We start from the raw sequence: 68,626 nt of genomic DNA on the forward strand, positions 1-68,626 counted from the left end.
GCAAATGGATTTCATACAGCTCCCTCCATCTCGAGAATAAAGTGTTTTAGTAATGGTCTGTATGTTTTCTCACTGGACTGAAGCTTTCCAATGCCTCTTCTGTGGCTAAAATTATGTTAGAAAAGATTATCCTTACTTGGAATATCTCTCTCAAACTTCATAGTGATTAAGAGACCCATTACACTGGTCAGGTGCTTTGACGCGTCTGTGCTGTTTGGCTGATTTTACACTTTCATTTTGAACACCATTCTCAATCCCTGGAGTTGGTTGAATGCACTGACAACATTATTAAGACTAAACTGGACCAAAAAGACTTTAAAACAAAGACTATCACAAGAGACAAAGAATGACACCATATAATCATAAAATGAACAATCCAACAAGAAATATAACCCATGTAAATATGTACCCAACGTGGGAGTACCCCAATACATGAAGCAGCTACTAACGAATATGGAAGCAATTGATAGTAACACAATAATAGTAGAGGGCTTTAACATCCCACTGACTTCAATGGATAGATCACCCAGACTAAAAGTCAACAAGGAAACAGTGACTTTGCGTGACATATTGGATCAGCTCCATCTAAAAGATATATTCAGAACATTCCACACTAGAAGAGAAGCATACCCATTCTTTTCAAGTGCACATGGAACATTCTCCAGAATAGATCACTATGAGTCCACAAAATAAGTCTTGACAAAAAAAAAAAGACAAATTCAAAAATACCAAATTCCTACCATGTATCTTTCCTGACCACACTACTATGAAATTAGAACTCAATCACAAGAAAAAAATCTGGAAAGAATGCAATTATATGTAGATTAAATAACATGATCAAATAAAAATAATAATATTTTATTTAATATTTAATAAAAAATTAAATAACAGTGAATGGGTCAACCATGAAATCAAAGAGGAAATAAATGGAGACAAATGAAAGCATAGTCATCCAAAATCTTTGGGATGCAGCAAAAGCTATTTGAAGAGGGAAATATATAACTCATGAAGCAAGAAAAATCTCAAATAACATAACCTTACACCTGAAGGAGGTAGAAAGAGAACAAACAACCTAAAACCAGCAGAAATAAGGAGAAAATAAAGATCAGAGCAGAAGTAAACAAAATAGAAATTAAAAAAACAGTAAAATAGATTAATGAAACCAAGAGTTGGTTGAAAGGATCAACAAAATGGATAAACCTCTAGCCAGACTCCTAAAAAACGGGTCTTGAATAAACAAAATCACCAATGAAAGAGGAGAAATACCAACATCACAGGAACAAATAATTGTCATAAAATATTATAAAAAACTATATGTCAACAAACTAGACAACCCAGAAGAAATGGATGAGTTCCTAGAAACACATAAATAACCAAAACTGCAGCAGGAAGAAATAAAAAATTTGAACAGACTAATTACCAGCAAGGAGATTGAATTGTAATAAAAAAAAACTCGCAATAAGCAAAAGTCCAGGACCAAACAGTTCTATGGCAAATTCTACCAAACATATAAAGAAGACTTAACACCTATTGTACTCAAACTATTCCCCAAAATAGAAGGAAACTTCAAAATTCATTCTGAGGTCGGTGTTACCTGATACCAAAACCCATTAAAGACCCCACAAAAAAGAACTATAGGCCAATATCTCTGACGAACATAGAGGCAAAAATCCCCAACAAAATACTAGCAAATAGAATCCAACAATACATTAAAAAAAAATCAGTCACCACAATAAAATGGTATTTATTCCTGGAATGTAAGGGTGGTTCAATATTTGCAAATCAATCAATGTGATACATCACATCAATAAGAGAAAGGATAAAAACCAATATGATCATTTCAATAGATGCAGAAGAAGCATTTGATAAAATACAATATCCATTCATGATAAAAGTTCTTGACAAAGTGGGTTTAGAGGGAACACACCCCCACATAAGAAAAGTCATCTATGAAAAACCTACAATGAACATCATACTCAATGGGGAAAAATTGAGAGCTTCCCCCTAAGGTCAGGAAAAAGACAAGGATGATCTAACCACTTTTATTCAACATAGTACCAGAAGTCCTAGTTATACCAATCAAGTAAGAAATAAGATATGTATAAATTGGTAAAGAAGAAGTAGAACTTCGATTTACAGATGACATGATAATATATAGAGAAAACCTAGAAGACTCCATCAAAATCTGCTGGAACTAATAAATGAATTCTGTGAAGTTGCAGGATCTTTTGTGTTTCTATACACTAAAAATGAAGCAGCAGAAAGAGAAATTAAGGAAAAAAATCCCATTTACAATTGCACCAGAAATAATAAGATACCTAGAAATAAACCTAACCAAAGGGGTAAAACTCTTTGAACTATATGACATTGGTGAAAGAACCCTCTTGCACTGTTGGTGGGAAAGCAAACTGGTGCAGCTACTGTGGAAAACAGTATGGAGGTTCCTCAAAAAGTTAAAAATAAAACTACCCTATGATCCAGTAATCACACGACAGGGTACTTACACAAAGAATATGAAAACATTAATTCGAAGGGGCCTATGCACCCCTATTTTATTGCAGCATTATTTATGTAGCCAAGATATGGAGGCAGCCCAAGTGTCCATCGATAGATGTATAGATAAAGAAGCTGTAGACATACACACACACACACAATGGATTATTATCCAGCCATGAAAGGATGAAATCTTGCTATTTGCAACAACATGGAAAGATCTAGAGAGTGTTATGCTAAATAAGCTAAGTCAGAGAAAGACCAATACCGTATGATTTCACTCCTATATGGAATTTAAGAAACAAAACAAATGAACAAAGAAAAAAAAAAAGAAGCCAAAACCTACACTCTTAACCATAGAGAACAAACAGATAGTTACCAAAGGGGAGGTGGGTTGGGGGGATGGGTGAAACTGGTGAAGGGGATTTAAAGTACACTGACCTTGAAGGACACTGAGTAATATGTGGAACTTCTGAATCACCATTTTGTAATTAAAATTTTAATTAATTAAAAAAAATACTGGTGACCACTCCCCAGGTTTAGATCATGGACACAAGTGTCCTCAGAGAGAGCCTAGATAACACAGCCCCCGTGATCCAAAATTTTACTCCCCAAAATAGTCTAAGAAAGCTAAGGTCTTCATTCCACAGGTAGTGAAACCAAAACATTCAGTTAAATGCTTGACTGTTCTACCCTAAGGAAACTCTGGTTAACCTGATTGATTTAAGAGCTTGTTTGCAGAAGTTGACTTTCCACCAGCAAGACTAGCTGAGCCTGGAACAAATGAAGAAGAATTCTTGCAGTTGCACAGACAGGACCAGGAGTAAATGAAAGTAACTTCTGTGATGACACATTCTGAGCTCTCCCCCATCATCATGCTACCCTGACATTTAATGGACATCAGATAGGGTTCCTGAATTCCCATACCCAGAAAGGAGAACACTTCTCTTTCCCCCTATATCCAATCAACATAGTCCATTCAACCTACATACCTATGACATCCTGGCCCCTTGTTCTTAAATACACTTAACTGCAACACCTTGTGGAAGCAGATTTGAGAAATTTTCTCCCATTTCCTTGTTTGGTGCCCTGCAATAAAACCCTTTTCCTCTACCACAAAACCAGCATCAGCATTGGACTTGCTGAGCACTGGGCAATGGACCCATCCGTGTTCAGTAACAAAATTGGTGACCAAGAAGGGACCCTAAGTCCTCTCTGGACACTTGTCTATGGTTCACTGCCCCTTACTTGCCCAGGATTCTGTGAAGGGTCCAGCAGCTTCCAGGACCAGTGATCCAGGAAGATGTAGGAGTCTGCATGGTGGGATGACGCCAAACTTCACATTTTAGTTTCTTTTTTGTGGTAGAAAAACAGGACTTGATTTGGAAAAAGTCTGTTCTTGAATACTTCATGTGCGACAGCATGGGACAAGTTTTTCTTCTCTTTGATCCTCTTCTAGGGGGTCAACTTGATAGAGTTCCTCAAGGAAGCTTTGACTTCTGAAAGGAAGCCTTAGTTGGGGGAAACCCTGACTTCAAGGAAGAGTTAGGGACCCTACCCATGGAAGTCCTCTGGTTTTCTTCTTGGATTTTTTGATAATGTGCATCTAGTTTTGCTAGCATTATATTGGGCAATATCTTGGTTAGGATAAAGGAAGTAAGTTAAAGCCAAAGCATGGGTAATAGTAATTTGATCTCTTCATGCAGCCCTTTGGTATGCATACTTAAAATCTCAGCAGCTTGTAGTTATGATCCCATGAAAAACAAGACGATATTTTTCCTTAATATTGCTGGGCCACAGTGCTCCCTGGATTCCTGAGAAATGTAACTTGAAAATGGGCCCTTGGATTATAATGCTATTCTCCAGTTAGAATTGTTCTGTAAAAGAGAGGAGAAATGAGATGAGGACATTCTGTCTGTACAATCTTTCGTGTTGTTGTAGCAAAACAAGCTGGTACAGAAGAAATGTAAGATTATGGTCCAATGGGGGGGATAAACCCCCAAAGGGCAGTGTTTTACCAGAATCTAATAAGCGACAGGATGACCCCTTAACTAATGCAGCTGAATTTACCAAAGGTCCAGGTCGACCTCCATAGGGTAGTGCAGCAGGGGCTCCAGATACGCAAACCTCTGAGCCCTGGGCTCTAGGGTCCCAGGCTTGTGAGGAGTTAGAACAAAAAGGAATAGTCTCTCCTCATACCCAACAGGGCAGGGAGCAAAATTTGGCCAGGGAGCCACTCAAATTGAGGCAGGGCAACTCCCTTTAAGGCAAGTGACCATTGAGGAAACAATGGTGACTAATCGGTTGAAATGGTTTGTGTACCTTTGCTTTTTCTCTACTTCCAACTTGTTTAACTGGAAAAATAATAAGCCAACATATAGACATGGCTCTAAAAGGAATAGAAAACTTGTTCTCCCCAATCTTGCCACCCATAACCTCATCTGGGCAAATGTACAGAGTTTAGTAATCACTCTCCATATGTCGGAAGAGTGGAGAATGATGTTAGAAGAAGCTGATAAGCTCCTGGCTGAGGCTCTAGCCAATCTGGTAAGGGCTGCAGCTGCCATGGTGGTGCTGGCGGCTGACCCCAAATGAGATGCAAATGCTACGGGAAATTATGCTAGGGTCCTAGATATTCAAAAGAAATGACAGAGGTTGGAAGGGTCATAGAAAGGTCTATGTCACAACTGGGAGAAATTGCCTTTGAGGTCTTTAACAGTAGAGATCACAAACGGGAGAAAAAGAAGCAATGCAAGATGAAACAAGTGACCTTGCTTGCTACTGCCCTTACACGGGAAGGACAAAGAGGTGACAAACCCAAGGTAAGAACTCCTGGCAAGGAGAATCAGAAGGGGCACACTACAATGTGGCCTTGGCAATGTGCCTACTGTAAACAAGAAAGCCATTGGAAGAAAGAATTGCCCCTAGATTAAATAAAGTTCCTGGAGAAAAAGGGGAGCAAGATCACATTACTCTTGAAATGTCCCAGCTTACTGAGACTGATCAAAAGTGATGAAGCCTTCACTTTATTACAACCCACAGGCTCCATTAACCTTTCTCACAAGGAGCCCTGGCACAACTGAAAGTGGGAAGGTGGATGACAAAGTTTTTGATCGACACAGGCACCACCTGTTCTGTATTAAATACTTGATTAATAAAATTATCCTTTATGAAATTAACAGGAGTATCAGGAGAACCTTTGTAAAGATGGTTCTTCCAACCCCTAGGTTGTCAAGTTGGAAAAACTTACCTGCAGCATAGTTTTTTGTATAAGCCTGAGTGTCCCACTCCACTATTCAGAAGGGACCTGCTGAGTGAGCTCAATACTCACGTCATTTTTTGTCTGCATGAAGAGATATCAAAGTACTACCAGAGCAACGTGAGTGTTCCAAGCAATATTATAGTAAGGACAGGAACAGCCAATGGACGTGTCAGAAGAGATTCTACAAAAGGTAAGCCCCAACGTGGGCAGATGGGATGACTGGAGGGGCAAAAACCATAGCACGCTTTCAGGTGAGGTTTTGCCTAAGGCAAAGATTCCAAACCTAAAACACTGTTCCCTAAGAGAACATCTTACATGAGATTTGCAGACTCTGGTGATTGCCTTTTTGGAACAGGACTAATTCAGTCCTGTCCCTTACCTCCAACACTGCAATCTTGCTGGTTCAGAAGACTGCACAAAAGAATATCACTTTGCCCAAGACCTCAGAGCAATTAGACAAATAATGGAAAATGGTCACTTGGTGGTACCTAACCCTTACACCTTGCTCATCACCTTGTCTGGAGTTTTTTACTGGTTCACTGGATTCTTAAAGGAGGTGTTTCTCTGTGTGCCTCTAAGTCCAGAATCTCAAGAACTATTGGCCTTTGAATGGGAAGACTTGAACATGAAGGTTAAGCAGCAGTAATGCTAGACTGTACTCCCCCAAGGATTTAAGAATGTCCTATTTTTGGTGAGGTTCTGGCTAAAGATCTTCGAGAACTTCACCTCAGAGAGGGTGCCTTGCTTCAATATGTGGTTGACATTTTGATAGCCAGTAGGACCAGAGACTAAGGACTATTTGACTCAGAACTTTCTAGCTGGTTGGGGATGAAGTATCCAAAAAAGAGGGGCAAATTTCTCAACCCTCTGTGAAATATTTGCTGTTTGAATGGTCTTCTCAGGGGCAAAGAAGTTTCCTTCCTGCTAGGAAAGAGTTATTAGCCAGGATTGTGTTACCCACTATCCAGAGACAACTGTGGAGATTTTTATATATGGCAGAATTCTTCCATATCTAGATTCCCTACTTTGGCTTCACAGTGAAGCCCTTCTATGAAGCCATCAACTGAGGAAACAATGAACTCTGTAATTGGACAGGATAATGTCACCAGGCATTCCACATCATTAAAAATTTTTGTTAAAGGCACCAGCATTGGGACTTCCAGACCTAAGAAAGCTCTTTGACTTGCCCATTCATGAAAGACTTGGTAACTTTACATGAGAACCAGTTGCGTATTTAAAAAAATTGGATATGGTGACAGGGGAATTCTGGGCTCAGACTGGTTTTCAGGTTTATTTTCACAGATTCTCTCAGGCATTGATGTTACAGGGACTAATTAAAGTGGATTTATCCATATGCATCATACCAGTTATTAGATCTGGAATGACAAACATGGTGTTGTTTCAAGGTGGTCAAACAAAGAACTAATATCCTTGTTATGCAAAATGAGCATGCTGAGCCAGGAACAAGAATATACTTCCAAGTAAGTACAAAATAATTTCATTCCTCAAGCCCCAAACTGTGCCCCTAAAATCAGCAGGAAGTAGCCAGAGTGGTCATCTTTCCAATCCCTCAAGACTGGAAAATGATCAAATGATAGAGGGGACTCAAACCAATATGCTGAGTTAAAGAACGCTTGGCTGTTCCACCCTAAGGAAACTCTAGTTAACCTGATTGATTTATGAGCTTGTTTTGCAGAAGTTGACTGACCACCAGTAAGACTAGCTAAGACTAGAGCAAACTGGGAAGAATTCTTGCAGTTCTACAGACGGCTTCAAGAGTGAATGAAATTAACTTTTGTGATGACACACTCTGAGATCTCCCCCATCATCATGCTTACTCTGACCTTTAATGAACATGTGTCCCATGAAAAGACAGGATTCCTGAATTCCCATACCCAGAAAGGAGGAGGCCTCCCTTTTCCCATATAACCAATTAGCATATTCCAATCAACCTACACACCCTTTCACATCCTCATCCCTTATACTTAAATACACCCAATTTCCACCCTTTGGGGAGGCAGATTTGAGAAATTTTCTCCCATCTTCTTGCTTGGCACCCTACAATAAAACCCTTCTTCTCTACCACAAAACCAGCATCAGTGTTTTGACTTTATGTACATTGAGCAATGGGCCCTTGTCCAGTAACAAAAAGGATGGTGTAGTGAAGACAGTGTCTGTGGTCTCCCATGAAAATATAAGAGGTCTCCAGTCTCAGACCCCCTAAGATATTTCACCAGGCAGGCACTACTAGAATGGGAGTTTTCTAGGGCTAAGAAGCAACAAAGTTTAAGATGACAAAGGTCCCCTTTGGGCAGCAACCTCTTATGACAACTCCCTTGGCATTGGTGGACAGAGTGCTGCTTATAACCTCTTGCTTCAGAACCCCAGTCTATTCAATTGACCAGCAAGGTATATCCAAGTAAGTGTACTCTCTGAATGGTGGAGACAAACAGGATGTTCTCGCTGGTCACAGAATCAAGCTCTCGGGACATAGAACAAGATGAAAGGAAAAACTTCATCTGTTTTTTTTTTTTTTTTTTTTTTACAAGGGGAGCCCACATCAAAGTTTGTCCAAACAGACCCCAGTTGGAGAAGAATCGTGAACACACCAGTCTATGAGCCTGACTTGAACAGCAGGCTGGTAAGGCCCAGGGTGACATTCTTTCCCCTTAGTGATTCCTATTTATGACAGAGGACACGAGATAAGGGAAAGCATTGACCACCTCAGGAAGGACATGATTAGTCAAACCAAGACTATTCTACCAAATTGACTAGATTTTCCAAGTCCAAGCAACCAATTCCACAAATATTTTCTCCAGCTGATCTAAATTTAGAAAGAGAAAAAGGACTCTCACCACTTGCAGGTACATTAGATACTCCCCCACCCCCCTACCCCCTCTCAGCTGCAGTTCTGTGCAGCCAGGGAAGTTCACCCTGCCCATCACACCAAGTTTGGCAGAGGCAAAATATTTCTGTACTCTTCAACATTCTTCTAGCCGGCCTAAGAATTAAATTGCCGTAAGATAGATTAACAGGAGAAAGAAGCAAAATTTTGTGTGTACGGAGGCCAGATATTAAAATTGAGACTCAAATGACTAAACAGGCTGCTGTTATATTTTCTTTTAGACAAAGAAGCAATAAATCTGTGGCAAGTTGACAGGACAAAGACGACGTGTTTAGTAAGGGATTTAAAACAGAATTTGGACAGGGGTGGTAAATTGGCAAAAATAAAATGTTCATTTATATAGCCTCCTTGGCTCTGAGTTCCCTATCTTTGGTGATGGGATATCTCTTTACCTCCTGCTGCAAGATGCCTCCTCTTTACATGGGAGATTTTTTTTTAAAGATTTTATTTATTTATTTGACAGACAGAGATCATAAGTAGGCAGAGAAGCAGGCAGAGAGAGAGGGGGAAGCAGGCTCCCCACTGAGCAGAGAGCCTGACGCGGGGCTTGATCCCAGGACTCTGGGATTATGAACTGAGCCGGAGGCAGAGGCTTTAACCCACTGAGCCACCCAGGCGCCCCTACATGGTAGACTTATTTCCTGCTTTCTGGAGACAAAGGGAGGCAGTCTAGGTGTCTTTCTTGCACTCTTTCTTACATAACTTTAATTCAAAATTATTAATATGGCAAAGTGGTACATTTTGGGTGGTCTGTCTTGGTCCTCACATGTGCATTTGGGTTGGTTAGGGCTCGGAATAAAGAGGATGCCATGGAACCCCAAGAGACTGCTCTTGAGATCTGGATTCTCCATAAATTGCAGGTTCTAGGTCTCTGGCTTTCCAAATCTGCATGGCAAACATATGTGTGCTATGAACCCCAGTAGCTGAACTTGGCAGCCCGGGACCCTGAGGCATGTGGAGTTGGGCTGGTCCACAATTACTGGCAGGATGAAGGGATCTCACCCCCGAAATCCTGCTGTGGTATCACCTTCAAACTCGAAACAGTGCCCATTTGACTGCCTGCCTGCCTGATGGGGTTCTGGACTTCTCTAGCAATCAAGACTCCCAGGTCTCTCTTATTAAAAGATACTCCAGTCAGACTGCCCAGCCTCACCCCGGCAAGATATCCAGTTTCTTCCAGTCTTACATTTGGAAGGAATTTGTGCATTTATGAAGGTTAGGGCTTAGAATTAGGGAGATGTCTTTGACCCACCAAAGGTCACCATTCTAGGTTTCTGTCTACCCTGACCTTCACAGCCAACACACATGCTATATACACCACATCATGTGGCCATGGGCCCTCCAGCTCAGGACGGTCCCCAATCACCTACCTAGCCTCCTCGGTAGAGGGATCCCTTCCCTGAGAATCTTTCTGACATGGCAGCTTTAAATGGGTGAAAGGCAGTCCTTGCTTGTACTGGCTGCCTAATGAGGTGCCGGTCTTTTCCAGAAATCAAGGCTCTGAGGGGTCTCTTATTGGAGGATGCCCTGGCCATTCTGCCCGGCAATACCCTGCCCAGTCCAACGTCTTCATGATCTGCCTTCAGGGGAAATAAGTGCATTGGTTTAGGTTAGGGCTTGAAACAAGGCAGATGACTTGTAACCCCAAGAGTCTGATCCAGTAACAGAACATACCTGTAAGCTGGTCTTGAGTAGCCCTGGCTCTCCAAGCCTGTGGAACTCCAGCCAGGCCAACCCTCACTTCCAGAGCCTCTGACATGGAGAGAACCCACCTTCTGAGAAATGTTCTGATGTGGCAGATGGGCCACAGTCAATCCCCTTGTGCCTTGCTGCCTGATGGGGTCCAGGGCTGTTTTAGGAATCAAGACCCCTGGGTGTCTCTTAATGGAAGATACCTTGTGCTCCATACTCCGCTCCTCCCTGGCAAAGTAGTTGGGAAACCTCCAGTTCTGTCTTCGGGGGTGGGGAGCGGTACTATATGGAGGGGTAGGCCTTACAATTAAGCAGACACCTTGTGTCCCCAAGAGTCCACACCCTGACACCACCTCTCCTGACACTTGCCCTGTTACAGGCTCCTGGCTAACCTGACCTATCCTCTCGCCAGTACGGTGCGTGTGCGGTCAGCTCCACTCCAGCCCCTCGGGGTCGCCGGGGCCCTGCAGCTCTGGGGAGCCACGGCCCACTCCAGACACCCGCATGGGTTTAGTGGGGATGGGACCAGCCCCAAACATCACCCTGAGGTAGCAGCTACAATCTGGGGGCAGTCCCTCCACATTTGAACTTGCTGCCTGAGTGGATCCAAGGTTTCTCCTTCTCTCAAGTCTCTCAAGAGTCTCTTATTAGCTGATACCTGGAAAGCACTCCTGGCCCTGTACTGCAGCAGTTCAGTGACCTCGAGCTCTGCCTCGGAGGGGACAGTGCCTGCGGGGAAGGATAGGGATTGCAAGTACCCACATATCTTGTCCCTAAGAGCCACTCCTCTAATCCAGCCTCCCAAGACCAGCACTCTGTTGCAGGTCCCTGGCTACACGTGCGGTTCATACCCCCGAGGCAGCTGAGGACCTCCAAGGAAGGGAAGTGGTACCAGACGCCAGTACCTGCCTAGGCTACAGTGTGGAGTGTGCCCACCACCAAATATCACCCTGGGGCCGCAGCAGCAAACTGGCCAATCACTCTCCATTTGTGCAGGGGTTCTGGGCTGCTTCAGCCACCAGGATTCCCAGGTGCTTCTTATTAGGTAACACACCTTGAGAAAGCCCCGCCCCACCCAGGCAAGGCAGACAGGTATCCTCCAGCTTGGTCTTCAAAGGAAGCCTGATATTTGCATAAGTTACAGTCTGAATTGAGGCACATGCCTTTGTCCACCCCATCCTATCCCTTTACACGGCCCACCTGGATCCATACCCTTCCCCAGGCTCCTGGCTACCTTGAACTGCTTTGACCTTGTGCAGGCAGTTCGTGCCCCCTCAGATGGCCTGAGGCAGCTGGGCCCCTCCAGGCTAATGGGGCAGGGCCCAGCCCCCAAATCACGAGGAGGCAGAAGCTCCAGATTGGCCACCATCAGTCTTGATTTGAACTTGCTGCCTGTAAGGGTTCCAGGGTTTGCCAACAACCAGCCTCAGGGACAAAGGAGCCCAACTCTGAAAATCTTTCCAAGGCAGCAGCTTTAAATTGCTCTGAGTTGCCCCCAAATTGCTCTGAAACAGCCATGGAAAGGCGCAAAAGTCCATCCTCATGTTAACTCGCTGCATGCTGAAGTCCTGGGCTTCTGCGTCCATCAAAGTTCCCAGGAGTCCCTTATGGTAGGATAACCCTGCCAGCCCATTGATCTAGCCGTGAAAGGGAGTCCAGACTCCTCAAAGTCTGCCTTCACCCGGAATATCCACGTTCATCTCAATTACAATCGTGTAGGTTAGGACTTGGAATCAGGCAGATGACTTGTAACCCCAAGAGCCTGTTCCTATGAACCCTCCTACTTACAAGACTTGCTCTGGTCCTGGTCTCTGGCTACCTTGACCTGCACAGCCCACACATACACAGCACATACCCCGTAAGCCGGCCGCTGGCAGACCCGGTACTCCAAGCCTGTGAAAATCCAGCCAGGCCCCAACCACCTGCAGAGCCTCCGGCATGGACAGAGCCCACCTTTCAAAAAAAAAAATCACACTGAGCCCATAGCTACAACGGTTGACAGACACCCCCGTGTGGCCTTGCTGCCTGAGGGGTCCCAGGCTTAACCAGCCAATATTGCCAGGTATCTTTTATTGGAGGGGACCGTGGCTCTGCTGCTGGGCCCCACCCTGGCAAGGCATTTCAGACGTAGCCTGTCCCTGTGACCCAGCCTCACAGGGCACTTGTATTTTTCCAGATCCCTGATCGCCCTGGCCTGTGCCTGTGCAGTACATACCTCATCACCTGCCCTTTGGCCGCTGGGCCCTCCAGGCCCGTGGAGCAAATGCCCAGAGCCAGCCACTGGCATAGCCTCAAAAATGGAGAGAGCCAGCTCCCCGAAAATCGAAAATCACTCTGAGCTGCTGAAATGAGCAACAGTCCCTTGTGGCCTTACTGTTTCCTGTGGTCCGAGTTTCTGCCTCCACCACCATTCCCCGGTGTCTCTCACTGCGGGGGTGGGGGGGACTCCAGATTTCTAAAGGACTGCCTTCGGTGAGAATATGCACAATGCCGTAGGGCAGGGCTTGGAATTAGGCCGATGCTTTGTAACTTTAAGAACCTGCTCCCCTGACCTGACATCTCCAGATGCTTGCCCTGTTCCAGGTCTCCAGCTTCCCTGACCCACACCCGTGTGCAGCCACACACATATCCTGTAAGCCAATCTTGGGCAGACCCAGCCCTCAGAGCCTGTGAAACGCTGGCCAGGCCCCCACCACTTACATAGCGACTGGCGAGAAGGGTGCTCACCTTATGAAAATTGCTTCTAGTGGACCCCTACTAATGGGAGACAGTCCCCGTGTGGACGTGACTCTGGATGGGGTCTTGAGCTTCTTTAGGAACCAGGATCCCCCGATGTCTCCAAATGGAAGACAACCCGTCCTATGGGTCTGGTTCTCCCCAAGCGAGGCTGTTGAAAAACCTCCAGGTCTTCCCTGTTCCAGATCCCAGGCCAATTTCACCTGGGAGGGAGAACCGCGCATGCGCTGTTGGCACACAACAGTTGGCCTTGGGCTGCAAGGGACACTCCAGGCCTGTTCAACCCCAGCCTGAACTCAGGCACCTGAATGACCTCAGGATGGAGGGAGCCCCACCCCCTGAAAATCCTTGTGAGGCAGCAGTCTTCATTGCTTCCATTTGCATTGGCTTCCTGATGGGTTTGCCAACAATCAAGACTCCCAGGTATCTCTTATTAGATGATAGGATACCCAGGCTGGCCTGCTCAGCCTTGCCCTAAGACAGGAGGGCAGTATCCAACCACCTACATAGCCTCCAGGACAAAGGAGCCCAACCCTGTAAATCTTTCTAAGGCAGCAGCCTTAGATACACTGATGAGGTGTCAAGCTTCTCAACCATCGTGGCTCCTCAGGTGTTTCTGGGGGGTCCTCCGGTCATCTAACCTAGCCCTGCCCAGGCAAGGCCGATCTTATTTCTGCAGCTCCACCTTCAGGGGGAATATATGCATTTGTGGAGCTTAAACCTTGGAATTAGGCAGATGCCAGGTTCCCTAATGGCCGCCTCCTGTGACTGGCCTCATCGGACATTGCTCAGGTCAAGGTCCCTGACCGTCCTGATCTGCATGGCCCACATATATGTGGTCTACACCATGTCAGCCAGCCCTTGACTTTTGGGGCCTTCAGAGGCCTGCAGAGCTCAAGCCTGTCCTCAAATACTTCCTAGCTGCCAGGGTGGGGAGAGCCTGAAATCCTTCCTGAGGCTTCAGCTTGACCTGTTGACGGCTCATTCCCATTGGAAGCAGCTGCCCAGTGACTTCTCTAGCAATCAAGGATCCGAGGTGTCTCTTATTACACATTTCTCAGCCACCCCTTCCTGCCTCACTGAGGCAAGGCACTGTGGATTCTTCTAGCTCTTCCTTCAGGGAGAACATGTGCCATTTTGTCTGTTAAGCCTTGGTATACCAGATGCCGGGGATCCCAGCTGCCCCGTCCTATGACCCAGCTTCAGCCAACATTGCCCAGTTCCAGGTCCCTGGTTACACTGGCTACTCGGACTCGCGGGGCCTGTGCTTCCATGGTCCATATTCTGTCAGTTGGCTTTCTGCTGTCACAGCCTTCTATGCCTGTGGAGGTCAGGTCGGGTTCCCCATACACCTGCTGGCTTGCAGGGTGGACAGAGCCCACCCCCTACTAAAATCATGCTGGGGCTCCAGCTTCAACTAGAGGCAGCAAGGCACATTTGGACCAACTGCCTGATGGGTGTTTGGCTTCTCCAGCAACTAGGGGGCGTCTCTTACTGGAGGAAGCACGGCCTCTGTATGACCCACGCAGGGCAAGGCAATCAGGATGACTTTAGCTAGGCCTTCAGAGGGAATATTTACATTTGCATAGGTTGGGGCTTAGAATTAGATTTTTTGTACCCCAAGAGCATGCTCCTGGGACCAGGTATCTCTGGATGCTTGCCCTCTTTTCCAAGTCTCTGGCTACCCTTACCTCGGAGGTGTGCACCTGGACCGTATGTACCCCAAAAGCTGGCTTTGGACAGACCTTGCCCTCCGAGCTTGTGAAAGTTAGGCCTCCACTGCTGGCATCGCCCCTGGTGGGGAGCGAGCCCACCTTTTGAAAATCGCTCTGAGCCCATAGGTGTGAAAGGGCGACAGGCGGTCATCATGCAGACTTGCTGCCTGTGGGCTCCAGGCCTTCTGGGGGAATCAGGACTCCCCTGGGTCTCCATACCGCAGGCCACTTCCTAGTAAGGCAGTTGAAAAACCTCCAGCTCTGCTTCTGGGGGCATATTCCATAATGTAGGTAGGCCTTGTCCATTAGGCCGATACCCTGTACCCCCACTAACTCTTCTCTGTGATGCTCCTCGCCTGCAGTGGCGCAGTTGCAAGTCTCCTTTTGGCCTCAACTGCCAGACCTGCTCATGCAGACTCTGTACCCTGCCACCCGGCCTTGGGTGGCAGGGGCACCCCAATGACCTCAATGTCCTCCGAATAGAAGGAGCCCACCCCTGGGAAGTCTTTCTGAGGCCATAGCTTTAACCTGGCAACAGGGTCCTCATGTGGACTGACTGTCTGATGGGGTCTTGATCTTTATCAACAACCGGGGGTCAGCACTCCCGGCCCCACTTTGCCAACGCAGTGCACATTCCCCCAGCTCTGCCCCTAATGTGCACATTTGTGTCGCTCAGACCTTGGGATTGGATGTCATTGCTCAGGTTTTATTTCTTTTTATTTTTTAGTCTGACTTCCTAGGAGTCATTCCTGAGTCAGCATAACTTAATTACGTCAACCCATAATGGGTCAGAGGTCATGCTTAAACACATCGACCCGCTAAACATCCTATGTTTTGTCTCTGAAACCCTGTGTGGTTTAGGAAGTGCTTTCAACATTCAGGGAGTGTGCAAGTCTGCTCCATGTTCAACCAGCGACAAGCAGCTCCCAGGACCCTCTCTGGTTTCTCTGGTTGGGCACAACTCTTGTATGTCAAGGGACTTCTGGACCACCGGCAGGAAGTATTATCTTAGTGGGGTCCTTTTGGTCTTTTTCCTCCAAATTTCCCTGTTAAATTTCCGGCCAGGCTGCCATTTTGTTTCTTGCCCCAACAGTATCGTGTAGAGACTCAGCCTTCCTTCATTGTTTCCCACTGTAATCTCTATTGTGTTCACCAGTGTCATTGGCTGTGGATGTTTTCCAAGATCTGCTATAATGTCATTCCACTCGAGCAGGACAGCTGAGCTGCCGGTCATAATGCCTGCCTACCCACGTGAGCCACAGAGTGGGGCAGAGGTCAGAGAAGGAAGGGAGCAGCCGCTCTTTTTTCGTGAGACTTACGGAGATTTCGTTTAATAAGCATTTCTTGACAGGGCCAAATTACAGAAACTATAAATAGTTTTGGTTTTTCAAAATAATTTTGTCTAGCATTATTTCTGTCTTTTGGAGAGGGACTCTACCACAACCCTGTCCTAGCCATTCTTGCCAGTCCCACGTAGAGGAGTTTGAAATATACTTTGTTCAAAATTTCAGGAAGCATTATTTGACATAATTATTCTTGACTACACTTAAAAAATATCTACAAACCTATAATAACTATTAAGGGGGAATCTAATTCTTAGTGCCAGCTTGGAGAGGAATTTATAATAACTAAATGTGGACATGGCTACACTTGGTTGCCTTCTGAAACAGGTGACCTCCTGGCTATTGAGGAAAGAGCCAAGAGCTTCATTTCTGTTCCTCAGGGGTCCATTTCTGAGTGCTTCAAATTCAGAAACTTTGTGACTGCAGCAAGGAAGTTGCAAACCTATTATCCTGCTCAAATAAATATCAAGAGGGGAATTTAGAGTCTTGATGTGAAAATACGAATAAGACACTATTTAGTTTCTTTCACACGACCCTCTGTGAACTTTGGTATTTACCAAAGCTATTTCATTACAACAGCTTCCTGGCAGTGCCCTGAAATTCAAAAGTCATGCATGTCAGCCCAAATGAAAGCAGGACTTGGAGGAACACCACCGCTGTTGGGCCATTTCTAAACATATGTGCTTGGGATAATCTACCATGCTGCTTTTAATTAATGCCATTCTAATCTTCTGGATTTCTACTGCTGGGGTGCAAGGTAAGTTGAAAACACGAGAGCAGATCTGAATATTTAGTTCCTCTCTCATATGTGTGGATGTTGGATGTGTGTGTGTGTGTGTGTGTGTGTGTAAATATGTTTTAAAATGAATAAATAGGGGCGCCTGGGTGGATCAGTGGGTTAAAGCCTCTGCCGTCGGCTCAGGTCATGATCCCAGGGTCCTGGGATCGAACCCTGCATCAGGCTCTCTGCTCAGCAGGGAGCCTGCTTCCTCCTCTCTCTCTGCCTGCCTCTCTGCCTGCTCGTGATCTCTGTCTGTCAAATAAATAAATAAAATCTTAAAAAATATAAAATGGATAAATAGGTAAGAACATTTTGAATAAAGTCTTATGATTTATCTTATCAAAATGTTTTCTAATATGAAATTAAGAGAAAATAGAATGATATTATTTTCTCTGTCCTCTAAGTTCCCAAGTGTGAAAGCCACCAAATACAACATTTGGAGAGGAATTACAGGATGAAAAAGCTACATATAATGATGTCCAAAGGGTCCAGTACCAGTGTATTTCTCCATAAACTCTGCAATGCCACTGGCCAGGAAAAGGATCCCAAGAAAATCTGGAAATATTTGCATTTTCATAGATTTGCTAATTTAAGTATTATTAAACTAGGAACATCATTTTTCAATCGAACTGTCACTTAACAAAGGGAAATCTCTTTTAGTAAAACAGTACAGTATATTCTAATTTTTGTGAATAATAAACCAGTGAGATGTCAATAAGGTTTTTTTCTTGTTATTTGCTTTTTCTGAGCTCTTCAGTAAAGGTCAAAAGTGAAAAGAAATTGTCCATCCTTTATTAAAACTAGAAACCATGTCTTACAATATTTTAAAAACTGTCTCATCTTATTTCATGTTGAGATAAAAATCATCATATCCAAATAATGGCAAACAAAACCTCTAACAAGATCCAGGACTGCTGATTAGACCACGGGTGGAAGTGAAGTTTCAGTCCTGCCTTTTATTGTTTGATTTCCAGAAGGGGTATATTTTGCTATTTTGTTGCTTGCTAATTTTTACATCTAATGGACATTCTTTGGGGGAAGTTTCTCTTTAATCCTAACATAAGAGAGAAATAGGAACAATACGAATGCTTTACTTTCAAGAGCCACCCTCATAAAAGTTATAAAACCTCCTTTCTATGGACTTGAAACTCCTTTTGTTTGATACTACTTTTAGCATTGAGATAGACTGACAGGAGAGCAATTAGCAGATGGGGATAAAAGTACAACAACAGGCATTGCTTCGTCTCAATCAGAAATACCAAATTCTCTGGTTAGACTGGACGGCCGTCTCACTGAAGAACTGTCTGGATGGGTGGGTAGGTGTATCTGATTTTTTTTTTTTTTAATCCGTGTATCTGGTATAGATTGTTTTAAACATCTGTTAGCAATGACATTAAGAGAGGATTTCGAAATGGGCAAAAAGCAGAGGAAAATAAGTGTAAAAGATGAGAATAATAGGTAGACTTTTTCCAACCCATGATCCAGAAAAATATACTCAAACTTCACACTCATCTCCCGGAGAACCGTCAAGTGAAGATCCACCCAGAAGTTGTGTAGATGTTAAATGATCTCCAAGTCTGTGTTGCACTAAGGCTTAGAGGCCTGTGAGAAACTGGCCCCAGAGCAAAAGCAGCATGTTATATAAAAACCCTGTGTGCTTGCCATGGTGAAATATTGATTGAGCACTGGATTAGGCTGTATCCTGCAGCAAGGAAGCGCAAAAAAAAAAAAAAAAAAAAAAAAAGAGAGAGAGAGAGAAAAAACCTCTGTGCCCCACCATAGTTTTGAGTGTACTTGGAGGAAAGCAAAATGTGTTAATAAGTAAACAGATTGCAAGACTATGTGTCCATGTATGTATGTGTGATGTGTGTGTGTATGTATGTGTGTATGTGTGTGTGTAGAAGGGTATGGCTCTATTTCATAGGAAATGTAGTCATGAGCTTTTATCAGAATGTAGAGATGGGAGTCATCATCTCTTCCTTTTGGAGGGGGTGACTGGCTAAAGGAGGTCTGCCAAAAGAGGTTAAGGTTGAAAGCTAGCCCATCGCTGTGCACACAATGAATATTTTTGCTAAATGTGGCAGAATGAGCATTGAAGGATAGGTAGAAGAGGGACGATCGGAGAATGGAAGGGATATTATTCTGGATAACAAAGTGAGGTAGAAATGGATGGAAATCAAACGCTGTAATTTGAGGGGAGGGCAAGCCATATCTGGAAAAAAGAATTATGGGAGGTGCGACTCTCGGTGTTATAAGGGTCTTTTGTTTCTGCACGTTCTCCAAAACTACCACAGGTCAAATTGTAAACAGATAAGTTAGCTCAGGTTTTGCAGGTTAAATGTCATGGGAATCACTTCTTTGCCACATGGAAAGTCACCTCTAGACAAAAGCAAGAGAGAATTTCCCGAGGTAATTGGTGAGCTGAATTTTTGGAAGTTGTTTTCTTTATTCACATAAGGAGAAAACAAAATTTCTTCATCCTCACGGCACCAGGAAAAACCAGACAGCACAGAGACTGAATCAGAACAGAGAAAGGGGAGGCCCCAGGGAGCCCACACGATGCTGTCCCTACCTGGAAGCACATAGTGTGGATCCAAGCCCGCCGCTGCCTGCTCCCCTCTGCCGCCGCTCATAGATCGTTGTGCGGGATTTTCTTCTCAAAGTTACTGCGGAAAAGATTTTTATTCCACGTGACTCCAAGCATAAATTTCATGTTCATTGACAATGGGCTTTTCAAATACTCTTGTACTCTTAATTCGAGATCATTTTTTTGTTCTTGATGATGAGTACACTGGAAGGCATGTAGAGTAGAGGAAACTGAGCTGCATGAAAGAAAAAGAAATCAAAGAGGTGATTAAAATATGACTTAATGATTCACTGATGTGGGTTAATTCTTCAGTTTTGTTTCATTTTTCCCAGCATCTTCCTACTGTCATTACCCAAAAATAGACCACGGAATTATATATGGTAGAGAGCACTCGGAGGAACATTCCCTGGTTACTGTTGGGGAAATTTATTATTATTCTTGTGAATATAATTTTGCATCTCCTTCACGATCCTTTTGGACTCGCATCATCTGCACGGAGGAAGGATGGTCACCAATACCCAGGTGTCTCGGTGAGTAAATACCTTGCTCAGCAGATGTGGCTGAACCATTCGGTGGTTAGACGTGGCCCAGATGTCTGGCAGAGTCCCAGGGATCAGGACTAGCCAGCGAAGATGAGAAACGTAGTACTTTCTTGAGAGGCCTTTTCTGAAAACCAAATGAAGAATAAATATGTGAAATTTCTTGTGTTACCTAGAAGTGCTTTACATATTTTAATTTTAAAAACTGAAGATTTATATATTTGACATTAATATGTATTTCCTAATATTTGTTTGGTATCAGCCTGGGCATATTTTTCCTTTAAAACAAATCTTTTTACATACACATTCTATTTTGAAACTTACCATTCTTTTGAATATTGCAAAGATCGTGTGAGTGTAAATACTTTCACTTTCATATTTTCCATAAACCACATCTTTTGTCCTTACAGTGATATCTCTATTAATCCTTCAGTGAATGTGAAGAGCAGACTCAGGAGGGAATAGGTATATTAAGCAAAAAGCAGTGGGGTGGGGGAGCGCCTGGAATGCTCAGTCTGTTAAGCACCTGATGCTTGATTTTGGCTCAGGTCATGATCTCGGGGTCATGAGATGGAGCCCTGTGCTGGGCTCTGTGCTCATGGAGGAGTCTGCTGGTCCCTCTCCCTCTGCCCTCTCCGCCCACCTCCACCGCCCCCCCCCCCCCCCCCTGTCCCCCTCAAATAGATAAGTAAAATCTAAAAAAAAAAAAGAAAAAAGAAGGAAAACAATGGGAGGCAGAAAATACGTGCCAACAAAGGAGACAGTAATGGTCTTTCTCGTTCTGTAAGCAACATTTATGAGAAGTAAGAGAGAAATGGATATATTAAAATCTAATTTTGTACCTCAAGAAGTTTATAGAAACAAAATATTTTTTTGTAAAAACCACAAAACGGAATGAAATGTTAATTTACATTTCATACATGGAAGTAATATATCTATAGTAGCATGATCAGAATTCTTTAGAAATTTTGTTTTCATACCTGATTTGTTTTGAAAGTTTGCCATTCTTCTTAAAATATTGTAAAAAGGAAATTTAGTTGTTGTTGTTGTTTTTAAATCAGTTCCATCTTGTACATTCAACAATCTTTGGTCCTTAGGGCAGTGTTTCTTTCCTTCTGTGGAAAATGGTCATTCTGCATCTTCAGGAAAAACACACCTGGAAGGTGACAGTGTACAAATCGTCTGTGATGTTGGCTACAGCCTTCCTCATAATAGTGACACCATTTCATGTTTGGCAGATGGCTGGTCTTTTCCTCCCAAATGCAGTGCCACCAGTAAGTAAAATGCTGTTCTGTCACATCCTGACATGTGATGTGATTTTTTTAAAAAATATATCTGTTGTCAGGCGCTATGTGTAGGTTTCATTGCTGGCTTTTATGCTTATGCATTTGTTTTTCAGTTCCAGTTGAGTCTGATAGATATACAAAAATCATACTTTGCCTGTCTACACAAATCCAGTGCATGCAATACATAGAAATATTAGATAATACAAATGCTTTGAAGGCAGTCCCTTTATGTTAAAGGAACACCCATTTATTGCTTACAGGAAAATTATCACGTTAGTTGGAAATAAACTTTATTTAAAACTGGAATGTCGAACTGAAAAGAGACTTTTTAAGTGACCATAAGTTCAATCCTAGTTAAAATGTCTTATGACCAAGACAGTTTTATACAGTTATTTTATGGGTGCATATTAAATTTACAGGCTTAATTCAGTAAGCACTCAGTTTCTTTGTTTAAAATATTTTGTATCTGTGAGCGTTATGTTTATTTGTCTGTGGCTTAGAATTTGGAAAACTACTCCTTAAGAAACTGTACAAGACGATGGCCTCTCCTAGACCTGTGTGAATGCTTGGGATTCTTCATCTTTGCAACTCGCTGGCCATCATTCTTAAGGCAGTCCGTGGAGTTCCAGCCTAGGCTTGCAGAGTTTACTTCTCAACCAAAGACACAAGAACACTTAAGAAAACTTCTCTAGCTCTACCTCCTCCTAATACCCTCTCTGTTACTCTGCCCTGTAAATTCTAGCCATTCTAACTACCATGGTCTCCCATAATGTGATCTTCCTTGCTCTTCTCAATTCAGGAAGAACCCTGGACCCTCTGTGGCTTCTCCCTGCCCCCCTCCACCCCCCAAATACAGTCTGGAAATTACTCTCCTAATAGAAAGTTGAAACAGTCATAGACTGTTATTTGGGGTTTGGGTGTCCCCCCCCTTTTTTTTAATTATCACAGACTTGCACTGGGCAATTTCCAGTTTTTTAGAGATGTTTTGTACAATCTTCTAACATTTTTTTCTGATAGAAATGTATGCTGATACCAGCTAATCTATCTTATCAGGAAATGAAGTCTTCTGATGTGCTTTTTTTTTTTTGAGATTTTATTTATTTATTTGACAGACAGAGATCAGAAGTAGGCAGAGAGGCAGGCAGAGAGTGGGGGAGAAGCAGGCTCCCTGCTGAGCAGGGAGCCCAATGCAGGGCTCGATCCCAGGACCCTGGGATCATGACCTGAGCCAAAGGCAGAGGCTTTAACCCACTGAGCCACCCAGGCGCCCTGCTTCTGATATGCTTTTTAAAAAAATTTATTCCAGAACTCATTATTTAAATTTAAACTTCTAGAAAATAGAGTCTTTTTAAAGCAACTTGAATTAAAATACTCAGTTCCCAGTTGGACCACAATCTCTTTCAATTACAAGGGGCTTACACCTGACCAATACTTGCAGAAGAATAATAAAAGAAGACATTTAGCGGCTTCCTACCTGAAATGTCCCGTGGTTGAACAGGTCTCATAATTTATAAGGCTTTAGTTATGCTATAAATATTTCATTGTCATCTTCATCTCGAGAACCATCTCTCTTCATTTTGTGGGATAATGGCAGTTGTCAGACCACCAGTTGTATTGTAGCGGCCTGACAACTCAGCTTGACCAGTGGTAACTGGCTCCTGTGTATATTGTGTGAGATTCTATTAGCCCTTGAAAAATTCTGTGTATCCAAGGTTGGGTGTTGGATGAAGAACACCACAGAAAGTCAATGACATTTCAGGGCAACTGGATTCTAGCACGGGTTCTGAGGAAAGTCACCTCTGGGACCATGAGTAAATGATCACCCATTTGAGCTAAGGTTACTGATCCACAACATGAGTATGTTAAACTTTCTAGGTAACGATGATTAAAACCCAACCATTTTTCTTTAAATCCCTAAATTGTTTCCACCTGTGGTGGAAGCTCTTATTTTCTGCCAACTGTGTTAGATTTATGGACAAATATTTAGTGAGAAATGGCTTTTAACAAGAATTAGAGTGTCAAGGGAAGAGATAAGGACTGGATAACAAAATGGCAGAGATTCCAAAAAATGAAAAAACAGGAGGAATACAGGAAAAGAATAGAGAAAAATAAATATCTAGAACAAGAGTTCTAAATTTTTTCTGAAGCTTGCACACCTTTTGTTCCCCAAAATAAGCTGCGGGAATACTGATAAAATCATTAATCACTTCATTAAATCAATCATGATACACACATACATTTGGATTTTGTGGCAATGTTAATGACATTGTAAATCACGCATCTTAAAAAATGTATTGGCTTTATTCTTAATGCTATGGTCTTAAAAAGAAAACCATCCATACTGTTCATATTTAAGCAGCTTCAAGTCTTTAGGAAAGTAATATGCAAGTAAATTAAATTTTCAATTTTAGTAATTTTATCAGAAAGATGCTACCACTGACTGGTCCTTTTAGGTGATTTTAAAATGTGTACTTACCCTTTAAAAATCTGATCTATTTACGTAACAAAATAATGTGATAAACTACAGCTAACCACAAAAACAATGCTGACATTCACCAATATGAAAATGAGGTTTAAAGATTCCATAAATTTTACAATAGGCAAAATTATTCTGTGGTATTTGCGGAAAAGAGAGGGTTAGTGGCTAGAGACGTCATGAGGAACTCCGAACATGTGAGAGATCATTCTGTTGTTTTAACTGAATGACAGTTACAGAGGTGTGTTTATTTTGTAAAAACTTACTGAACTTCTGATTTTTACACTCATCTACATGCATGTTCTGCTTCAGCAAGTTCATTACCACACATTATTAGGAGACAGACAGTTCCTAGGATGTCTTCACATTTCTGCATGGTCCAGGCTTTCTGAACAAAGAGTGTTAGCAAACTTGGCTAGAAAATGATGAAATAGAAAACACATCTTGGACGTCAGAGCTAATGTATGCCTCCAGTGAGACTTAGAGCCATCTTTCTGGAACCTTTGCTTACATTTCAGAGAAGTAAAAACCTTCCTCTCTCTCTCCCCACAAACATGTCTCTGCTCCAGAGCAAAGCTTTCCTTCCCTTTCTCTCTTGCGGGGAGAATGGACCAAGGGGCCAGCTGCCCTGGAAACCTCCAAGTCTCTTATTTCAGAGGTTCCTTTCCCCTGGTGCAAAGCCACTGCCCGAGCACGAGCACCTCAGGCTGTCACGGCGTCTGATTACATGGACGCTGACAGATTAGAGACTAGAGCTCAGAGAGCTGGCAAAATGGCTCTTTGCGTGTCATCACTTATTTCATCTCTGATCTAGAGAACTACTGTTTCCTGTAAGGAGGATACATTTCCATATGCGTGGACACACACACACACACACCAGGTACTTACTGTACACTGTGAGAACATATAGGATACTATAGATGGTAGGTATATACATAGACGTATATATTTATGTATATATGTATATATATTTATGTATATGTATATATTTACAGGTATACATAGACATATATATTTATGTAGAATACTTAAGTATATCTAAAAATAGTATCATTTATTTAAGAGTATCATTTATATATAAGGAAAATGTGCATAAAGTCAATTTTTACTAAATGATTAATAATAATATTTTCTAATGTACATAAAATCAATTTTTAGTAAATTATTCACAATAATATTTCCTAAAAGATAATTTGTGCATTGGTACATAATGATTAAAGGTTTTTGTCCACTTGTTGTGTGCTTGGGATAACATTAGGAATAAGACCCTGATTTTAAATATGCCTCCAAGTCTTAAGACGTGTCAGTATTAGCACATGCCAGAAATAAAGGTAAGAGCATATGGTTTAACCTCAGTGATGAGTTGGACTATGAATGCCATGATGGATATAAAACAGAGATGGGAGCACCCCAGGGTCCATAGGATGGGGTGACGATGGCTGGTCCCATGTTGCCCACAGGCTATGGTAAGTACTGTTTCTTCTAGGAAACGACAGCAATTCTGAATGTATTTTTTTTTAGTAGACTCTACTGAAAGATGTTTCCTAATGAACAATCATCAAAATTTAAGGTGTCCCCAAATAGCTTTAAGAGACCAATGGTAAATAATGATTTAATAACAGATCTTTGAAAAGCAACTTAGTTCATCCAAAATAATCTTGTTTATATGCCACATGCATTATATTATTTACAAACAAGGTGAATGCTGTTTTAAAGGTACCTTGGATTCATGCTGCCAAATAATTCAAAACTAAGCAAACTCACCAAAGTTATAGTTTGCTATGCCTGCTACAGCGACTTTAGATATTATGCTCCTGGATTTTCATCCCTTTCCTTGTCATTTGATTATAAACTCACAATTTATGGTCAGAGACTTGGGGCACCTGGGTGGCTCAGTCAATAAAGTGTCTGCCTTCAGCTCAGGTCTTGATCTTAGGATCCTGGGATCGAGTCCCATGTCGGGCTCCCTGTTCAGCAGGGTGTCTGCTTCTCCCTTTCCCTCTGTGCGTGTGCTCTCTCTCTTTCTCAAATAAATAAAACTTAGAAAGAAATTTATAGTTAGAAACTTGTATCCTGTTTGTTTGTTTGTTTATTTTAGAGCAGTTTGGGATTTCATGGCACAACTGAGGGGGAGGGACAGAGATGTATCATCCCTTGGCCCCTACATGCAATACAGTCTGTCCCAATATCAACTTGACTGACCAGCCATATTTGTACAATTGATGAACAGTTTGACACATCGTAATCACCCAAAGTCTATAGTTTATATTACAGTCCATTCTTGGTGTTGCGGTCTTTGACATAAATGCTGCACAGAATGCCTTCAAGTTATGCCAAATCATACCCTTCCTTAAATATGACTGTACGTTTTCCCCCATATATATTAGTTTTCTCCCGCTACTGTAACAAATTACCACAAACCTAATTGCTTAAAACAGTGCGAACTTATTATCTTACAGTTCTGGAGGTCAAAAGTCCTAAAATCAAGATGTTGAATTACAGTTCCTTCTGGAGGTCCTAGGAAAGAATCTGTCCTGCCTTTTATAGCTTCTCAAAGCCCTTTACGTTTCTTGACTCACCACCCTTCCTTATACCGCTTCAACCTCTGCTTCTGTTGTCACACGTCCTACTTTGATTCTGATACCTCTGCTCCCTTTTGTAAGAACCTTTGTGATTATACTGGGTCCACTCCCATACAAATAATTTAAAATAATCTCTCCATCTCAAGGTCTTTAACTTAATTGTATCTACAAAGTCTGTTTTTCCAAGGAAGGTAACATATTTGCATGTTTCATGGATTAGGATGTGGATATTTTGGGGAAGCCATTGTTCTATCTCTAATACCATGTAATAACCATACTTGAATAAATCAGTTGGAAAATCCTACATCAGCCAAGATTGATCCTTTTCTTTCTTTTTTTTTTTCAAGATCAATTATTTTCAATAGTGCTTTTGTTTTTTTGCAGTTGGATTAGGAAGGGAATATAAACAACAAATAAAGAATTGTCATGCAAAATTACTGGAAAGAAATACAGAGATACAGGTGTGCAGCTCTTCCTAAAGCTGAGTGAGTCACATTCTAAGAGGATATGTAAAAACTGTTATTAAACTATTAAATTGCCAGTAACAGTGCATAAAACTGGCTAGTTTAAATAATATTTCTGAGATTTAGTTAGAAATATTTCATCATATTTTTGTGATATATGCTTGATTTATTCAGAGTATTTGTCTTGCATGTCATTTATATTTTCTTTTTTTTAAAATAGATTTTATTTATTTATTCGAGAGGGAGAGAATGAGCAGGGGGGAGGGGCAGAGAGAGAGGAAGAGGCAGACTCCTCACTGGGTGGTGGGGAGCCCGATGTGGGGCTCCATCCCAGGACCTGAGATCATGACCTGAACCGAAGGCAGATGCTTTATTGACTGAGCCACCAGATGTCCCTGTCATTTATATTTTCACATGTGAATTTCAATATTGAATTTTATAAATGAACCACAAATAACAGATTAAATGAGAAAAATACACCTATATATTCATATAGGTATCCATTTTTACTTAAATCAGAAGGTATTCATACTGTGTTGGTTTTTAGAAAAATATTAGAGATGAGGTTGGGTATAATGGAAAGATTCCGAACACCCAGAAGGCAGCTTGGCCATGTGTTTCTGAAAAAGTCCACATACTAAATACAGTTCCCCTTGTAAAGTTAGGAATTATTTGCTTTTTAATGTTCTCTCCTACTTAAAATGTACTAGACATAATTCTTGTTTGGGCCATTCCAGTTACTAACTTTTTAAAACATACCTGTCATTTAATTAAATATGTTGCATTTTAATTGTTATTACTTGAAAAACTGATTTTCACATGATCTGTGAAAACTGTTCGTATCCTGTTTTATAGACAAATAAAAGTTATTAAAGTTCTATGGTTAAATAAATAAATTAAATAATTTACTTTTTAAGTGATTGCTTGGGACTTATTTATTACAATACTGAGGAGATTGTCATACAAAATTTTACCTTTCTGTTCAACCTTAATTTCTCTAAAGGGGCTTACACATATTTGTTGGGTGTAAGTAATTAGAGGTTTTTTTTTTTTTTAAGGTGAGACTATAAGTGCTCCTGTGTATGAAGCCTCCTGCTACTTAATAGCATATATTAAATTTAATATTACAATGATTATTTCACACATACTTACTTATTTTTATTTCATTTTAGATATAGAATGTCTTCTTCCAATTTTAGAACCAAATATAGATGTTTACCCCAAAAAAGCAATATACAAAGCTGGAGATATCTTGGAATTTTCCTGTGAAGAAGGACTTAGAAGAGTTGGACCAGATTCAATTCAATGTTATCACTTTGGATGGTCACCTAATTTTCCAACATGCAAAGGTCAACATTTATTTTAGAACTGATGAAACAACTTACATCAATTTATATTAATGTCTATGTATTTTGTTGGTCTTATATATATAATCTGACAAACTGTAAAAACATGGTAATGATATTTTAACTGAGAAGGAGAAGAGGTGCTGGGCCATCAATTAGTTATGTTTCCTTTAACAAGGGAGAAATTCTACCTCTGTTATGAAATATGTAATGGAGTTTTACAGATCAAAATATTGGTGCCAGAATGGGGAAGTGTTAGGAATTTTTCCCCAGACTCAATAAAAAAATTATGCTTTAAAAAATATTGCATGGGCCTTCTTATATTTTATTAAGTAACCAAGAAGTAATAAAACAAAAATATGAATGATTCAGTATAAACCAATGATTTGTTACTTGCTTCAGATGACCTTACTTTTAAAAAATATTTGATAAAATTATTTTATATATATTTATAGATATTAATAAAAACATATGCAATAATATACTTTATATTTATTTATCTATATTTATATTATACCATATATTTGATAAGTACTTACTTCTATATGATATCCAGATTATCGAACTACTTTAAAATCCTTAGGGCACAATTAATATCCTGGTTATAATAACCTGTAAAATATTGGGGGTTGGGGCAATCAGTATATTTACATATAGAAAAAATATAAGATGGCATTGAAAATTATTGTTAATTTAAAGAAATACAATAAGGTGTTTCGTATATGCAGGTCAACATCCTATTTCTTAGATAAGCATTCTGAAAAATTTAGAAGTAAAATCTTATTATGTCTATCATTTACTTTAAATTATTTTGGGGGCACCTGGGTGGCTCAGTTTGGGTAAGTGTCTGTCTTCCATTCAGGTCATGATCCCAGTGGGATCAAGCATAGTGTCAGGCTCCTCATTCAATGGCGAGTCTGTTTCTCCCTCTGCCCCTCCTCCTACTTGTGCCCCCCCCCCATTTTGGGCACGCTCTCTCTTTCTCTCAAATAAATAAGTAAAATCTTAAATAAATAAATAAATAACTTTGCAAAAAATTAAGTAATTTGGGCAAAATGTAACATTCACATATATCTAGGTGATCAATATATGTATCCATTTTTCTTTAATTTGTTCAGAATTGTTTATAGTAAAAAGCCAACATTTGAGAAAAAAGAATACTCAGGACACTATGTAGACTGTAAAAAGAAAACCTGAAAAAAAAAATAGGAATGTAGCATAAATATAATTTAGTTCTAGGTCAACCAGGACAGTAATTTTACGTTTTGTCAGAGTCCTAAGATTCTTTAAGCATTACTTAAATAGTTTCTTTATGATAGGGCAAGTACAGTCATGTGGTCAACCTCCTCAGGTCCTCAATGGTAAAATAAAGGGGATAAGGAAAGAAGTATATGGACACGGCGAGACAGTGGAATATGAATGCCCTCCCTACTTTCTACGGACCGGGCCTGCGAAAATACAGTGCAATGATGGAGAATGGACAAATTCGCCCACTTGCATTGGTAAATAGATGCTAATGTTTAAGCAGAATGGTTTAAACTTCTCACTTATATATAAATACATACATAAAAAGGTTTAAAATATTTTATTTATTTCTTTAGTTTTATTTTTTCAGTTTTCCAAGATTCATTGTTTATGTACCACACCCAGTGCTCCATGTAATACATGACCTCCTTAATACCCACCACCAAGCTCACCCTTCCTGCCACCCTCCTCCCTTCCAAAACCCTCAGTTTGTTTCTCAGAGTCCACAGTCTCTCATGGTTTGTCTCCCCATCCGATTTCCCCCAATTCATTTTCCTTTCCTTCTCCTGATGTCCTCCATGTTATTCCTTAAGCTCCACAAGTAAGTGAAACCATATGATAACTGACTCTCTCTGATTGACTTGTTTCACTCAGCATAACATGGATTTAAATATTTTTAAAAGTAAGCATATCTTTTATTACATTCTCTTAGGACAAGTTAAAGCATGTGGCCCTGTACCTCACCTCGAGAATGGCTATGCCCAGTTCTCTATTCTTCCCTTCCAACATGGTGTTTCTGTGGAGCTGAATTGCAGAGATACATTTACAATGATTGGAAATAATGTAATTACCTGTATTGATGGAACGTGGACTGAACTTCCTATGTGTGTTGGTGAGAATACATTTCCTACTTGTGTATTTGATTGTTTACAATTTTTTAAATCAATAGATATGTTTAGAACAGCACATTCCAATCCCATCATCTATTAAATAATTAGGATATAAGACCCTAAATTCTTCGCCCCTAATTACTTAAAAAACTGAATTGTTAAAGATTTCCTTTGATCTTCATACACTGTGCAAGACTATGGAGATGCTAAGGGCTCTGTGAACCAAGAGAGTCTGGGACTTCTACTTCAGGGTAATAGTGGATACCATTCTCCTTTGTCCTATGTCCAGCAATCCCAACATAGTCAAGCCTTTAATTTTAAGCTTTAAAGACTAGCAGATTCTTTGCTGCTATTCTTCAAGATTCTAAAGTAGAAAATCCAAAACCACTCTCTTCCCTCATCTCATAGATTTTTGGATTATCAGCTGGTTTCCCCACTCCTGGGGATGACAACTGTAGCTGTGGCAGATACCCAGTCACTGCCCACTCATGATGACCTGCAGGGAAGGAATATGTTGCATCCCCAAGAGCCTGGACTCCGTTATAAAAAGGTGTAAATTATATACGTTTGTGGCCAACAGCTTTTATATAAGGAGAGCACAGACATCCAATCACTAGCATCACATAGTGTAAATTTATAAATAGGGATTATTGGAGAAGAACACATAAAGGGAGAGAGGTAGCAGAGCAGTCTATGTCTCGTTATCCCATCCTTTGACACCCTCAGGAAAGGTTCCACAATGATCTATATATGTATGGACAATAGGGAAGAATTGTAACAATAAAATCTACTTAGACTAGCAAATGGCCCATTGCAAATTATTGTCTGACTGTTGTATCAGGGTGTTCTTCCTTTGAGCTTACTCTGACTTATTGAGTCAGGGTCTTAACTAAGCTTCTGAAATGTGGGAGTAATTGAACCTCAAGAGACATCCAGATTTTTCTCTCTTAAGACTGTACTTCCCACAGACTTACTCATACATCACCTCTTTTTATTATTGAAATGCTTTGACAACATTTATTTAACATAATTTAGTGGAAAACAATCACATATGTATGCCTCTTTGTGCCTTTCAAAATTAGGCTGAATGACGTTTCATAGGGACTGTCCTCGAGTCAAGACCCTGGACCAGATTAACCCATCTTGCTCTTCCATTTCCCAAAAGACTTGATCATGTTTTTCTGTCATTCAAAAATGGAATACAGATTTTTGTTTCCTTTTCCCTTTTTCAACAGCATAGTCTGTGCAATGAAATTAAGAATAGCTTTGTGTGATATTGCTTGAAGGCATCCAACATAATTTAATTATGCCGTTAATATGTCAGAAGTTTTATTGAAATAATTGCTAGTTTCTGCTCAATATTCTTATCATGTATGAATATTTTTTCTTTTTTGTAGAAACAAACCAGCTTAAAGGGTGCATAAGACCAACATTGCATCCAAGAATACTGATGAGACCAAATCTGAGTGGATATAATCATAGTACCAGAATATATTACAATTGTCTTCCGAGGTTCAAACGCATACAGTCAACCTGCATCAATGGGAAATGGTATCCTGAACCAAACTGCATAGGTAAGTTTTGTTTTAAAAACTCTGTAGATGGGGCACCTGGGTGGCTCCCTGTGTTGGGCCTCTGCCTTTGGCTCGGGTCATGGTCTCGGGGTCCTGGGATCGAGCCCCGCTTCGGGTTCTCTGCTCGCTGGGGAGCCTGCTTCCCCCTCTTTATCTGCCTGCCTCTCGGCCTGCTTGTGCTCTCTCTCTCTGTGTCAAATAAATAAATAAATTCTTAAAAAAATTTTGTAGACCTCATTACATCTTTATCAGAAAATTTCTCTTGTGATTAGTATGTTTTTATTTTTTATTTTTTTTAATTTTATTTATTTATAAGAGAGAGAGAGAGAGACAGAGTGTGTGTGAACAAGAGAGCACAAGCAGGGGGAGCAGGAGAGGGAGAGGAAGAAGCAGACTTCCCACTGAGCAGGGAGCCTGATGTGGGGCTTGATCTCAGGACCCTGATATCATGACCTGAGCAGAAGGCAGAGGCTTAACCCCCTGTGTCACCCAGGTGCCCCAATTAGTATGTTTTTAAATTATTTATTGTGATGTGTAACTTTTAAAAAAGATTTTATTTATTTATTTGAGAGGGAGAGAGAGAGAGCACAAGTAGGAGGGAGAGGCAGAGGGAGAAGGAGAAGCAGGCTCCCTGACAAGCAGGGAGATTGATGCGGGGCTCTATCCCAGGACCCCGAGATCATGACCTGAGCTGAAGGCAGACACTCAAACTACTGAGCTACCCATATGCCCCAATATGTAATTTTAAAAAAAATTTATTTTTTATAAACATATATTTTTATCCCCAGAGGTACAGGTCTGCAAATCACCAGGTTTACACACTTCACAGCACTCACCATAGCACATACCCTCCCCAATGTCCATAACCCCACCCCCCCAACCCCCCTCCCCCCATCAACCCTCAGTTTGTTTTGTGAGATTAAGAGTCACTTATGGTTTGTCTCCCTCCCAATCCCATCTTGTTTCATTTACTCTTCTCCTACCCCCTTAACCCCCATGTTGCATCTCCTCTCCCTCATATCAGGGAGATCATATGATAGTTGTCTTTCTCCAGTTGACTTATTTCACTAAGCATGATACCCTCTAGTTCCATCCACGTCGTCGCAAATGGCAAGATTTCATTTCTTTTGATGGCTGCATAGTATTCCATTGTGTGTATATACCACATCTTCTTTATCCATTCATCTGTTGATGGACATCTAGGTTCTTTCCATAGTTTGGCTATTGTAGACATCGCTGCTATAAATATTCAGGTGCACGTGTCCCTTTGGATCACTACGTTTGTATCTTTAGGGTAAATACCCAGTAGTGCAATTGCTGGGTCATAGGGTAGTTCTATTTTCAACATTTTGAGGAACCTCCATGCTGTTTTCCAGAGTGGTTGCACCAGCTTGCATTCCCACCAACAGTGTAGGAGGGTTCCCCTTTCGCCACATCCTTGCCAGCATCTGTCATTTCCTGACTTGTTAATTTTAGCCATTCTGACTGGTGTGAGGTGATACCTCATTGTGGTTTTGATTTGTATTTCCCTGATGCCGAGTGATATGGAGCACTTTTTCATGTGTCTGTTGGCCATCTGGATGTCTTCTTTGCAGAAATGTCTGTGCATGTCCTCTGCCCATTTCTTGATTGGATTATTTGTTCTTTGGGTGTTGAGTTTGCTAAGTTCTTTATAGATTTTGGACACTAGCCCTTTATCTGATATGTCATTTGCAAATATCTTTTCCCATTCTGTCAGTTGTCTTTTGGTTTTGTTACCTGTTTCCTTTGCTGTGCAAAAGCTTTTGATCTTGATAAAATCCCAATAGTTCATTTTTGTCCTTGCTTCCCTTGCAAGATGTTGCTGCGGCTGAGGTCAAAGAAGTTGCTGCCTGTGTTCTCCTCAAGGATGTTGATGGATTCCTTTCTCACATTGAGATCCTTCATCCATTTTGAGTCTATTTTCATGTGTGGTGTAAGGAAATGATCCAATTTCATTTTTCTGCATGTGGCTGTCCAATTTTCTCAACAGCATTTATTGAAGAGGTTGTCTTTTTTCCATTGGACATTCTTTCCTGCTTTGTCGAAGATTAGTTGACCATAGAGTTGAGGGTCTATTTCTGGGCTCTCTATTCTGTTCCATTGATCTATGTGTCTGTTTTTGTGCCAGTACCATGCTGTCTTAATGATGACAGCTTTGTTATAGATCTTGAAGTCCGGAATTGTGATGCCACCAACTTTGGCTTTCTTTTTCAATATTCCTTTGCTATTCGAGTTTTTTTCTGGTTCCATATAAATTTTAGGATTATTTGTTCCATTTCTTTTAAAAAAATGGATGGTACTTTGATAGGAATTGCATTAAATGTGTAGATTGCTTTAGGCAGCATAGACATTTTCACAATATTTATTCTTCCAATCCAGGAGCATGGAACATTTTTCCATTTCTTTGTGTCTTCCTCAATTTCTTTCATGAGTACTTTATAGTTTTCTGTGTATAGATTCTTAGTCTCTTTGGTTAGGTTTATTCCTAGGTATCTTATAGTTTTGGGTGCAATTGTAAATGGGATTGACTCCTTAATTTCTCTTTCTTCTGTCTTGTTGTTGGTGTAGAGAAATGCAACTGATTTCTGTGCATTGATTTTATACCCTGACACTTTACTGAATTCCTGTACAAGTTCTAGCAGTTTTGGAGTGGAGTCTTTTGGGTTTTCCACATATAGTATCATATCATCTGCAAAGAGTGATAGTTTGACTTCTTCTTTGCCGATTTGGATGCCTTTAATTTCCTTTTGTTGTCTGATTGCTGAGGCTAGGACTTCTAGTACTATGTTGAATAGCAGTGGTGATAACGGACATCCCTGCCGTGTTCCTGACCTTAGCGGGAAAGCTTTCAGTTTTTCTCCATTGAGAATGATATTTGCGGTGGGTTTTTCATAGATGGCTTTGATAATATTGAGGTATGTGCCCTCTATCCCTACACTTTGAAGAGTTTTGATCAGGAAGGGATGCTGTACTTTGTCAAATGCTTTTTCAGCATCTATGGAGAGTATCATATGGTTCTTGTTCTTTCTTTTATTTTTATTTATATATTTATATTTATTTTTTATATTTTATATTTATTTTTTATATTTATATTTATATTTTATTTTATTTTATTTCTATTTTTTGGAACAGTTTCATGAGAATAGGAATTAGTTCTTCTTTAAATGTTTGGTAGAATTCCCCTGGGAAGCCGTCTGGCCCTGGGCTTTTGTTTGTTTGGAGATTTTTGATGACTGTTTCAATCTCCTTACTGGTTATGGGTCTGTTCAGGCTTTCTATTTCTTCCTGGTTCAGTTGTGGTAGTTTATATGTCTCTAGGAATGCATCCATTTCTTCCAGATTGTCAAATTTGTTGGCGTAGAGTTGCTCATAGTATGTTCTTATAATTGTCTGTATTTCTTTGGTGTTAGTTGTGATCTCTCCTCTTTCATTCATGATTTTATTTATTTGGGTCCTTTCTCTTTTCTTTTTGATAAGTCTGGTCAGGGGTTTATCGATCTTATTAATTCTTTCAAAGAACCAGCTCCTAGTTTCATTGATTTGTTCTATTGTTTTTTTGGTTTCTATTTCATTGATTTCTGCTCTGATCTTTATGATTTCTCTTCTCCTGCTGGGTTTAGGGTTTCTTTCTTGTTCTTTCTCCAGCTCCTTTAGGTGGAGGGTTAGGTTGTGTACCTGAGACCTTTCTTGTTTCTTGAGAAAGGCTTGTACCGCTATATATTTTCCTCTCAGGACTGCCTTTGTTGTGTCCCACAGATTTTGAACCGTTGTGTTTTCATTATCATTTGTTTCCATGAATTTTTTCAATTCTTCTTTAATTTCCTGGTTGACCCATTCATTCTTTAGAAGGATGCTGTGTAGTCTCCATGTATTTGGGTTCTTTCCAAATTTCCTCTTGTGATTGAGTTCTAGCTTCAGAGCATTGTGGTCTGAAAATATGCAGGGAATGATCCCAATCTTTTGATACCGGTTGAGACCAGATTTAGGACCGAGGATGTGATCTATTCTGGTGAATGTTCCATGTGCACTAGAGAAGAATGTGTATTCTGTTGCTTTGGGATGAAATGTTCTGAATATATCTGTGATGTCCATCTGGTCCAGTGTGTCATTTAAGGCCTTTATTTCCTTGTTGATCTTTTGCTTGGATGATCTGTCCATTTCAGTGAGGGGAGTGTTAAAGTCCCCTACTATTACTGTATTATTGTTGATGTGTTTCTTTGATTTTGTTATTAATTGGTTTATATAGTTGGCTGCTCCCACGTTAGGGGCATAGATATTTAAAATTGTTAGATCTTCTTGTTGGACAGATCCTTTGAGTATGATATAGTGTCCTTCCTCATCTTATAGTCTTTGGCTTAAAATCTAATTGATCTGATATAAGGATTGCCACTCCTGCTTCTTCTGATGTCCATTAGCATGGTAAATTCTTTTCCACCCCCTCACTTTAAATCTGGAGGTTTCTTCGGGTTTAAAATGAGTTTCTTGTAGCAACATATAGATGGGTTTTGTTTTTTTATCCATTCTGATACCCTGTGTCTTTTGATTGGGGCATTTAGCCCATTAACATTCAGGGTAACTATTGAGAGATATGAATTTAGTGCCATTGTATTGCCTGTAAGGTGACTGTTATTGTATATTGTCTCTGTTCCTTTCTGATCTACTACTTTTAGGGTTTCTCTTTGCTTAGAGGACCCCTTTCAATATTTCCTGTAGAGCTGGTTTGGTGTTTGCAAATTCTTTCAGTTTTTGTTTGTCCTGGAAGCTTTTAACCTCTCCTTCTATTTTCAATGATAGCCTAGCTGGATATAGTATTCTTGGCTGCATGTTTTTCTCGTTTAGTACTTTGAATATATCATGCCAGCTCTTTCTGGACTGCCAGGTCTCTGTGGATAAGTCTGCTGGCAATCTAATATTTTTACCATTGTATGTTACAGACTTCTTTTCCTGGGCTGCTTTCAGGATTTTCTCTTTGTCACTAAGACTTGTAAATTTTACTATTAGGTGATGGGGTGTGGACCTATTCTTATTGATTTTGAGGGGGTTTCTCTGAACCTCCTGGATTTTGATGGTTGTTCCCTTTGCCATATTGGGGAAATTCTCTCCAATATACCTTCTGCTCCCCTCTCTCTTTCTTCTTCTTCTGGAATCCTGATTATTCTAATGTTGTTTTGTCTTATGGTGTCACTTATCTCTCGAATTCTGCCCTCATGGTCCAGTAGCTGTTTGTCCCTCTTTTGCTCAGCTTCTTTATTCTCTGTCATTTGGTCTTCTATATCGCTAATTCTTTCTTCTGCCTCATTTATCCTAGCAGTGAGAGCCTCCATTTTTGATTGCACCTCATTAATAGCTTTTTTGATTTCAACTTGGTTAGATTTTATTTCTTTTATTTCTCCAGAAAGGGCTTTTATATCTCCCGAGAGGGTTTCTCTAATATCTTCCATGCCTTTTTCGAGCCCGGCTAGAACCTTGAGAATCGTCATTCTGAACTCTAGATCTGACATATTACCAATGCCTGTATTGATTAGGTCCCTAGCCTTTGGTACTGCCTCTTGTTCTTTTTTTTGTGGTGAATTTTCCACCTTGTCATTTTGTCCAGATAAGAGTATATGAAGGAGCAAGTAAAATACTAAAAGGGTGGCAATAACCCCAGGAAAATATGCTTTAACCAAATCAGAAGAGATCCCAAATCGTGAGGGGGGAGAAAGGGGATAAAAAGAGGTTCAGAAAGAAAAAAAAAAAAAAGAAACAATTAAAAAAAGAAAACGAAAAAGAAAAAATATAAAAAGGAAAAAATATATATATTAGATAAGCTAGTTAAAAAACATTAAAAAAGAAAAGGGTAAAAGTTAAAAAAATTTAGCAGAAGAGAAAAAAAAATTTTTGAAAAAGAAAAAAAAATTAAATTAACTGCAAGTCTAAAGAATCATGGGGAGAAAGCCATGAGTTCCGTGCTTTGCTTTCTCCTCCTCTGGAATTCTGCTGCCCTCCTTGGTATTGAAACTACACTCCTTGGTAGGTGAACTTGGTCCTGGATGGGTTTCTTGTTGATCTTCTGGGGAAGAGCCTGTTGTAGTGATTCTCAAGTGTCTTTGCCCCAGGCAGAGTTGCACCGCCCTTACCAGGGGCCAGGCTGAGTAATCCGCTCGGGTTTGCTTTCAGGAGCTTTTGTTCCCTGAGCGCTTTCCGTAGAGTTCCGGAGGACGGGAATGAAGATGGCGGCCTCCCAGTCTCCGGCCCAGAGGAGCCGAGAGCCTGGGGCCCCACTCCTCAGTGTGCCCTCAGAGAATAGCGCCCAATTACTCCTGTCACCCTGGCCTCCGGCCGCGCTCCGAGCTGACCGAGCCTGCGACCGGTTCAAGGTAACCCCGAGCTTAGAGCTCACTCCTCTGCTCTGTCTCTGTAGCCGGCTTCCCCGTTCTAATACCTGCAAGCTCTGCGACACTCAGACACCCCCCAATCCTTCTGTGACCCTGCGGGACCTGAGGCCACGTTGACCCCGCGTGGGCTTCACCCCGGTTAAGCCTCTGGAGCGATGTCCGTCAGCGGAACAGACTTTTAAAAGTCCTGATTTTGTGTCCGTTGCTCCGCCGCTTGCCGTGAGCCGGCCCCTCCCCGTGCGGTCTATCTTCCCGTCGCTTTGGATTCACTTCTCCGCCAGTCCTACCTTTCAGAAAGTGGTTCATTTTCTGTTTCTAGAATTGCTGTTCTTCTCTTCAATCTCCCGTTGGATTTTTAGGTGTTTGCAATCTTTAGATAAGCTATCTAGCTGATCTCCCACTACATGAAGTAGTCTCAGCCTGCTACTTCTCCGCCATCTTGACTCCTCCCCCCCAATATGTAATTTTTAAGTTGATGGTGAAGTTTGACACTCAGAACACTATTTTCAGACAAATATTATCATTTAAAAACCCTTGCCCTGATGGAGTAAGCTCATTTTTACTCTATTACAATTTCTAGAAATCATAAAAGAAAAAAGAGAACTGTAAAAACAGAAAACTCAGTCTTCAATGACATTAGGAAAAAACTAAAACCCAAATGACATCGTGAAGTATAACTAACAGATACTATAAATTCTGGACCAAAAGTAGAAAGTAGGGAAGGAAAATTATCTGATTAAGAAATTATTTTCCTAATATTGAGTCTCACATTCCTCAAAGGTTTATTTTCAAATTATTTGAGCAACAGGACTATAAATTAGAAACAGTTATAAAATGAGCACCATGTTAAATTAAAATAAACCAGATATAGAGAAGATATAGTGCTTACAGAGAAATCACAATAAAACAGAGAAAATAGAGTAGACTTCAGACTTCTCACCAACAATATAAGAAGTAAGAATAAACACAGTAATATCTCCAAAGTGCTTAAAGGAAATAATGACAACCAATTGTTCTCTATACCAAAATTACTTATTAGTACATATGATTATGATGATTACAAAATAAATTTTTAAACATAGAAAAGACCAAGAGAATTTACCACTCAAAATCATCCTTTGATAGGAAAGGAATAAAATGAAACAAGATGGTATTGGGAAGGAGACAAACCATAAGAGACTCTTAATCTCTCAAAACGAACTGAGGGTTTCCGGGGGGAAGGGGTAGGGAGAGCGTGTTTGGGTTATGGACATTGGGGAGGGTATGTGCTATGGTGAGTGCTGCAAAGTGTGTAAACCTGGCGATTCACAGACCTGTACCCCTGGGGCTAATAATACATTATATGTTAATAAAAAAAAAAAGAAGAGCGATCTGAAAAAAAAAATCATCCTTTGAAAGAAGTCATATAAAATATATACCAATCACCAAGATGAAGTATTAATTCTTAACAAAAGTATGTGATGTCATTAGAAATTGTGAGTAAAATGTAGAAAATGTTAAATTTAAGTAAGCAATAATTTCAAGAAGATAAGGTAGCTAATTTTTTAAAAATAAGTAAAATGTTTTTATTTTTATTAAATTTCTTTATTCAATATAATTTTATTCTTATATAAGGAAGAAATATTGTTCTGAGAGTTTCAAGAATTATAAAGCCTTTTCCATGCCCATGGAATGTTTACTTAAATTAACCACTTACTGTGCATTAAATAATTCTTACAAGTTTCAAATACTAATACCTATTGATCACTTTCTATAACCACAGAAAAATAATATTTAAAATAATAACATTTGTCTACTTCCCTGCCCTTCATTTTGTGAAATAATTCACTTCCAAATGACTTGATAAATACTAAGAACTACATAATATTGTAAGAACATGTGGTAAAACCTATGAAATGCAACCTAACCAAAATTTGGAGTGACATTCATAGTCTTAAAAAAATAAGCTTGGAGATATCTATCTATCTATCTATCTATCTCCCCCCAAGCTAAGAAAAGTAAACTCCAGATAGTAGGAGGTAAATAATACAAGTCAAAGTAGTGTGAATGAAATAGAATATTTTACTTACAGCTGATCCATGGAATAATACTAATTTTGGAAAAGATTAATAAGCAGACCTTCTAATCAATTCTACTCTAGTCAAGAAGAATAGTGGGCAGGTCCAAATAGACATTTCTATAACCAAAAAAGCAGACAAAAATACGAATATAGGAAAAATAATATAAGAATAAAATTTTGAAAATAAAGAAATTAAAAACATAATTGAAAAGGAAAACACAATGAAAAGGACATTTACAGATCTTGGGAGAATGCTGTTTCTGGAGATTACCCTTATCCAGGGATTTGCCTTACAAGTTGCCTTGACAAAACTCTACCAGCCCTCAATTTTGAGTCCTTTTCTCCATTAGAGTTATTTCACTCCCCACAGTTGACTTTTCTGGGAGAGCCCTTTTAAGGCAACCCACAGCTAGCTTTTTCCCATGGGTTCAATTCTAGCCACTAAGATTTGGAAATGGAGAAAATCACCAGTGCAGCTATGTGTTTTAGGCGTTTTATCAGACAGACCACTTCAGTTAATCTTAAATTTTAACTGGGTCAGAGACTATTCCCTGTACCATTAATTCCATGGAAAAAGCAGATGTTTAGAACCTTCCTGTTTTTACTTGGCTTAAGTTGAACGGAAGTTCCCCCTTCTCTCTCCCGTGATATAACATGCAGACAGCACTTTTTAAAGAAACCTTCACTACTGGCTCTTTAAAACTCATTTCTTTTGCTTCTCAAGAATGTCTGTAATACTATTTTAAAGGTGACAGTATATTTTATAATCTCTTGGCATGTGTTATAAAGGTTTCTATCATCTCACTTTTTTATCTTATATTTTATTTTATCTTGTTTTATTTTTGGGTGGGGGAGAGAGCACAGCTGGCATAGAGTAGGGGGAGGGGCAGAGGGAGAGAGAGAATCCCATGCAGACTCCGTGCTAAGCACGGAGCCTGACCCGGGGCTCCATTTCAGGACGCTGATCAGGATCACAACCTGAGCTGGAATCAAGAGTCAGCCACCCAACTGACTGAGCTGCCTGGGTGCCTCTATTATCTTACTTTACATCTTGGTATAATTGAATTTGGAAGACCAGGCAAAGGAAATAAGAGTATTCTTTTAATGCTCTGTGTTGTATATGCAAACATATATGGGTCTCAAAACATCATAGTCCATGAAAAAAGCAAGTTGTCTTACAATATGCTATAGCATAGCCCTTATAAATGCTAAAAAAAATAAATTCACAGACACTAATAATATATTAAATATGGATTCATATGTATGTGTTTAGAGTAGAAAATAAAAACTGGAAATTAAACACATTTGGTAGGGTAGAAGGAAAAATGAAATAAGCAGGGTTACAAAAGTAACGTTACTACATCTGTAGAATTTAGTTTCTTTTATTAAGAAAAGGAAGAAGATAATGTTACTTATACTCTGAAAATGAGAAAAAATCAAGATAAACTATAAAATTATAGTTTAAACAAAAAGTCTATCAGCTAAGAAACTAATTGGTGAAATTCCAGAAATTCTCTCCAAGGAAAAAAGAAAGTCACGTTGCTGCTTTCATCCTTCCTGGAATGGTGAGAGGGTGAGAAACCTACCAGAAACATAAACATAAATAAAATAGTAGAGTTTTTAAAGAATATTGTAAGTGGAATGAAGGCTTGCATGACTTAAAATTTCTAAGAGATCAGAAACAAACAAACAAACAAACATGTGTCAGTCTTTTCCAAGTATCCTGATAACATCTGATGTTAAGGCAAGAAAATCGAAATACAGCATCCAGGAAGTCTGTCTTTCCCCAGTCTTAATGCTGAGATGACTTCAGATTGTTCACCTGTCTTCCCCTTGAGTTCTCTTTGGAGTCCCGAGTTCCCTTTCCAAACAATATTTCTTGGTCAGTTTCTTCATCTTGGCAAAATCTACACAAAAAAATCTTGGGAAAAAGAGAATGTGATTATTGTTTTATTGCTACTTAAAAATCCCAAAATTTTTTGTGTAATTTTTTTTTTTACTTCCTGACAGGTCCTTTCTCCTTTCGAGTCTACTCATACCTTTATCTCCATTTGGGGAGAAAAGGTATTTTCTGCCAAATGACAAAAAAATATCCTGCCACTCTCATTCCTTATGATGCTTTATGTTTGTCTAAGAGAGCTACTCAAGTGACTTTGGGAAAAACATACCTGCCTATGTGGAGAAGCAGCAGCTTTTAAGATTATACCTCAGTGGTCTTTCATTCATTAACCTTATTATCATATCTTTTACATTAATAAATATTCTGCATGGTTGATTTAACATTAGAACCTAAATATGGTTTTATATTAGATAAGGCAGTACATAATGTTCCATTGCCCGTTGCCAGATTACTGATAGTTTTTAATACTAAAAACACTATATAGGGACGCCTGGGTGGCTCAGTTGGTTAAGCGGCTGCCTTCGGCTCAGGTCATGATCCCCGAGTCCTGGGATCGAGTCCCACATCGGGCTCCTTGCTCAGGAGGGAGCCTGCTTCTCGCTCTGCCTCTGCCTGCCACTCTATCTGCCTGTGCTCACTCTCTCTCTCTCTCTCTCTCTCTCTCTGACAAATAAATAAATAAAATCTTTTTAAAAAAAACACTATATAAAATTTATAGAACACACTAGCAGTGGTATTTAGAATCCCCCAATTACCCAATATGAGTTAGATAAAAATAATAAAAAATTTGATTTATTGTATCAACTTGATTTTCTTAAAGGTTGTACTTACTGATAATGAAATTATCTTTCCAGAGTGAGGACAAAAATTAGGAGGAGGCCTTCCTGAAAGTTGAGAGAAGAGTCTAATAAGAATTTTGGGAGGTAATGGTGGGTGGCAGGTAGAGATTAGGTGAGGACATTAACAAGTGGCAAATATCTGTCACAGGAAATGTCAGACTTATTCTTAAGAAAGACAACAAAGTCCTTCATTTTACAAATCAGGAATACAAGGCACCAAGAAGTCACTTGGTCAAAATCAAAACTGGAATTTGTTTCTAGTTTCTTCTATCAGTGCTGTTTCAACTACACTGTATCTATCCTAAGTTGAAATTTCTTTCTTTCTTTTTTTTTCTTAAAGATTTATTTATTTGTTTTATTTATTTTCAGCATAACAGAATTCATTGTTTTTGCACCACACCCAGTGCTCCATGCAATACGTGCCCTCCTTAATACCCACCAACTGGCTCCCCCAACCTCCCACCCGCCCCTCTTCAAAATGCTCAGATTGTTTTTCAGAGTCCACAGTCTCTCATGGTTCACCTCCCCTTCCAATTTCCCTCAACTCCCATCTCCTCTCCATCTCCCTATGTCCTCCATGTCATTTGTTATGCTCCACAAATAAGCGAAACCATATGATACTTGACTCTCTCTGCTTGATTTATTTCACTCAGCATAATCTCTTCCAGGCCCATCCATGTTGCTACAAAAGTTGGGTACTCATCCTTTCTGATGGAGGCATAATACTCCATAGTGTATATGGACCACATCTTCCTTATCCATTCGTCCATTGAAGGGCATCTTGGTTCTTTCCACAGTTTGGCAACCGTGGCCATTGCTGCTATAAACATTGGGGTACAGATGGCCCTTCTTTTCACTACATCTGTATCTTTGGAGTAAATACCCACTAATGGCAGGGTCATAGGGAAGCTCTATTTTTAATTTCTTGAGGAATCTCCACACTGTTCTCCAAAGTGGCTGCACCAACTTGCATTCCCACCAACAGTGTAAAGACATGTCCATACTTCAATAAGGAAAGTAAGTTGGACAACTGACATAATTATGTATATTTTTTTACCTCAATATAAAAGCAATGATATTTATATGATATTTGAACATTTAACTTGGTTAGTTGGGACTTTGCTTACAATTTTTTAAATTATTTATATGCTTGAGGTTACAGACAACGTCAGCCTCCCTATTTCCCTGCATTGGGACTTCTAGGAGGTAGACAGCAGGTGGTTGCTGACTCCCAGGATTAGTATCACAGACCTTGGTGCCCTTCCAAGAGTCTTAATGAAATCTACCAAGTATTCATCCTTGTGATTTTGTATTTATATAAAAATATTTGAGTACCTAAACAAAAATTAATAAATGACACACAAAATTCCTCAACAAAGAGAAAAAGACAAGTAGGAAAATTTCTACATAGTAAAGCCCCATCCATCTGCTGAATGTGCCTGGTCTTCTTTTCATGTGCTTTCCATAGCTTGTCCTCTAGCCTGTGAATCAGACTTTACTAAATGAAAATGTACAATGACAGTAATACCAGGCTAATCTTTTTTTTTAAAAGATTTACTTATTTATTTTAGAGAGAGAGCACAAGTGGGAGGGGCAGAGGGAAATGGAGAGAAGATCCCAAGCCAACTCTGTGCTGAGTTTGGAGCCTGATGTGGGGCTTGATCTCAGGACCCTGAGATCATGACCTAAATCAAAATCAAAGTGCCTTCACTCACCCTATAAGGGCCTATTCAGCCAGAGCAGCCTCACCCCGGTTGAACTGCCATTTTGTTGTAAAACCTAAATTGACCTTGCCCTCCCCCATGGGGAACTTATTTAAAAGCAAGTCTGGGAAACCAGTCCCACGTAACAAAGTCCAAATACAAGGGTGGGTCAGGCCAGGTGGAGGTATTCAATCAGTGGGGGCGCACACTGTCTCCTAGCTACCAAGGAGTATGGGCCCCGCCCTTTGGGCACCTTTTGGGCACCAATTCTGAACTAGGTGATAGGCTGATTTAAATGTCTACTAGGATAAATTGTAATTCAATTGGTCACCTAGCAACACTGTGGAGTTTCCTGTGTGTGTTACAATCTCATTGGCCACCTGTGTGTGGCCAGGCCCAACCACATGGCATTTGCTCTATAAAAGTTAGTCTGGAAAGCAGGGAGGGGTCGGTCTCTTTGACGGTCGGTCTGATTCCTGATGCTTGGCGCGAAATAAAGCTTTGCTTGACCTTCGCTTTGTATCAGTCTCGCTCCTTTAATCACGGACCCATTATTGGGGTACCCAATTTTGGGGGGACCCAACAACCCCAAGATCAGGCTAAAATGTCAGGCTTATCTTCATTTTCTTTTGAAGGGTGAGTTATTAAGCCAAAACAGTTCATGAAAGACCAGCCTTATTAAAGGTTGACTGGAATAATGATGCCACTGGAATTAAATTCTTTTATGTCACATATTTCTCAAACCAACAAATAAATAGGGCAACTCATATAGAACTTAGGCATGAGTGGTCCCACCTCCCAGACACCCCTCTAGTTTTTCACAGAAATAATTTTTGCTTAGAGGATTTGCAGCATATAATTCTAGTGTGTCTGTCTTCCCTTGAAAAAATAAACAACAACCTAATGTAAAATTCAGGTTTCAGAGACTATGTGTGTATTTTGGCTGAATTTATATTGATCTTAGATTCTATTTTAAGATAATTTTTGAAATATTTACTCTATTGTCATATTTTTAAATGTACTTAAACAAGAGATACTAGCTCATTCTTCTGTCTTGGTTTTAAAAGAAAACAGTATAGTGGGAATTAAAAACTATCTAATAACTTATTTTTAATTATTTTGAAGGGAATTGCCACTAGACAGCAACACCTATCCTGGGGGAAAAAAAAAATGAGCTGAAGGAGAACACTTTATCAGCCCAGGTCAGGAGGTGGGATGTGGCTCAGATAATGATATTTTAGCATCCAAATTGACCATTTAAAATTTTTTCCCTTAGAATAAACCAAGCCATCAAAATGAAGTTCATTCCTACTCAAACAGAGGTGTTCTAATTACATCAATTGCCAGTCATTGTCATGTTTAGAACAAAAGGCAAATCATGAAAATCTTTCATTGAGGTCAAGGGTTAGGTTATTAGGGGAAGTCTTCATTGGTTTTATCATTACTATTACCATTTTAATTTTTTTGTTTTAACTTGTTTGAATCACACGTACATAACTTTTAAATCATATGAGTTAGCTAGAAAAAATGTAAAAGGGTTAATTTAAAAATTATATAAGAGTACTGATGGAATAATGAATAGGAAATAGAAGGGAATACCAGAAAAATTTTAATCCAGTGGTTATAGCACAAAAGTGCTTTACAAACCATAAATTATGTTAAGATAAAGTATATTTGGGGCACCTGGGTGGCTCAGTGGGTTAAGCCTTTGCCTTTAGATTAGGTCATGATCTCAGGGTCCTGGGATAGAGCCCCACATCAGGCTCTCTGCTCAGTGGGGAGCCGGCTTCCCCTCTCTCTGCTTTTCTGCCTACTTGTGATCTCTGTCTGTCAAATAAATAAATAAATAAATCTTTTAAAAAAGATAAAGTATATTTGTTACTATAGCATCATATGTATACACACACACACACACACCCCCGAGGGAGTTACTCGTTATTGGATGTTCCACTATACTGAAATATTATCTTGTTGAGATGTTTTTCCTTGGCTTTTATTAGTGAAATAATTGAATTCCAAACTTTTTTAGGAAAATGGAGAGAATTCTGCCCACCTCCACCTCAGATACCTAATGCTCAGAAAATGCTAACCACAGTGAATTATCGGAATAAAGCAAAAGTAGCCATTCTCTGCAAAGAAAATTATCTACTTCATGGACCAAGAGAAATTGTGTGTATAGATGGACAATGGCAGTCCTTACCACAGTGTATTGGTTAGTAGTTTATTTCTAATGCTACTTAAAAAGTGTTTACTAATCTCCTTTGTTTTATCTAAAGAACAGGAAAAAGAACTTGTGATTTATTTATTGCACTTATTATTCTAAAGCATTAAATTGTCATCTAGTTATCCAGTTCTGTGACTTTCAAAAACTGTTCCTCTATGAAGTACTTGCAACAGTGGCCACAGAAGAAGCAAGTTTGAGATCTCTACTGGATACCCACTTCTATTAAGTATATTTACTTGACAGGTGTATAATGGACAATACAGAAATGGTCAGGGCTAAGATGTAAATTTGGCAACCATAAGTATATAGAATATCTAAAGCTATAGGACTGGATGGGACCACACAGAGAATTCAAATGGCTAAATAAGAGAGAAGGTCAAAGGGACAGCCTTGGCGACTCTCCATTATTAGAGATCTGGGAAATGAGAGGCAGCCAGATAGAGTTGTGGAAGAAAAACTAGGGAAGGCTGATAAAATGATTCTAGGACACAATTACATTGTGTGTGTATGTGTGTGTGTGTGTGTGTGTGTGTGTGAGTGTGCATGTGTGCTTGTGTGTGTAGGGGGATTCCCCCACATCCAACAAGCAAATCTTGGACACCTGTTGGGTGTCCTACAATTCACCCAAGTTCTGACACTGTCTTATCCACCCAGAGATAGCTTTAGATGTGACAGGTCAAAAATGCCCTCTTAGAAGACTACTCCTTGTACCCCCACTTCAGAGGCCAGTTCCATGTCTAGGTTGCCATCTGTGTCTTTGACTGACTGGCTATACATCAGAGGTTCCAACAACCCCTCTCCTTGAGTTTGATTAATGTGCTAAAGCAACTCACAGAACTCAGAGAAATGTTTTACTTACTAGATTATGGTTTTATTATAAAAAGACTTGCCTCAGGAACAGCCAGATGGAAGAGATGTATAAGGCAGGGTATGGGGAAAGAGCAAGAACTTCCATGCTCTCTTTAGCCCACACTTTTTCCCCACATCTCCACAAGATCACCACCCCAGAAACTTTAGAACCATGTCCTTTTGGAGTTTTATGGAGGCTTCATTACATAGGCAGATTGATTAAAACTTTAGCCATTGGTGATTGATTCAAACCTCCAGTCCCTCCAGAAAGTTCCACCTTCTAATCACATGGTTAGTTCTCCTCGCAACCACCCTATCCTCCGGTTACCTTTGAGTTTCCCAAAATTCGTCTCATTGACATAACAAAAGACACATGTACTGCTCTCATCACTTGGGAAATCCCGAGAGTTTTAGGACCTATGTTCCAGCAATGGGGAGAAAAACCAAATATTTATCATAAACCACATTACCAGAGCTGGTGTCCTAGAAGCAATGCCAAGGACATATTGCAAAATATCATTCAACAGGACAGCGAACATGTCAGAGACTACCTAGAACGAGACAAGTTGACTGATAGTTGAACAAATAATTTAGCTACCTAAAGTAATTGGTAACTTTGCTTAGTTATTTCAGTAGGGGGGAATATTTATTTGCAGTGTGTTCAAGAGAGGATGTGAGGTGATTAAGTCCGATCAGGGAGGCTAGGAAACAAGTAGTTTTGCTCTCACGGGCATAGGGAAATGAGGCAGTAACTAGATGGGGGGTGGGGGGGCAGGTATGGATAAGAGGAAATTTTACCTTACTCAGTTGTGACATTTTCAGCTTGTTTGTATATTGGTGAATGATTTGGCAGGTAAGGAGAAATTGATAATACAGACAAAAGGGGACAATTCATGGAGTAGGGTCTTGGCTGAATTTAAAGGGGAAGGAATCTAATGCTCCCATGAAAGAGTTAGTCTGAGAAAAATGCAGAACTAATAACTCAGTGAAACAAGAGGTAGAAGAAATTTGGGATAAGAGTATTTATTTGGCCATTTCTTATCTATATCTTTGGTGATGTATGGGAAGAGAAATCAGTACAATGGAATGTATCCCCCCCATTCCTTTTTTTCTTTTTTTTAAGATTTATGTGTTTATTTGAGAGAGAGAGAGAGCAAGCAGAGGAAGGTGCAGAGGGAGAGAGAATCTCCAGCAGACTCCTCACGGAGCGTGGCGCCCAGTGTGGGGCTCAATCTCACAACCCTGAAATCATGACCTAAGCAGAAATCAAGAGTCAGGGGCTTCACCAACAGAACCACCCAATTGCCCCTGCTCCCCAGCCATTCTTTTTAAAAAAGATTTTATTTATTTACTTGAAAGAGAGAGAGAATGAGAGAGAGCCTGAGAGTGGGGTGAGGGGCAGAAGGAGAAGCAGACTCCCCGCTCAGCAGGGAGCCTGATGTGGGACTCGATCCCTGGACTCTGGCATTGTGACCTGGGCTGAAGGCAGAAACCTAACTGACTCAGCCGCCCAGGCGCCCTATCCCAGCTACTCTTAAAATGAAGTTCAAACATTTATTGACAGAGAAAGATGCTGTGTTATTATTTGGAATCAGAAAACAAATGGGAAATAGTATGTCAATAATTCATTTCAGTAGAACTATGAGTTTATGATCATGTACTGATAGGCACATTCTATTTGCATAAAATAACAGTAGTCCCAGAGAATAGAAGTGGAAAGGGAGTTTTTTATTTTTACCTTTCCTGTTTAAATAAAATTTTTTATGAAGATGGCGGAGAGTAGACCAGATAAGATTTACTTATCTGTTCCTTTTGCTTTAAATAAAAACTATTTTTAATACTTATACTTGCATGTCCTTATAATACATATATACTTAATACTTCAGTGTATTTTACTTTAGGGTAAAAAGAACCACTATAATAGTTTTGGCTATCAGGTTGTATTATCAAAATTATATAATCAGATACTTGAGCTCTCAGACATCATAGAAGACATTGAAGATATAATATAAGGAGATTTATTTGTACTATTTTAAACTACATGTTGGTTTTCTATCAACACATAAATGTTATTTACTTTCCAGAGTCCACACTATATTGTGGTCCCCCTCCACCTGTTAGCAATGGAGACATCACCTCATTCCCATTACCAGTATATCCTCCAGGATCAACAGTCCAGTACCGTTGTCAGTCTTTCTATGAGCTTCGGGGCTCCATAGATGTAATATGCAGAAATGGACAGTGGTCAGAACCACCAAAATGCCTAGGTGAGTTCTTCATGTTCTCCTGGAATCTGATATTTGTTATTCATAGTAAACTTTTCATGGACTAATTTCATAGGATGACTTCTATTTCAAGTGAATTGAGCTGAAAACCTGCCTGACATTGATCAAGCCATTTGGCAAGTATTTGGAGGAGTTAGGATTCAGACACAGCAATCTGGTCCCAAATCTCATGTATTTAAGCCTGATGTTCTGTTGGCTTCTCATCTCATGTCTACAGAAAAGTAAGGGAGAAAAAAAAAGTCAGCCTCTCCTTAACAGTACAAGGACTGGTATGTCATATGTCACCAGCAAAATACTTGGTAATGTATCTTACAGTCTCCTGGGCTTGGGCAAATCTAGGGAAGTTCCTTATGGTTGCCACTGCCTTGGATGGCTTCTCCAATCTGACCTTGGACTTATTTCATCAACTCTGAACAAGTTCCGTATCAGAGATGATGGGCTATGGACAACATGATGCTAGTAGGGACAGGGTGTACTATTTACTCAGGAGGATGCTACCTCTAAGAATGCTGAATTTAAAAAAGGAGGAGTGGACTCTGATCATGGGGGAAAGTAACACTTCTCTTCTACAGAAATCAAGGTTTCATAAAAGTCACGAACCATCAATAATTAGTTTGTGGAGAAGGAGTGCTAAACAAGTAATATAATAGCTCACTGATAGTTACCTTCAAGAATATGCTAAGTGAATACTTAAAGAGATGATTGGTTTTTATATATATTGTTATCTTCTTCAGCCAACTTTCTGTACTGTAGATCGAAATAAACTTATTTTTACTATAATATTTAGTAAGATGTTAATATATTCATGTACTCACACTGTGCACATTTTGGAAACAATGTAAAAGAGAATCCTGAGTTGGGAAAGGAGGGTGAATGAATAACATTGACCCTAATAGAACATTTTAATTTAATCCTATTTGGTATGTGGGTTTTAGGTATATAATGCATAGGAATTAAGAGCATAAGGTCTGAAGTCAAACTGCCAGTTTCCATATTCTGGCTCAAAAAACTTGCTCAATTACATGACCTTGGAAAAATTACTCAACCTTTCTGAACCCCCTTTTGCTTTTATGTAGCCCAGGGAAATGATGTGCGGTATTTAGAGAAAATGCATACAAAATACTGAGAACAGTATCTGGCAAACTCAATAAATAGTAGCTTTTAATATTCATTCATAATTTTATTTAATTCTTGGGAAGGAAAAGTTATATTATTAATAATTTATTTTTATTATTTCTTCTTTCAGATGCCTGTATAATTTCTGAAGTTAACATGAACAAAAATAATATACAGTTAAGATGGCAAGACATCAAAAAACTTTATGTGAAAACAGGGGATTTTGTTGAATTTGACTGTAAATTGCCATATAAAGCGAAGACATCAAAGGAATCTTTTCGGGTAGTCTGTCAGGAAGGGAAATTTGAATACCCCATGTGTGAATGAAACCAGCGTAGTTCCATTGAATATAATTTTAAAAAGTAGTCATACATGGGGCGCCTGGGTGGCTCAGTGGGTTAAACGTCTGCCTTCCGCTCAGGTCATGATCCTGGGATCATGACCCATCCATGGGTCATGGTCCTGGGATCGAGTCCCGCATTGGGCTCTCTGCTCAGCGGGGAGTCTGTCTCTCCCTCTGCCCTTCATCCTGCTTGTGCTCCTTCTCTCTCTGTCTCTCTCAAATAAACAAATAAAATCTTAAAAAAAGGTAATCCTACATGTATAAGTATGCATTCTTTTCTATACTTTATTCTTTCAAGTGTTGTTTATCTCAGTCTTACTTTGAATTTGGATTTTCAGAGGTTCACAAGTTTAGAAGCTGAGAGCAGTGCTTCGGGTATTAGGAGGACTACATTATACCTGGGCAAATCTTAGCACTGGGTCCCCTGTAGGTGCAGTACCCACAGAAAGTGAGCATGGGCCTCAATTCAGTTAATTCCCTCTAACCTCTTCCAACTGTCTAAAATTTCTAAGATAACTTCAATGCTTTCTGAGCCTACTTCTTCTGAAACAAAGTTGTTAATGTACTATCTGTCTTCCTAACATCATAAAAATAAAAAAAAACTATCACCTCTTGTGCTTGTAGCAAGCATTAGTAAATATTAATAAGTCCTCTAATGGGAGACTAATTATTCATCAAATACTAGATAATCCTTAAAGGCACAAATACATCATCTTCCACAAATGAGTAGAAGACTGAAATATTTACAAATCCTAGTACAGCACTTCCAGTATAGTCAAGAGGTGATAAAACATACACAAACATAAAACCATAGTTATAAGTGAAAATTATGATGTTACAATACTGCACTTATAAGATTACCTAGACATGTGTAAATACTTAGAGATGATAGGGAAGAAATACAAAGTATGGCTGTAACAATTCAATGTAGTTTGAGGTTAGTAGGTTAAGAAATTAAATACTTGCAAATTTTTATATTTCCTATATTTTATAATTTTTCATTTTGAATTATATTACTATTACAGTTAGATGAAAGTCATCAAGAACTGTGATTAGAGACCAAGAAAGGAGAAGATGAGAGTATAAAGACCCTGTAGGTCATGAAGCTGATTTCAGGGAAAAAACTCCATTATTTTTTGATGTACTATAGTTCAGGGAAATCCTGAACAGGAACTTTTAAAAATATACTTTGCATGTTCCTGTATTTTAGGTAGCATTTCATAGTTAAAATATTTTTTGGTCCACAGGTTTCTTTTTTTTCTTAAGTATCTATGAATATGCTGACAATAAATACAGGTAAAAATTAAGGCTTAAAATCTTCACGACTATGGATATAGTAATAGATTCTTCAATATGACATCAAAACATAAGCAAGCAAGAAAAAATAGACAAATTGAACTTCATCAAGATTACAAACCTTTATGCTTTAAACAATACCAATAAGAAAATGAAAGCACAACAGATATAATAGAAGAAAAGAGTTGCAAATTATATATCTGATAAGGGACTCATATCTAGAATTAAAGAACTCACCACTCAAAATAGAATGACAACCCAATTTTAAAATGAGCAAAAGATCTAAATAGACATGTCTACAAAAAAAATATATGAATGGCCAGTAAGCACATGAAAAGATACTTAACTTTATGAATCATTAAGCAAATGCAAATAAAAATCTCCATGAGATACTACTTCCCACCCACTAGAATGGCTATAATCAGTCAGATAGTAACAAGTGTTGTTAAGAATATGGACAAATTGGAACCCATATAACTGCTGATGAGAATGTAAAGAGGTACACTCAATTTGGAAAACAATCTAGAAGTTGTTTGAAAGGCTAAACATAGAGTTATCATAGAGTCAGTAATCTATTTCTAGATATATACCAAAAGAAATAAAAACATGTTCACAGAAGCATTGGACATGAGTGTTCATACCAGAATTATTCATAATAATCAAAAGTAGAGGGGCGCCTGGGTGGCTCAGTGGGTTAAGTCACTACCTTCGGCTCAGGTCATGATCTCAGGGTCCTGGGATCGAGCCCCGCATTGGGCTCTCTGCTCATCAGGGAGCCTGCTTCCTCCTCTCTCTCTGCCTGCCTCTCTGCCTGCTTGTGATCTCTGTCAAATAAATAAATAAAATCTTTAAAAAAAAAAAAAGTAGAAACAACCCAGATATTTAGCAAAATACACAAACATATATCTTATGTAATATTATTTAGTTATTAACATTATTTAGTTATTTATGTTTAGTTATTAATATTTAGTTATTATTTACAAATATATCTTATATAATATTATTTAGTTATTATTAATATTGTTTAGTTATTATTTATGTAATATTATTTAGTTATAAAAAAGGATAAAATACTATTACATGCCACAACAGGGATGAACCTCAGAAACTTTAGGTTTAGTGAGAAAAGCCAGTCAAAAACGACTATATATTATGTGATTCCATTTATAGGATATGTCCAGAATAGACAAATATAGAGGGACAGAAAGTAAATCTGTGGTTGGTTAGTGCTGGAGTAGGGAAGCAGGGGCTGATAGCTAACAGCAGTAAATATTCTAAAATTAATTGTGGTGGTGATTATACAACCCTGTGATTATACCAAAAAACATTGAACTCACAATCCATTTTTTTTAAAGATTTTATTTATTTATTTGACAGAGATTACAAGTAGGCAGAGAGGCAGGCAGAGAGAGGAGGAAGCAGGCTTCCCGCTGAGCAGAGAGCCCGATGTGGGGCTCGATCCCAGGACCCTGGGATCATGACCTGAGCTGAAGGCAGAGGCTTTAACCCACTGAGCCACCCAGGCGCCCCTCACAATCCATTTTAAATGAGTGAATTGTAGGATATGTGAATTATAGCTCAATAAAGTAATTCAAGAGAATAGTGGCCAACTTTTTAAAATCATGACAAATACTGGAAATTAAAAAAATAAAATGAAAAAAAGACATATCAGAATTTATAATAAATTTGTACCAACTCAAAGATTGATGGGGTTGAATAAAAAAGTAAAAACTTGTAACTCACACTGGCTATCTCTTAAAGCAGCTAATAAGAGGAAGGCAGGTAGAAGTTTCATTTCTCCTCCTCGATTCTGAGGGGGAAATCTTGAAAGGGAACTGTTTTCTTTCATTCTCAAACTATTTGTGGCACACATTTCTAAACAAGTTGCTTGAGCAGCAGTGTCATATTTGAGAAGCTTTGCTATCCTTAGCTTTCTATTCTCCTCCAAGATGTAAAGAAATTAAAAAAAAAAAAACAAAAAAAAAAAAACAAAAAACGGAGGCGTAGGATTGGAATGGAAATTCCAGAAAGCATTTCTTATAGGTAGTTGTCAGGTGAGCAAATGACGTGATATACAAATAACTAGAAGAACATGATCCAGACCCATTCTCAAGAGAAAGATAATCAAGGGGTGCCTAGGTGACTCTGTTGTTAAGCGTCTGCCTTCAGCTCAGGTCATGATCCCAGGGTCCTGGGATGGAGACCCACACCGGGCTTGCAGGAAGCCTGCTTCTCCCTCTTCCACTCCCCCTGCTTGTGTTTCCTCTCTAGCTGTTTCTCTTTCTGCCAAATAAATAAAGTCTTGAAAAAAAAAGAGAGAGAAAGACAATCAACATACTGAGTACAAGATGGTCCAGATATTGGAATGGACAAGTATTTTATACAAAATTTATAGCTATTCTAAAGAGCATTATAAAAAATGCTCTCAATGAATAAAAATATGACATTAATAGAAAAAGAAACCATAAAAGAGAAATTCTAGAACTTATGGTTCAATATTTGAAAAAAAAAAAACTTCACCGGGGAGACTTAAGACAGATGGAATTGACAAAAGACTATGAGCCTAAAAATAAATGGAAATAATGGAAATAAACAATAGAAATAATCCAATTTAAATTAAAAAAAAGAAAAATAATTATAAAATGAGTTTGTGGGAATGGCTGCACAATAAAAAAAGGAAATGTGTACATGGAGTCTGAGAATGAAAAAAGAAAGAATATGGAAGAAAAATTACTTGAAGAAACAAGACCATCAAATCCTCAAATTTGATGACTGAGATAACTATATAGGAAATAGAAAATTAATAAAGTCCATGTCCGATAAATACAAAGAAAATATAATATATACAAACTACCAATAGCGAAAGATAATGAGACTCTTGAAAACAGCCATTTAAAAAAAGATGCATTGGGGCGCCTGGATGGCTCAGTGGGTTAAAGCCTCTGCCTTCGGCTCAGGTCATGATCCCAGGGTCCTGGGATCGAGCCCCACATCGGGCTCTCTGCTCAGCGGGAAGCCTGCTTCCTCCTCTCTCTCTGCCTGCTTCTCTGCCTTCCTGTGATCTCTGTCTGTCAAATAAATAAATAAAATCTTTAAAAAAAATAAAATAAAATAAAAAAAGATGCATTTCATACAATGGAATTGTATTGTCTTATTGGCAGATACGGAAGCTGGAAGAGAATGAAAAAACAGTTTTTAAGTACGAAACTAAAACATTTTAAACCCCAAATAATGTCTAGTGAAAATAAAATCCAAGAAAAAAAAAAGTAAGCACATTTTCGGAAATAAGAAAAGTAAAATAATTAACTAGGACAAGTCCTTGCCAGGAGACCTGCACTATCAGGAAAACAAACAAACAAACAAAAACAAAACAAACAAACAAACAAACAAAAACATGCGCATGGGGAGTTAGGAGGGCAGAGAAAGAAGTTAGGGAACCCTAAGTTTTTCTTGCTCCTCGAATACAACTGGATAGTTACCAAATCATTCTGAACCCCCGAGGAAGCAATCAAATATCTGAGAAAACAAATACTGCAATTCTACAAGTAGAAAATGACCACTGTCTGGGAGATAGGAGGTGCGGAGACTCGAAGCTAGGTAGAGCCCAGGGTAGGCGAAGGGAGGGAGCCTGCTGGGGGGGGGGGGCACCCTAAGGTAGTATAAGCAGCAGAGTGCAAAATCTGAACTTTTAGAAATCTGCTACAGTGGGGGACGTGCCTGGCTTAATGTGCTCAGAAGCGGGGTGGAATGCCAGGTGTGACAGGGTGGTCTGAGGATCCCTGGGGTCGCCGGAAGATCAGGTGGTGCCCGAGTGCGAAGGAGTTCCCAGGCGTCAGAGCCCGGAAAATGGATGAGAACAGTGAACTGTAGGCGCCGGCTTTCTGCTCTGTGCTGCCATGAAACTTTGAACCATTGCCTGCTCCTGAGACCGCTTTCCTGGAAGGGGCCCAGCAAAAGGCAGAAAGGGGGGCAAGACCCTCCCCGGGAGGAACAGCAGGAGTCCTTAAAATTTGGAATTTTGAAACTCAGTTGAATGCCTGAGATAAAAAGTTTCGGCCAAATTCTGGGTGAACACAGAGTTCTTACAGAAACTGGGGAGACAGAGAGATTCATTGCTCTTCTGTGAAAGCTCAGTGAAGAGCGGAGGGTGCATATTTTCAGCTTCGGGACTAGGGGCACTGCCATATTCATACCCATCAGTGCTGAAAGCCTTCAGGGAGCAAAACAGCACCACCTAGTGGAGTCCAGAGCAGCTTACACTGAGCCCTGCCTCCCTGCGCCCCGGAGGCTCCAAGTCCACGTGAGAATCCCCGCAACAGACCCCTCCCTCAGAAGACAAGATCAAAGAACTCCTTCACACTAAGTTTACTGATCATGGAGGGCTCCAGAGCTTCAGCTCTTGGGGAAAACAGTATATAGAATTCTTTGTATTTTTATTCTTTAGTCTTTTAGTGTTTTTTTTTCAGTTATTTTCTTATTTTTTCAATTTTTTTAATTCCTTCTAAATTTTATTTCTACGTATATTTTGTGCATTTTTTCTTATTTTTGTTTCCTTTCATTGTATTTTATTTATATGTAACTTGTATAATTATATATAATTATAATATATAATGTATTACATATGTTATATAGATAATATACATAATATATACATACACAATACATAACAATATATTTATTATATATAATATGTATAATATATAAAATATATGTAACATGTGCATATATATGATTATAGGTAATTATACATAATTATATATATAATTATATATAGTACATAGTGCATATATAATACATACTAATCACATACATACATTAATATATATTATGTATATGATATGTTTATGTAATATATATATCTTTTTTTCTTTAGGGATCTAGTCTCTTTTTTAACAAGCAGACCAAAACATATCCCAGATCTAGTTTATTGTTGTTATTGTTTTTGTTGGTTTTTTTCTTTTTCTTTCTTCTTTTGAGTGGAAAGAGAAACCAAAAGTAACAAAGACCAGAAAGGAACAGAAACAATCTATAGAAACAGTGACTCTTCAGATAATACAATGGCACTGAATTTATATCTTTCAATAATTACTCTGAACATAAAAAAACTAAATGCTCCAATCAAAATACGTATGGTATCAGAATGGATTAAAAAAAAAGACCCATCTATATGCTGCTTACAAGAGATATATTTTAGACTCAAAGACATCTCCATGTTGAAAGTAAGGGGGTGGAAAACCATGTATCATGCTAATGGACATCAAAAGAAAGCTGGAGTAGTCATCCTTATATCAGGAAAACTAGATTTAAAACCAAAGACTGTAATAAGAGACAAACAAGGACACTATATCATAATAAAAGGGATCTATCCAAAAGGAGATCTAACAATTGTAAATATTTACACTCCTAACTTGGGAGCAGCCAAATACATAAATCAATTAATAACTAATTAAAAGAAATCCATTGATAATAATACAATAATAGTAGGGGACTTTAACACTCGTTCACAGTAATGGACAGATCATCCAAGCAGAAGATCAACAAGGATAGAAGGCACACTGGACCAGATGGAACATTTAATCAGAACATTTAATCCTAAAGCAGCAGAATACACATTCTTTTCAGGTGCACATAGGACTTTCTCTAGGATAGATCACATACTGGGTCACAAATCAGGTCTCAACTGGTACAAAAAGATTGAGATCATACCATACATATTTTTTTTTACCACAATGCTATAAAACTTGAAGTCAAGCACAAGAAAAAATTTGGGAGGACGATGAATACATAGAGGTTAAGGAACATCTTACCAAAGAATGAATGGCTCAACCAGGAAATTAAGAAGAAATTAAAAAATACATGGAAGCAAATGAAAATGAAAACATGACAGTTCAAAACTGTTGGAATGTAGCAAAGGCAGTCCTAGAAGGGAAGTATATAGCAATACAGGCATACCTCAAGAAGCAGGTAAAGTCTTAAATATACAACCTAAACTTACACCTAAAGGAGTTGAAAAAAGAACAGAAAATAAAGCCTAAATCCAGCAGGAGAAGATAAATAATAAAGATTAGAGCAGAAATCAATAATATAGAAAATTTTTTTAAAAAGTAGAGCAGATCAATAAAACTAGGAGCTGGTTCTTTAAAACAATTAACAACATTGACAAACCCCTGCCCAGACTTATCAAAAACAAAAGAGAAAAGACCCAAATAAATAAAATCATGAATGAAAGAGGAACGATCACAACCAACACAAAAGAAATACAAACAATTATAAGAGAATATTATGAGCAATTATATGTCAACAAATTAGGCAATCTGGAAGAAATGGATAAATTCCTAAAGACATATAAACTACCAAAACTGAAGTAAGAAAAAAATAGAAAATCTGATCAGACCCATAACCAGCAAAGAAATTACATCACTAATCAAAAATCTCCCAACAAATAAGAGTCCAGGACCAGATGGCTTACCAGGTGAATTCTACCAAATGTTCAAAGAATTAATACCTATTCTTCTGAAATGCTTCCAAAAAATAGGAATAGAAGGAAAACTTCCAAACTCATTCAATGAGACTCGCATTACCTTGATCTCCAAACCAGACAAAGACCCTACTAAAAAAGGAGAACCACAGACCAATATCTCTGATGAACATGGGTGCAAAAATTCTCACCAAGATACTAGCTAATAGAATCTAACAGTACCTTAAAAGAATTATTCATCATGAACAAGGGGTTTTATTTCTGGGCTGTGGAGGTAGCTCAACATCTACAAATCAATCAACAACAACATACCACATTAATAAAAGAATAACAACAATATGATCCTCTCAATAGAAGCAGAGATAGCATTTGAAAAAATACAGCATCCTTTCTTGATAAAAACCTTCCACAATGTGGGGATAAAGGGAACATACCTCAACATTATAAAGGCCATATACAAAAGACCTACAGAAAATATTCTCAATGGGGATAAACTGAGAGCTTTTTCCCTAAGGTCAGGAACATGACAGGGATATCCATTCTCACTGCTATTGTTCAACATAATACTGGAAGTCCTAGCTTTAGCAATCAGACAACAAAAAGAAATAAAAAGCATCCAAATCAGCAAAGAGGAAGTCAAAAATTTCACTCTTCACAGATGACATGACACTTTATGTAGAAAATCCAAAGGACTCCACCCCAAAATTGCTAGAACTCTTATAGGAATTCAGCAAAGTCACGGGATTAAAATCATCATACAGAAGTCTGTCGCATTTCTATGCACTAATAATGAAGCAGCAGAGTGAGAAATCAAGGAATCTATCTCACTTACAATTGCTTCAAAATCACAAGATACCTAGGAACAAATCTAATCAAAGGGGTAAAAGAACTGTACTTTGAGAACTGTAGAACAGTTATGAAAGAAATTATGGAAGACACAAAGAAATAGAAAAACATTCCATGCTCATGGATAGGAAGAATAGATATTGTTAAAATGTCTATGCTACCCAAAGCAATCTATACATTCAATGCAATCTCTATCAAAATGCCACCAGCATTTTTCACAGAGCTCGGACATGTCATTCTAAAATATTATGGAACTAGAAAAGACCCCAAAGAGCCAAAGTAATTTTGAAAAAGAAAATCAAACTCGAGGTATCACTATTCCAGACTTCAAGCTCTATTACTAAGCTGTCATCATCAAGACAGTATGGAACTGGTACAAAAACAGACACATAGATCAATGGATCAGAATAGAGAGCCCAGAAATGGACTCTCAACTCTATGGTCAACTAATCCCTGACAAAGCAGGAAAGAACGTTCAATGGAAAAAAGACAGTCTCCTCAACAAATGATGTTGGGAAAATTGGACCGCTACATGCAAAATAATGAAACTGGACCATTTCCTTAAACCACACACAAAAGAAGACTCAAAATGGATGCAAGACTTAAATATGAGACAAGAATCCATCAAAATCCTAGAGGAGAACACAGGCAGCAACTTCTTGCTAGAATCATCTCCACAGTCAAGGAAACAAAAGCACAAACGCACTATTGGGACTTCATTGGGATAAAAAGCTTTTGCACAACAAAGTTAACAAGAAATAAAGCTAAAAGGCAACCTACAGAATAGGAGAAGATATTCACAAACAACATATCAGATAAAGGGTGAGTATCTAAAATGTTAAAGAACTTATCAAATCCAATTCCCAAAAAGCAAAAGTCCAGTTAAGAAATGGGCAGAAGACATGAACAGATATCTCTCTAAAGAAGACATACAAATGGCCAACAAACACATGAAAAAATGTTCAACATCACTTGTCATCAGGGAAATACAAATCAAAGCCAAAATGAGATACCATTGCACACCTGTCAAAATGGCTAAAATTAACAACTCAGGAAAACAACGGATGTTGGTGAGGATGCGGAGAAAGGGGAACACTCTTGGGCTATTGGTGAGAATACAAACGGGTCCAGCCACTCTAGGAAACATATGGAGATTCCTCAAAAAGTTAAAGAATAGAAAAATGAAAGAGGAAGAAAAACTTGTAACCACATTTTATGAGGCCATCAATACCCAGATACCAAAACCAAAGACACTACAAAAGGAGAAAATTACAGGCCAATATCCCATATTATCCAGTAATTCCAATAGTGGATTTTTGCCCAAACAAACACACACACACTAATTTGGAAAGATACATACATCGTTTATGTTTATTGCAGCATTATTTTCAATACCCAAGATATGGAAACAACCCGCATGTCCATTGATAGATGAACGGCTAAAGAAGATACAGTGTATATATCTCTCTTGTGTACTTCTGGGGCCTAGAGGGAATTGTGTTAAGTGAAACTAGTCAGAAAAAGACAAATGCCCTATGATTTCACTTATATGCAGAATCTAAAAAACCAAAGAAACAAAAAGCAGAAACAAATTCTCAAATACAGGAAGCAAACTGGTGGTTGCCAGAGGGGACGATGGTGGGTGGGGGCTTGGCAAAATGGGAGATGAGGAATGGGAGGTATAGGCTACCAGTCATGGAATGCATAAATCATGAGGATAAAAGACACAGTGTAGGTAATATAATCAATGGTAATGTAAGAGCATTGTGTGGTGACTGATGGTGGATAGGCTTGTGGTGAACACAACGTAATTTATAAATTTCTTGACTCACTGTGTTGTATACCTGGAACTAATATAACAGTGTGTGTCAACAATACTTCAACTACAAAAACATTAAGGCTGAAATGCACCTATGTTCCCTAAATTTTCCATATTAGAATAACCTGAATAATGGAGCAAGAAGCCAGTTTGCAGTGAGTTGAGGAGCTATTACTCCATATCATGTCTTCTTATTTGTATTTGTGCTCTATGGTATCTTTATTCATTTTTCTATTTTTCTATCCTTTTTTAGGTCAATTTTTATTTTCTTACTGTCCGTATGTTTCCCATTTTATTAAGGTTTCTGTTTATTTGGCTTCATTTCTTCCTTTTTTAAAAAAAGATTTTATTTATTTATCCATGAAAGAGAGAGAGACAGAGGAAGAGGGAGAAGCAAGCAGCCTCTCCACGGAGCAGGGAGGTCTATGCGGGACTCAATTCCCAGGACCCCGGGAACACAACCTGAGCGAAAGACAGAAACTCAACTGGCTGAGCCACCCAGGTGTCCAATTTCTTCGTTTTTTTTTTTTTTTTCTGTTTTACTTATATTCTTTCTCCAACTATTAGATTTGGTTATTCAATACATTTTTTTTCAAGATTTTATTTATTTATTTGACAGATCACAAGTAGGCAGAGAGGCAGACAGAGAGAGAGGAGGAAGCAGGCTCCCTGCTGAGCAGAGAGCCCAATGTGGGGCTCGATCCCAGGACCCTGGGATCATGACCTGAGCCGAAGGCAAAGGTTTTAACCCACTGAGCCACCCAGGCACCCCTGTTCAATACATTCTTAAGAACATTAACTGATATAGTTTTTAAGCTAATATTTTCTCTGAACACTATTTTATCTATAGATCATAAAGTCCATAAAGAAATCCTACAATTTTAGTTCATATTTCCATTTCAACCCAACTTGTCTAATAAAAAGTTTGTACATTTTTAGAATAGCTTTTTGTTGTTTTGCTTAAGTTGTAAATGTTTCGCATATAACCAGAGAATTTTACTTATATTAATCTATTTGGAATTCAATGGGATTTTTTAATGGTTGAATATATACAGACAGTTTTCATGACTGCTTCATGCCCACTGTTATTTGGGTACAAAATTAACATAAATTTGTAAGATATATGTTATTTACTACTTGTTGGAATGTCCTATATCCTTTATCTGTATTTTGTTCACATGAAGTATTTTAGACTGAAAAAGTTACTCCCCTTATTACCTGTCTGATGTAGTTCCTGCTTTATACAATTTACTCCCACAAGCTTCAGGCAATGTCTATTTGTCCCGATGAGAAACAATAAAATTACCTTACAATTTTTTCCTTTCTTCTTCCCTCCCTCTCCTCCATCATCTAATTTTATTGAATGTTCAGATCTTTCTTGGCATTTGTATTTGTTGTTTTACATATATTTAGAATTCGATTTCATTTCAGCTTTAAATTATTTGTTATCTACCTATAACCTATGAAGGAAGGAATGAAGGGAGGAAGGAATTAAAAACAGAAGAAAGGTAGAAAAGAAGTGAGGAAAATAAAATAACTGAAAAGTCCATCAATCAGAGAATGATTAATTATATTCTGCTAACTCCAGCTTTTGACTATTGACATCTTATAATGAGATCAATCCATGTGTACTGATATGGGGATAGGTCTATCATATACCAAGTGAAAATGAAAGTCTTAGAACAATGTATACAATGTATGATATGCAATATATATGCCACCTAATATATACAAAACGAAAAATAGGCACAAATATATAAAATACATTTTTAACTGTGTATAGTAGCATCTGGAAGCCACAGAGCAAATTCAGAATCTCTGGAGTGAGGAATTAAATCTGGAGTTTTGAGGGGAATAAAGAGAATTTTCATTCTTTATCCTGTTTACATTTGTATTGTTTGAACTGTTTTACAATGTCTAAGAGTGGCTCTTGTACGTGACAAAAATAATACATTACTTCAAAATTGTAATTTAAAAAATATCTGGTCATAGAAAAATTTACTTGATGCTAAATACATTTTATACAAAGTGAATTTTTTAATCTTTGGAAAATTTAATTTGGACCATACTTTCGTTGTCTTGCTGAGAACATCTGTATGTTTTGGGTTCCACAAGCCGCAAAGGGGCAGTGGGTTTCTGGCAAGTTCCCTTCTGAGGGCCTTGTAATGTGCACTGGAGTATATAAAATACAACGCAATGCTCATTTAAAGACTAAAATAGTTCCTGAGGAAATGAAGTGTATAAAAACAAATTAAAATCCTTGTCAGTTGAAACCTTGCCTATTGTGGGATGATTAATCTTAAATTACATTTGAGAAAAAGTGTATTAGGTAACGTATTTCTCAGCTTGGGTTAGACTTTTTAATACTTCCCATGCTCTCCATTTTTCCTCCAAAGGAATCATGCTGAGTTTCTCTGAATTCAGTTTTAATGTGTAATGTTCTCTGGGGTTTCCATCTTTCCCTATGAAGTAACTTTTTGTCACTTTCGCTATGAAGTAATGAACAGGTACCTGTGAACTTAACTTCCCTTTGAAAAATTAGTTTCTCTCTGCAGAACCAGGCAGCGCCCTTTTAAACTTTGGAATACGGTAAGTCAGTCACCATGGTAGGGATTCTTTGGTTGTTGACTCTATCCTGCAGGGGTGGCAAATCACCTAAACACAGTTTGCTTTCACGTTCATCGTGCTAAAGATAATCTTACAACGTAATGTTCTCTAAAAAGCAAAATTGCCATTATTGTAACATTATGCTCAACACTTCACACGTTCTCACTGAAGGCATGACTCGTTGAAACAGTTTGCCAAACCCCCTTGTTGGATTGCACTTACTTCCTCATTGTCTGACTCTTTCAGTGTGTCTGGTCTTCTCACTCCTTCAGCTCCCCTGTCCAAATATCCCGCTACATTCCCAGCAGTGACTTCCCTTCCTCCACAGGAGAGACAGAAACTACCTGACGAGAGTCACCTCCCAGCCAAGAGCCACCCTCTACTTGTGTCTTGGACCCCATCTCTCCTCCTTTTCCCAAGAATCCTCTGCAATCTGTTGTGCAAAATTTTCTCAGTATCTTCCACTTGTCCTTCTTTCCTCACCCATTCCCATCCCAATTAGAACATGCTCAAATTTTTCCATTAAAAAAAAAAATCCCTGCTTTATCCCTACTCCCCCCACCCCATGCCACCCTACCTCTCTTCCCTTCACTATCACACTTACTGCCAAGCTCACTATAGTCATGTCTCTGTTTTTTGTACTCTACGTTCATCCCTCAACCTGTTCCTCTCTCAATTTCACACTTAACAGTGATGTTCCTTTCAAGGTAATCAATAACATCAAGACAGCATTTTCGATCTTCATCTTTTCTGGTTTCCGTTGGAGCATTCCAGCCATTCCTTACCAGTTTCTTTCATTGTAGCTCTTCCTAGGGCAATCGCTACACTTCAGATACCCTCTAAACTGTGAACTAGGACTGCAGCTAACCCTGAAAAACTCATCTATTATCCTAGTTTCATAGACATCTGCCAACCAATAACTGCAAATTTTGCTGAGCTCTGTTCTGATACCCAGGCTCGTATAATTCTCATAGGTTGGGTTCCCAGACTGTGGGATGGAGATTAGCAGCCAAGAACATTTTTAAGGTATACTCTTAGGATTCACATCTGTGGAAGGGATTGGAGGGGAGCAGTGTTGTCTGCGAACTCTAGGTACCTCTGAAGGTGGGATGTCCCTGTAGAAGTGTCCCAAGTTGGAATGAAGGGTCTTTTCTTAATAATTTCTATTGGCCAGTGACTGGTTAATGACAGGCCACCCTTGGAAGGAGTCATGACCTTGGGAGGAAAGATTTTCTTCAGCTGAATCAACTGCCTTAGGAAGCTGATAATTGAGAACTTCTGGCAGCTGAGAGAGTAAGTCTTCTGTTTCTGAAAGGAATCTGGTTGGTCATCACAGCATCACTGCAAGAATCAACTGCTTACTCAGTATTTTTTTCTTGGCTACCCAACAGATAGTTCAAAAATAACGTTTTTGACACTAAACGCTTCATGCTAAACTCCACACCCTCTCACTGCCTTGTCTTCCGATTCCTCCTACCACACTTAGACGGTTATCATCAACTTAATCAAGCCAGAAACCAAAGTATCCTCTTGAACCTTTTGTCTGCCTCACCCCCACCCACATCTGATCCATCTAGATGTCGTGATGACGTCACACCCTAAATATCTCTTGCTCCAATCTAGCCTGCACCCTCCCTGCTGCAGTCTCTGTTGATTTGCAACCCTCCCAGGAGTTTCCCAGGTAGAATCTGAAACTGGCCACTGCACTCAGAGGGCAGGGAGAAACTAAGGAAAGACCCACCTACCCCAGGTGGGTAAGTGGCAGGTGTAATAAACAAAGGGAACTTACATATGAAGCTTGCCTTGGGCAGCAGCAAGATGACAAGGTCCCGGTACCTGCTCATCAGATCTTGAAGTTTATATAGAGGTCTTAACTAGGTTCAGTCATACATACCATGCAGGCGTTCTCAATACCGCATGACTGTCTATCTGAGTCTTTGGAGTAACCTCTGGGGGTGGGAAAGGCAAAGGAATCGACATTCCAAGGACAGGGAGGGAGTGAGGAGCTGGGGTTCAGCTCCAGGTCAGCCGGTGGCCATATATTTTTCATGACCATCCCCAACAGCCTCCAGTGTCAATTGCCATCATATTTCGCTTGGATGATGGCATTCTTTTCTTGAAAGTGGTTTCCCTACAAGTCGAAACCAGAGAGGGAGACAAACCATAAGAGATTTTTTTTTTTAAAGATTTTATTTATTTATTTGACAGAGAGACAGATGCAGCAAGAGAGGGAACACAAGCAGCGGGAGTGGCAGAGGGAGAAGCATGCCTCCCACTGAGCAGGGAACCCAATGCAGGGCTCCATACCGGGACCCTGGGATCATGACCCGAGCCAAAGGCAGACGCTCAACAACTGAGCCACCCAGGTGCCCCCCATAAGAGATTCTTAATCTCAGGAAAGAAACTGAGGGTTGCTGGAGTGGAGTGGTGGGAGAGATGGGGTGGCTGGGTGATGGGACATTGGGAGGGTACGTGCTATGGTGGGTGCTGTGAATTGTGTAAGACTGATGAATCACAGACCTGTACCCCTGGGGTAAATAATATATTATAAATTAATTTTAAAAGAAAGTAGTTTCGCTATGCCTATGTTCCCTACCCCTACTTTAGCCCAGTCTCTCCTTACGGCACTCAGTGCTGTTTTTTTAGCAATTGCTATAAACATCTCATTTCAATCAGTGACTTCCAATATCTTTAGTTTGGGCTACAATGGCCTTCATCACAGGACCCCAATCTCTCCAGGTTTAACTGGTTCCACTCCCTCCTTCACTCTTTTCCACTCAATCCACATGGGCTATTTACTAGCTTCTTAGAAACGTCATGTTCTCTGCATATAATTTCCACATAAGCCTCCCTCACCCTAAATATTTTCTTTTCTTCCTTCAAGGCTCAGCTTATATATCACTTCCTCAGGGAAGCCTTTCTCGAGCATCCTCTGGGACCGGGCTGCACCCCCCTGGTGTTCCCTAACAAAGAGAGTGTCTTTCCTGATAGACGCCATCTTGTGAGGATTTGGTCAACATCTTCCTCTCCCGTCAGGGCACGTGATCCACAACAACAGAAACAATGTGTCTTACTCCCTGTTTTATCACTAGTGCTCAGCAGATGCCTAGCTTAGGGCACATGCTTCATATTTGACTTTGTGTGTGCCATCCCCTCTCTGTAGCATGTCTTCTCTAGGCTGGTGGACCTCAGGCTTTTCCTGGGAAGCTTCCAACACACCCCCTAACAAGTTAATTTCCTCCTCCTCCATGTCACCATGCACATTTACTCTGTACATGTTTCCTGTGTTACATTTTTCACACATTCATTTATTTAGCATTTAGTTTACTAATTGACGGCTCATGAGCCACACGGCTCACAAAATATTTTTAGATTCCCCCTCCATATATAAAAATCTGTAGATTTCACAACTGAAAAATCAGAAGGCATGACAATACTAAATACTTAGTCCCAAGAGAGTTACCCAGCTTGAGCAAATCTTCTGTCTTCTGGGATAGAGCTGGTGCCCAATATTGTGTATTAATGGGTTGATTGATTAATTGAAAATGATTAACCCTTTTCTGTTGATATTTAATTTCAATCAAATTTCAATTTTATGGGATCCGCTGTGGACAATAACTACTAGAATAGTGAAAGAATGATTATGAACTCAAGGACAATTCTGAAATACACACGTTTAACACTGAATGAATTCATATTTAATCCACGGTTAGGTCCAGTTGTCTTTCATTAGAAAATTGTAAATGTAGAAAATTGTCATCATACTGAGAAGGTCTTGAGTTAGGTGAACTGATTAGCTCCCAGATAAGAAAATGTGCTATTCTAGTAACAACAACCTGTCTTACTAGGGGTCCTAGTACCCTAGTAGTGCTATTACATAAGCTTATGCATGAACCCTAATAACAAATGGAAGTATGACTGTTACTTCAAACTAAAAAGCGACAGTGT

The 68,626-nt window shown here is 39.4% G+C and overlaps 1 protein-coding gene across 1 annotated transcript; it reads left to right on the top strand.

Annotated features, from left to right (window-relative positions):
• Positions 1-16,744: 16,744 nt before the first annotated feature.
• On the top strand, positions 16,745-51,662 carry CFHR5 (complement factor H related 5). Its single transcript, XM_032878183.1, has 10 exons — positions 16,745-16,903; positions 19,847-20,044; positions 21,151-21,327; positions 28,034-28,210; positions 29,527-29,709; positions 30,165-30,344; positions 31,740-31,916; positions 46,845-47,027; positions 49,973-50,155; positions 51,420-51,662. Exons 1-10 carry the CDS (start codon positions 16,846-16,848, stop codon positions 51,614-51,616), a joined length of 1,713 nt encoding a protein of 570 aa, XP_032734074.1. The 5' UTR covers positions 16,745-16,845; the 3' UTR covers positions 51,617-51,662.
• The last annotated feature ends 16,964 nt before the right edge of the window (positions 51,663-68,626 follow it).

Source organism: Lontra canadensis, unplaced genomic scaffold, assembly GCF_010015895.1.
Source record: "Lontra canadensis isolate GAN:19392208 unplaced genomic scaffold, GSC_riverotter_1.0 scaffold63, whole genome shotgun sequence".
Taxonomy (NCBI): domain Eukaryota; kingdom Metazoa; phylum Chordata; class Mammalia; order Carnivora; family Mustelidae; genus Lontra; species Lontra canadensis.

Excerpts from the sequence above, each read along its gene's own strand:
- CFHR5 (XM_032878183.1), top strand. The coding sequence starts at position 16,846 with ATGCTGCTTTTAATTAATGCCATTCTAATCTTCTGGATTTCTACTGCT. Across the intron at positions 16,904-19,846 it reads TTCTACTGCTGGGGTGCAAG|CATCTTCCTACTGTCATTAC; the intron begins GTAAGTTGAAAA and ends CATTTTTCCCAG. Across the intron at positions 30,345-31,739 it reads TGAACTTCCTATGTGTGTTG|AAACAAACCAGCTTAAAGGG; the intron begins GTGAGAATACAT and ends TCTTTTTTGTAG.